At 44.7% G+C, this 72,089-nt stretch overlaps 1 protein-coding gene across 3 annotated transcripts; it reads right to left on the bottom strand.

Annotated features, from left to right (window-relative positions):
* Positions 1–22,971: 22,971 nt before the first annotated feature.
* On the bottom strand, positions 22,972–49,991 carry LOC125543768 (putative callose synthase 6). 3 transcript variants are annotated; one of them, XM_048707238.1, is made up of 42 exons: positions 49,586–49,988; positions 49,403–49,503; positions 49,197–49,309; positions 49,035–49,119; positions 48,817–48,927; positions 48,579–48,722; positions 48,061–48,165; positions 47,833–47,924; positions 47,627–47,750; positions 46,622–46,753; positions 46,460–46,536; positions 46,264–46,354; positions 44,320–44,442; positions 44,127–44,244; positions 43,608–43,939; positions 43,472–43,524; positions 43,326–43,386; positions 38,499–38,580; positions 38,366–38,415; positions 38,163–38,249; positions 37,761–37,868; positions 37,563–37,654; positions 37,367–37,448; positions 37,121–37,281; positions 36,906–37,032; positions 36,708–36,811; positions 36,547–36,631; positions 36,294–36,445; positions 31,684–31,793; positions 31,469–31,591; positions 31,332–31,397; positions 31,032–31,218; positions 30,756–30,952; positions 29,153–29,238; positions 28,576–28,694; positions 28,392–28,475; positions 26,325–26,437; positions 26,022–26,251; positions 24,788–25,588; positions 24,635–24,685; positions 24,367–24,552; positions 22,972–24,174 (listed from the first exon to the last, which is right to left on the bottom strand). In XM_048707238.1, exons 1-42 carry the CDS (start codon positions 49,806–49,808, stop codon positions 23,935–23,937), a joined length of 5,808 nt encoding a protein of 1,935 aa, XP_048563195.1. In that variant the 5' UTR covers positions 49,809–49,988; the 3' UTR covers positions 22,972–23,934. The 3 variants fall into 3 exon arrangements, 2 of the variants coding, with proteins under 2 accessions (XP_048563195.1, XP_048563196.1); XM_048707239.1 differs by having other exon boundaries at positions 29,153–29,275; positions 30,835–30,952; XR_007298743.1 differs by lacking the exons at positions 22,972–24,174; positions 24,367–24,552; positions 24,635–24,685; positions 24,788–25,588 and adding an exon at positions 26,896–27,341 and having other exon boundaries at positions 26,233–26,251; positions 49,586–49,991.
* Between the last annotated feature and the right edge of the window lie 22,098 nt (positions 49,992–72,089).

Genomic DNA, 72,089 nt, shown 5'->3' with positions numbered 1-72,089 from the left:
TCAAACCCTGAGTACTCATACTGCTGAGCCATCAATCCTCTGTTGTCATAGGCGCCGGTATTGAGATACTGTAGAGGGTCATCGTCATCCTCGTCGATGGCATCATGCATTGCTTCTTTGACGGCGGCGGCGTCATCAGCCACTAATGGAGCCTCTTCCTCACCCGGCACGAGAGGCGACGCTAATTGGGTAGGTGGGGTGTTGGTGTTCATACCTTGTTGAGGCTGCTTGGTCGTAGGTGTGCTTCCGGCCGCCTCCAGACAAAGCAGACTCTTCGGCCACAACATGACCTAACGCTTACAATCGCCAAGCCGCCGCAGGGTCTCGTCGTCATCTCCTCCTAGTGCTACCGGAGGAGCCAAATTCTCGTGGCCCGGTTCGACACTGGCCACAAAAATCTTGAAGACGTTAGGGGGATAGGCCAGCTGTGGAACAATTATTCCTTCGACTTCACTATCGTCGCCTTTCCCACGTCCACCTTCTGGCCGCTGATGGTGTATATGCACGGGGTTACATCGGCATCCGAAAGGCAACAAAAATGTGAGATTATACATATACTGAAGAGGGCTGGTGTGACAGGCATATATCGTGAGGGCATTGAGCTCAGTTAAGGACGAAGCCCCGCCGAGCACGCTAGAGACGGAGGATGGGATGCTATGTGCAGGTGGGGTTGCGTTAGCAGGTGCAACGTTAAACGAGCTGCTCCTGAAGAAGTTGGACAGGGGAAAGTCTGCTGCCTCTTTATTTGGATTTTGCTTGCTCCAATTGACAATAACCGGAATCAACACACCATACGAAGCTGCCATTTCCTCTCTTGTGGTAGCTACCGCTGCTTTGACAGTCTCAGCTGATTTCTTCTCAACCGCAATCTCAACCTTCATGTTGATATTTTCTTTGTTTAACCTCTGTCTTTCCGTTCTCTCCTTAGTGGTTTCACGGTAGTACTTCTTCCACGTGGCATCATCTCCGACGCCGTGCACGCGTCCATACGACGGCCGAGTGTCCACCAGGAGTCCTTTCAATATGTTCAAGGCCCAGTTCAATGGGGTGTCCCACTTGGGCCTCGCCAACGCCTTAGACGGCGAGTCACTTCCAGCCGCAATCCTGTGCTGCTCTTTCTGCAAAAGGAACAAGGATCGTTTACAAATATGACTAAACGTGCAGTTGAATTGATCAAAAGCTAAATTAGGGGGTAAATTAAAAATTACCAGCAGTCTCATGAATTCAGTCGTGACCGCATCCGTCTCAAAAACCTTGTTGACTGGGTCCCAATGGTACTGGGACCTGATAACATCACGCTCCTGCGGGACGGTGAACTCCCCCAAGGGGTCTGGGATCCCCAAACTTTCGTGTTTCGTGTCCTCCTTGGCCCATATGGGCCTCTTCCCTGCGTAACAACGGCTTCCGAGGTGGTGGCATCCCAGGTTCCTCTCTTGAAGCCCCTTCATGTACTTCGACTATTCTTCGGCAGCTTCGGCAACGCAAGCCGCCTTGAATATTTCAAACTGCTCTTTTGTAATTGTCGGATTATCCTTTACAATCTCGGAGTAAGGTTCTGTTTTGACCATGATCCGATGTTTCACCCTTACTTTCCAAGCGGACAATGCGCTACTAAACTTGCCCATGGCGTGTTTGTTTATCTTCTTCATTGCCGGGTTTGCCACGGTCGAGTATATTTGCTTTCATCCCGGCCCGGGAACAAGAAAACCTGGTGCAGCTTCCTTAGGTGGGAGTGCTCCATATTTGGTATCTACTTTAGTTTCTCATCGTTGATGCTGGCGGTTGCCCGTAGGATGCAGCCTATTTGATTGTCGTAGCTCGCGCGCGCTTCCGCAGGCTCTTTTGGCTCAAAATTGCCGGAGTCCACCTCCGTGACCACTAGTCTAGTAGTGCTGAGATGGTTTGGGCGTCGTGTCCTCTTCGGTTTCGGTTATATACCGGCTTCGCCACTCTCGGTGCCGGTCTCGGCGCCAGTGTCGGTCTTGGTGTTGGTCTCAGTCTCTGATACGTCTCCAACGTATCTATAATTTTTTATTGTTCCATGTTGTTATATCGTCAATCTTGGATGTTTTATAATCATTTTATATCATTTTTGGTACTAACCTATTGACATAGTGCCAAGTGCCAGTTGCTATTTTTGCATGTTTTTACATCGTAGGAAATCGATACCAAATGGAGTCCAAATGCAACAAAACTTTATGGAGATTTTTTTGGACCATAAGACACCCAATGGGCCAAGGCAGCGCCTGGGGGGGTGCTCCGAGGGGAGCACAACCCACCAGGGCGCGCCAGGAGGCCCAGGCGCGCCCTAGTGGGTTGTGCCCACCTTGAGTGCCCCCCGGACCGCCTCTTTGCTCTATAAATACCCCGATATTCTAGAAACCCTAGGGGAGTCGACGAAAATCAATTCCAACCGCCGCAGAGTCCAGAACCACCAGATCCAATCTAGACACCATCACGAAGGGGTTCACCACTTCCATTGGTGCCTCTCTGATGATGCGTGAGTAGTTCGTTGTAGACCTTCGTGTTCGTAGTTAGTAGCTAGATGGCTTCCTCTCTCTCGTTTGATACTCAATACAATGGTCTCTTGGAGATCCATATGATGTAACTCTTTTGCGGTGTGTTTGTTGGGATCGGATGAACTTTGAGTTTATGATCAGATCTATCTTTTTATATCCATGAAAGTTATTTGAGTTTCTTTGATCTCATATATGCAAGATTGCTTATAGCCTCGTATTTCTTCCCGGTATTTGGGTTTTGTTTGGCCAACTTGATCTATTTATCTTGCAATGGGAAGAGGTGCTTTGTAGTGGGTTCGATCTTACAGTGCTTGATCCCAGTAACAGAAGGGGAACCAACATGTATGTATCGTTGCTACTAAGGATAAAACAATGGGGTCTATCTCTACATAGATAGATCTTGTCTACATCATGTCATCATTCTTATTGCATTACTCCGTTTACCCATGAACTTAATACACTAGATGCACGCTGGATAGCGGTCGATGTGTGGAGTAATAGTAGTAGACGTAGGCAGGAGTCGGTCTACTAATCTTGGATGTGATGCCTATATAATGATCATTGTCTGGATATCATCATGATTATTTGAAGTTCTATCAATTGCCCAACAGTAATTAGTTTACCCACCGTTTTCTATATTTCTCGAGAGAAGCCACTAGTGAAACCTACGCCCCGGGTCTCTTTCTCATATTATTTGCCTTTGCGATCTACTTTTCCTTTGCTTTTATTTTCAGATCTATTAAACCAAAAATACAAAAATACCTTGTTGCAATTTATTCTTATTTATTTTATTTGGCGTTCGATCTATCAATCTACTACAATTTTATTCACGTCCGTTTGCCCATCTTGGGGTGCCGCTACCCGAAAGGGATTGACAACCCCTTTTACACGGCGGGTTGCGAGTAGTTGTTATTTGTGTGCAGGTGTTGTTTAAGTTGTGTTGCTTGGTTCTCCTACTGGTTCGATAACCTTGGTTTCATCACTGAGGGAAATACCTACCGCTGCTATGTTGCATCATCCCTTCCTCTTTGGGGAAACACCAACATAGCTTCAAGCCGCCATCAAAAGGAATTTCTGGCGCCGTTGCCGGGGAGGATCTTCAACATATACCAGGTTCCTAATCACAAATCTCATCTCCTTGCAATTTACATTATTTGTCATTTGCCTCTCGTTTTCCTCTCCCCCACTTCACAAAAATTCGCCGTTTTATTTGCCCTCTTTTTTGTTTGCCTTTTTCTTGTCCGATCTTATGTTTACTTGTGTTTCCATGTGCCTTCTATATGCTTGCATCTTCTCTTGCTAAAAATCTATTGATATGGATCCCCATCCACTTGCTAATCTTTTTAAAAGATCCAATCATGATTAACCAACTGCTAGTGAGTTGAGTGCACTAGATTATCTTTATGGAGTTTTCCTTGAGACTCGTGAATCTGAAAATTGTGATGAAGAAATTTATGAAGTGATTCATAATAGCTCCTTGAATGAAAAGCACGATTGCAATGATTTTACTATAAATTCTATTAATGTCAGTTGTGCTAATAATATGCGAAACCCCAAGCTTGGGGATGCTAATTTTGCTATGTCCACTACTTGTTGCAACGATCATGATTGGGGTGATAATGATTCTTATGATCTTGAAAACAAATTAAGCCTCATGATGAATATGTTTCTGATAATATTGAAAGTGGGTTTGGAAGAGTGTCAACTTTAAGTAAAAATAATCCCACATATTTGGAGAGTGTTCAATCTTATGAATTTTTTGATAAAAGTAGGTTCGGGGAGGTCATGACTTTAGTTGATGTTAATCCCACTATCTTGGAAGATTATAAAACTATTATGCATGTGGATCATGAAGAGAAAATTTTATATGATAGATATATCATTGAATTTGATTATGATCCTACATGTAATAATTATGAGAGAGGAAAATATGGTTGTAGAAATTTTCATGTTACCAAATTACCTCTCGTTATGTTGAGATTGCTATTGTTTCTTTCTTCTCCCTTGCATATGCTTGTTTTTACTTGTCTTGATAATTTGTTTGCTTATAAAATTCCTATGCATAGTAAGTATGTTAGACTTGAATGTGTTTGTCATATGTTTATTGATGCTCTGTTTGTGTGTCAATTCTTATCTTTCATGTGAGCATCATTGAAATCTTATGCCTAGCTAGGGCGTAAAACGATAGCGCTCGTTAGGAGGCAACCCAATGAATAAAATTTATTTTTGCTTTTTGCTTACTATTTTGAGTGTTAGCACAATTATGCTACTGTTATTATTGTGTTTTTAGTGTTTTAATTAGTGTTTGTGCCAAGTAAATCCTTTAGGATCTTCTTGGGTGATAGTTGTTTGATCTTGCTGAAAAACGGAAACTTTTGCGCTCACAAAAACAATTCGCATTTTGAACCAGAGAGCGATAAAATACCAATTCCGTCTGCAGTAGATTAATATACAAATTTCCCAGGTCGTCCTAATTTTTCAGATATTTTGGAGTTACAGAAGTATTCAAAATATCCATATTGCTACACACTGTTCTGTTTTTGACAGATTTTGTTTTCTTTGCGTTGTGTGCTTGTTTTGATGGCTCTATGGTTTTCTTTGATGAGTTTTTGCCATAGAAAATTTGGAATACAGTAGATATAATGCATGAACAAAATATGAATTGGTTTACTACAACATTTATAGTAGTTATTTGTTTTCTTATACTAACGGATCTCACGAAGGCTTTTGTTGAGTTTTGTGTGATTGAAGTTTTCAAGTTTTGGGTTATCTTGTTGGAAATATGCCCTAGAGGCAATAATAAATAAGTTATTATTATATTTCCTTGTTCATGATAATTGTTTATTATCCATGCTAGAATTGTATTGATAGGAAACTCAGATACATGTGTGGATACATAGACAACACCATGTCCCTAGTAAGCCTCTAGTTGACTAGCTCGTTGATCAATAGATGGTTACGGTTTCCTGACCATGGACATTGGATGTCGTTGATAATGGGATCACATCATTAGGAGAATGATGTGATGGACAAGACCCAATCCTAAGCCCAGCACAAGATCGTGTAGTTCGTATGCTAAAGCTTTTCTGATGTCAAGTATCATTTCCTTAGACCATGAGATTGTGCAACTCCCGGATACCGTAGGAGTGCTTTGGGTGTGCCAAACATCACAACATAACTGGGTGGCTATAAAGGTACACTACGGGTATCTCCGAAAGTGTCTGTTGGGTTGGCACGAATCGAGACTGGGATTTGTCACTCCGTGTGACGGAGAGGTATCTCTGGGCCCACTCGGTAGGACATCATCATAATGTGCACAATGTGATCAAGGAGTTGATCACGGGATGATGTGTTACGGAACGAGTAAAGAGACTTGCCGGTAACGAGATTGAACAAGGTATCGGGATACCGACGATCGAATCTCGGGCAAGTATCATACCGATAGACAAAGGGAATTGAATACGGGATTGATTAAGTCCTTGACATCGTGGTTCATCCGATGAGATCATCGTGGAACATGTGGGAGCCAACATGGGTATCCAGATCCCGTTGTTGGTTATTGACCGGAGAACGTCTCAGTCATGTCTGCATGTCTCCCGAACCCGTAGGGTCTACACACTTAAGGTTCGGTGACGCTAGGGTTATAAAGGAAGCTTGTATGTGGTTACCGAAGGTAGTTCGGAGTCCCGGATGAGATCCCGGACATCATGAGGAGTTCCGGAATGGTCCGGAGGTAAAGATTGATATATTGAACGAAGGGTTTTGGAGTCCGGGAGTGTTCCGGAGGTACTGGGTGATGACCAGCATGACCGAAAGGTGTTTCGGGAGCCCCGGCAAGTGTTGGGGGGCTTCATGGGCCAAGGGAAGGGGGCAAACCAGCCCACTAAGGGGCTGTGCGCCCCCCTCACCTATTCCCACGTGACCAGGGGTTTGGGGCGCCCCATCTAAGGGTTCCCACCTCCTGGCTTGGGGGCCAAGTCACCCAAGGGGTAGATCCCATCTGCCCTGGCCGCCGCCCCCCCTAGGGGAAACCCTAGGGCGCCTCCCCCTCCCCCTTGCCCCTATATATAGTGGAAGTTTTGGGGCTGCCCAGGACACGAGATGAGTTCCTCTCCCCGTTGGTGCGGCCCTACCTCTCTTTCTCCTTTCTCCTCTCCCGCGGTGCTTGGCGAAGCCCTGCAGGATAGCCACGCTCCTCCATCACCACCACGCCGTTGTGCTGCTGTTGGATGGAGTCTTCCTCAACCTCTCCCTCTCTCCTTGCTGGATCAAGGCGTGGGAGACGTTGTCGGGCTGTACGTGTGTTGAATGCGGAGGTGCCGTCCGTTCGGCACTAGGATCTCCAGTGATTTGGATCACGACGAGTACGACTCCATCAACCCCGTTCTCTTGAACGCTTCCGCTTAGCGATCTACAAGGGTATGTAGATGCACTCTCCTTCCCCTCGTTGCTAGTCTCTCCATAGATAGATCTTGGTGACACGTAGGAAAATTTTGAATTTCTGCTACGTTCCCCAACAGTGGCATCATGAGCTAGGTCTATTGCGTAGATTCTATGCACGAGTAGAACACAAAGTAGTTGTGGGCGTTGATTTTGTTCAATATGCTTACTGTTACTAGTCCAATCTTGATTCGGCGGCATTGTGGGATGAAGCGGCCCGGACCAACCTTACACGTACGCTTATGTGAGACCGGTTCCACCGACAAACATGCACTAGTTGCATAAGGTGGCTGGCGGGTGTCTGTCTCTCCCACTTTAGTCGGATCGGATTCGATGAAAAGGGTCCTTATGAAGGGTAAATAGCAATTGGCATATCACGTTGTGGTCTTTGCGTAGGTAAGAAATGTTCTTGCTAGAAACCCATAGCAGCCACGTAAAACATGCAAACAACAATTAGAGGACGTCTAACTTGTTTTTGCAGGGTATGCTATGTGATGTGATATGGCCAAAGGATGTGATGAATGGTATATGTGATGTATGAGATTGATCATGTTCTTGTAATAGGAATCACGACTTGCATGTCGATGAGTATGACAACCGGCAGGAGCCATAGGAGTTGTCTTAATTTATTTATGACCTGCGTGTCAACATAAACGTCATGTAATTACTTTACTTTATTGCTAACCGTTAGCTGTAGTAGTAGAAGTAATAGATGACGTGACAACTTCAAGAAGACACGATGATGGAGATCATGATGATGGAGATCATGGTGTCATGCCGGTGACGATGATGATCATGGAGCCCTGAAGATGGAGATCAAAAGGAGCAATATGATATTGGCCATATCATGTCACTATTTGATTGCATGTGATGTTTATCATGTTTATACATCTTATTTGCTTAGAACGACGGTAGTAAATAAGATGATCCCTCATTAAAATTTCAAGAAAGTGTTCCCCCTAACTGTGCACCGTTGCGACAGTTCGTTGTTTCAATGCACCACGTGATGATCGGGTGTTTGATCCAAACGTTCACATACAACGGGTGTAAGACAGATTTACACATGCAAACACTTAGGTTGACTTGACGAGCCTAGCATGTGTATAGACATGGCCTCGGAACACAGAAGACCGAAAGGTCAATCATGAGTCATATAGAAGATACGATCAACATGAAGATGTTCACCGATGTTGACTAGTCCATCTCACGTGATGATCGGACACGGCCTAGTTGACTCGGATCATGTAATCACTTAGATGACTAGAGGGATGTCTATCTGAGTGGGAGTTCATAAGATGAACTTAATTATCCTGAACATAGTCAAAAGGATTTTGCAAATTATGTCGTAGCTCACGCTATAGTTCTACTGTTTAGATATGTTCCTAGAGAAAAATTAGTTGAAAGTTGATAGTAGCTATTATGCGGACTAGGTCCGTAAACTGAGGATTGTCCTCATTGCTTCATAGAAGGCTTACGTCCTTAATGCACCGCTCAGTGTGCTGAACCTCGAACGTCATCTGTGGATGTTGCGAACATCTGACATACACGTTTTGATAACTACGTGATAGTTCAGTTAAATGGTTTAGAGTTGAGGCACCGAAGACGGTTTTGAAACGTCGCGAAACATATGAGATGTTTCGAGGGCTGAAATTGGGATTTCAGGCTCGTGCCCACGTCAAGAGGTATAAGACCTCCGATGATTTTCTTAGCCTGCAAACTAAGGAGAAAAGCTCAATTGTTGAGCTTGTGCTCAGATTGTCTGAGTACAACAATCATTCAAATCAAGTGGGAGTTGATCTTCCAGATGAGACAGTGATGTTTCTCCAAAGTCATTACCACCAAGCTGCTAGAGCTTCGTGATGAACTATAATATATCAGGGACATATATGATGATCCTTGAGATATTCGCGATGTTTGACACCACAAAAGTAGAAATCAAGAAGGAGCATCAATTGTTGATGCTTGGTGAAACCACTAGTTTCAAGAAGGGCAAGGGCATGAAGGGATACTTCATGAAACGGCAATTCAGCTGCTGCCCTAGTGAAGAAACCCAAGGTTGAACCCAAACCCGAGACTAAGTGCTTCTGTAATAAAGGGAACAGCCACTGGAGCAGAATTACCCTAGATACTTGGTAGATGAGAAGGCTGGCAAGGTCGATAGAAGTATATTGGATATACATTGTGTTGATGTGTACTTTACTAGTACTCCTAAGTAGCACCAGGGTATTAGATACCGGTTCGGTTGCTAAGTGTTAGTAACTCGAAATAAAAGCTACGGAATAAAACGGAGTCTAACTAAAGGTGAGCTGACGACATGTGTTGGGAGTGTTTCCAATGTTGATATGATCAAGCATCACACGCTCCCTCTACCATCGAGATTGGTGTTAAACCTAAACAATTGTTGTTTGGTGTTTGCGTTGAGCATAGACGTGATTGGATTATGTCTATCGCAATACGGTTATTCATTTAAGGAGAATAATGGTTACTCTGTTTATTTGAATAATACCTTCAATGGTCTTGCACCTGAAATGAATGGTTTATTGAATCTCGATCGTAGTGATACACATGTTCATGCCAAAAGATAGTAATGATAGTACCACCTACTTGTGGCACTACCACGTAAGTCATATCGGTATAAAACGCATGAAGAAGCTCCATGTTGATGGATCTTTGGACTCACTTGATTTTGAACCACTTGAGACATGCGAACCATGCCTATTGGTATATATGCATGAAGAAACTCCACGCAAATGGACCGTTTGGACTCACTTGATTTTGGAATCACTTGAGACATGCAAATCATACCACATGGGCAAGATGACTGAAAGCCTCGGTTTTAGTAAAATGGAACCAGAAAGCTACTTGCTGGAAGTAATACATTTTGATGTGTGCAGTCCAATGAGTGCTGAGGCGTGTAGTGGATATCGTTATGTTCTTACTTCACGGATGATTTGAGTGAATGTTGAGTATATTTACTTGATGAATCACGAGTCTGAATTATTGAAAGGTTCAAGTAATTTCAGGGTGAAGTTGAAAGATCGTCGTGACAAGAGGATAAAATATCTATGATATGATCATGGAGATGAATATCTGAATTACGAGTTTGGCACAGAATTAAGACATTGTGGAAATTGTTTCACAACTGATACAGCCTGGAACACCATAGTGTAATGGTGTGTCCGAGCATCATAGTTGCACCCTATTGGATATGGTGCGTACCATGATGTCTCTTATCGAATTACCACGATAGTTTATGGGTTAGGCATTAGAGACAACCGCACTCACTTTAATAGGGCACCACGTAATTCCGTTGAGACGAAACCGTTTGAACTATGGTTTGGAGAAACCTGAGTTGTCGTTTCTTAAAAGTTTGGGGCTGCGACGCTTATGTGAAAAAAGTTTCAGGCTGATAAGCTCGAACCCAAAGCGGATAAATTCATCTTCATAGGACACCCAAAACAGTTGGGTATACCTCTTGTCTCAGATCCGAAAGCAATAAGGGATTGTTTCTAGAATCGGGTCCTTTCTCGAGGAAAAGTTTCTCTCGAAAGAATTGAGTGGGAGGATGGTGGAGACTTGATGAGGTTATTGAACCGTCTCTTCAACTAGTGTGTGGTAGGGCACAGGAAGTTGTTCCTGTGGCACCTACACCAATTGAAGTGGAAGCTTATGATAGTGATCATGAAACTTCAGATCAAGTCACTACCAAACCTCGTGGGATGACAAGGATGCGTACTACTTCAGAGTGATACGTAATCCTGTCTTGGAAGTCATGTTGCTAGACAACAATGAACCTACGAGCTATGGAGAAGCGATGGTGGGCCCGGATTCCGATAAATGGCTCGAGGCCATAAAATCCGAGAGAGGATCCATGTATGAAAACAAAGTGTAGACTTTGGCAGAACATCTCGATGGTCGTAAGGCTGTTGAGTGCAGATGGATTTTAAAAGGAAGACGGACAATGATGGTAAATGTCACCATTAAGAAAGCTCGACTTGTCGTTAAGATGTTTTCCGACAAGTTCAAGGAGTTGACTACGATGAGACTTTCTCACCCGTAGCGATGCTAAGAGTCTGTTGGAATTATGTTAGCGATTACTACATTATTTATGAAATCTTGCAGATAGGATGTCAAAACATTGTTTCCTCGATGATTTTCTTGAGGAAAGGTTGTATGTGATACAATCGGAAGGTTTTGTCAATCCTGAAAGATGCTAACAAGTGTACAAAGCTCCAGCTATCCTTCTAAGGACTGGAGTAAGCATCTCGGAGTTGGAATGTGTGCTTTGATGAGATGATCAAAGATTTTGGGTGTATACAAAGTTTATGAGAAACTTGTATTTCCAAAGAAGTGAGTGGGAGCACTATAGAATTTCTGATGAATATATGTTGTTGACATATTGTTGATCAGAAATGACGTAGAATTTCTGGAAAGCATATAGGGTTATTTGGAAAGTGTTTTTCAATGGAAAGCCTGGATTAAGCTATTTGAACATTGAGCATCAAGATCTATAAGGATAGATCAAAACGCTTAATGGTACTTTCAAATGAGCACATTCCTTGACATGATCTTGAAGGTGTTCAAGATGGATCAGTCAAAGAAGGAGTTCTTGCCTGAGTTGTAAGGTATGAAGTTAAGACTTAAAGCTCGACCACGGCAGAATAGAGAGAAAGGACGAAGGTCGTCCCCTATGCTTAAGACATAGGCTCTACAGTATGCTATGCTGTGTACCACACCTGAAATGTGCCTTGCCATGAGTCAGTCAAGGGGTACAAGAGTGATCCAAGAATGGATCACAAGACAGCGGTCAAAGTTATCCTTAGTAACTAGTGGACTAAGGAATTTTCTCGATTATGGAGGTGGTAAAAGAGTTCGTCGTAAAGGGTTACGCCGATGCGAACTTTGACACTAATCCAGATTATTCTGAGTAGTAAACTGGATTCATATAGTAGAACAGTTATTTGGAATAGCTCCAAATATAGCGTAGTAGTTGCATCTACAAGATGACATAGAAATTTGCGAAATACATACGGATCTGAATGTTGCAGACCCGTTGACTAAAACCTCTCTCACAAGCAACATGATCAAACCCAGAACTCATTGAGTGTTAATCACATAGTGATGTGAACTAGATTATTGACTCTAGTAAACTCTTTGGATGTTGGTCACATGGCGATGTGACCTGTGAGTGTTAATCACATGGCGATGTGAACTAGATTATTGACTCTAGTGCAAGTGGGAGACTGTTGGAAATATTCCCTAGAGGCAATAATAAATAAGTTATTATTATATTTCCTTGTTCATGATAATCGTTTATTATCCATGCTAGAATTGTATTGATAGGAAACTCAGATACATGTGTGGATACATAGACAACACCATGTCCCTAGTAAGCCTCTAGTTGACTAGCTTCGTTGATCAATAGATGGTTACGGTTTCCTGACCATGGACATTGGATGTCATTGATAACGGGATCACATAATTAGGAGAATGATGTGATGGACAAGACCCAATCCTAAGCCTAGCACAAAGATCGTGTAGTTCGTATGCTAAAGCTTTTCTAATGTCAAGTATCATTTCCTTAGACCATGAGATTGTGCAACTCCCGGATACCGTAGGAGTGCTTTGGGTGTACCAAACGTCACAACGTAACTGGGTGGCTATAAAGGTACACTACGGGTATCTCCAAAAGTGTCTGTTGGGTTGGCACGAATCGAGACTGGGATTTGTCACTCCGTGTGACGGTGAGGTATCTCTGGGCCCACTCGGTAGGACATCATCATAATGTGCACAATGTGATCAAGGAGTTTATCACGGGATGATGTGTTACGAAACGAGTAAAGAGACTTGCCGGTAACGAGATTGAACAAGGTATCGGGATACCGACGATCGAATCTCGGGCAAGTCATCGTACCGATAGACAAAGGGAATTGTATACGGGATTGATTAAGTCCTTGACATCGTGGTTCATCCGATGAGATCATCGTGGAACATGTGGGAGCCAACATGGGTATCCAGATCCCGCTGTTGGTTATTGACCGGAGAACGTCTCGGTCATGTCTGCATGTCTCCCGAACCCGTAGGGTCTACACACTTAAGGTTCGGTGACGCTAGGGTTATAAAGGAAGTTATGTGGTTACCGAAGTTGTTCGGAGTCCCGGATGAGATCCCGGACATCACGAGGAGTTCCGGAATGGTCCGGAGGTAAAGATTGATATATTGGACGAAGGGTTTTGGAGTCCGGGAGTGTTCCGGAGGTACTGGGGTGATGACCAGCATGACCGAAAGGTGTTTCGGGAGCCCCGGCAAGTGTTGGGGGGCTTCATGGGCCAAGGGAAGGGCAAACCAGCCCACTAAGGGCTGTCGCCCCCTCACCTATTCCCACGTGACCAGGGGGTTTGGGGCCCCATCTAAGGGTTCCCACCTCCTGGCTTGGGGGCCAAGTCACCCAAGGGGTAGATCCCATCTGCCCTGGCCGCCGCCCCCCCTAGGGGAAACCCTAGGGCGCCTCCCCCTCCCCCTTGCCCCTATATATAGTGGAGGTTTTGGGGCTGCCCAGGACACGAGATGAGTTCCTCTCCCCGTTGGTGCGGCCCTACCTCTCTTTCTCCTTTCTCCTCTCCTGCGGTGCTTGGCGAAGCCCTGCAGGATAGCCACGCTCCTCCATCACCACCATGCCGTTGTGCTGCTGTTGGATGGAGTCTTCCTCAACCTCTCCCTCTCTCCTTGCTGGATCAAGGCGTGGGAGACGTCGTCGGGCTGTACGTGTGTTGAACGCGGAGGTGCCGTCCGTTCGGCACTAGGATCTCCGGTGATTTGGATCATGACGAGTACGACTCCATCAACCCCGTTCTCTTGAACGCTTCCGCTTAGCGATCTACAAGGGTATGTAGATGCACTCTCCTTCCCCTCGTTGCTAGTCTCTCCATAGATAGATCTTGGTGACACGTAGGAAAATTTTGAATTTTTGCTACGTTCCCCAACATATCTTACGATGGATGAAGGAATAAGGAGTAAGAAGAGCCTAAGCTTGGGGATGCCCCGGCATCCCAAGCTATTATCCAAAAGAGAGCAAGCAACTAAGCTTGGGGATGCCCCGAGTGGCATCCCCCTTTCTTCTAACGACCATCGGTATTTTACTCGAAGCTATATTTTTATTCGTCACATACTGTGTGTTTTGCTTGGAGTGTCTTGTATGACATGAGTCTTTGCTTGTTTTATTTTGTGTTTTAAGTCTTGATTCCTTGCTGGACACACCTATTTGAGAGAGCCAAAATTGTGCTATGACTTGTTAGAATTACTCTCTATGCTTCACTTAAATTTTTATGAGCTATGGACTTGCTCTAGTGCTTCATTTTGTATCTTTTTGAGCATGATGTGCTTTAGTATTTTTAAAGAAATTCTCTCTTGCTTCACTTAAATTAATTTGAGAGAAATAAATATTATGCTCATGATCTTCACTTATATTTGTTTGAGCTTATCAAAAGCAACACATGAAAATTAGTCCAAAAGTGATAGATATCCAACAAGGATATAATAAAAAATCCATAATGATCATTGGACAAAATAAACTTGATTCTTAGTAATAGTTTTGAGATATGATGTTGTGATATGTGAGTCATGTTGATGAGTAATTATGCTTTAGTAAGAATATTGGTGTTAAGGTTTGTGATTCCCTATGCAAGCACAAAAGTCAATAATTATGCAATGAAATTATATCCTACTTGTGGTGCATTATTCGGTGTTAATTATGCTTAATGCTCGCGTATGAGATTATTCGTTTATTGGTTGGTCGCTTCTCAATCTTTTGCTAGCCTTCATTTTGCACTAAGTACGATCACTACTTGTGCATCCAAAAACCTTTAAACCAGTTTTGCCACATGAGTCCACTATATCTACCTATATGCGGTATTCTTTTGCCGTTCTAAGCAAATTTGTATGTGCCATCTCTAATTTTCAAAATAAACTTCTCTTTTGTGTGTTCGTACCACTCGCGGAGTGGTGAGGGGTGGCTAATATTTTCCATGCTAGCTGTGTTATTCTCATGATGAGTGTTTATTCACTTGTCATTGCATGAGAGTAAGGCAAAGGTATTAGGGATGCCCAGTCCCGAAATGAAAAATGAATTTACTTTTATGCTGTGAAATAATAAATTCCTTGGAAAGTGTTGGTATGGAAGGCACCCGTGGATACGGTTAGCCATGGAAAGTGAAAGTATGGTGGAAAAAGGAATAAACTTTATTTTCTGTTTGGGAACCGCCTATGATATATGTAGCATGGAAAGTGTTGGGAACTCTAAGTCGTTTTCGTTGGTGGGAAGGACACACCTCCCAAAATGTTTTTATCTCTAAGTTTTTTGCTTTGAGCTCTGGCACCTCTACAAATCCGTACTTCCCTCTGCGAAGGGACTTTCCTTTACTTTATGCAATTTTTATTTTTGAATTGGAGTCTCCATCTTCTCTTATAAAAGCACCAACTAGGAGGCACTATGATCGCACTTGAGCATTGGGTGTAGTTAATATGCGAGTGTGTTTCATGAATGGATCAATGATTGAGCATGATGGGCTAGGGATAGCTTATTTTAGCGTTGATATTTTGAAAGACATGGTTGCTTGTTGATATGCTTGAGTATTTAAGTTATCATGTCAAAACTAGACTATTGCTTTGAACAATATAAAAGTCCAAATGTCCATGCTATAAAGAAAAGAAATATGAGATGACATGTTAGGTAGCATTCCACATCAAAAATTCTGTTTTTATCACTTACCTACTCGAGGACGAGTAGGAGTTAAGCTTGGGGATCCTGATACGTCTCCAACGTATCTATAATTTTTGATTGTTCCATGTTGTTATTTTATCGATCTTGGATGTTTTATAATCATTTTATATCATTTTTGGTACTAACCTATTGACATAGTGCCATGTGCCAGTTGCTATTTTTGCATGTTTTTTACATCACAGGAAATCGATACCAAACAGAGTCCAAATGCAACGAAACTTTACGAATATTTTTTTGAACCAGAAGACACCCAATGGGCCAGGCAGCGCCTGGGGGGGTGCTCTGAGGGGAGCACAACCCACTAGGGCGCGCCAGGAGGCCCAGGCGCGCCCTAGTGGGTTGTTCCCACCTCGGGTGCCCCCCAGACCGCCTCTTTGCTCTATAAATACCCCAATATTCCAGAAACCCTAGGGGAGTCGGCGAAAATCAATTCCAGCCGCCGCAGAGTCCAGAACCACCAGATCCAATCTAGACACCATCATGAAGGGGTTCACCACTTCCATTGGTGCCTCTCCGATGATGTGTGAGTAGTTCTTTGTAGACCTTCGGGTCCGTAGTTAGTATCTAGATGGCTTCCTCTCTCTAGTTTGATTCTCAATACAATGGTCTCTTGGAGATCCATATGATGTAACTCTTTTTGCGATGTGTATGTTGGGATCGGATGAACTTTGAGTTTATGATCAGATCTATCTTTTTATATCCATGAAAGTTATTTGAGTTTCTTTGATCTCTTATATGCATGATTGCTTATAGCCTCGTATTTCTTCCCTAATATTTGGGTTTTTTTGGCCAACTTGATCTATTTATCTTGCAATGGAAAGAGGTGCTTTGTAGTGGGTTCGATCTTACGGTGCTTGATCCCAGTGACAGAAGGGGAACCAACATGTATGTATCATTGCTACTAAGGATAAAATGATGGGGTCTATCTCTACATAGATATATCTTGTCTACATCATGTCATCGTTCTTATTGCATTACTCTGTTTCCCCATGAATTTAATACACTAGATGCATACTGGATAGCGGTCGATGTGTGGAGTAATAGTAGTAGATGCAGGCAGGAGTCGGTCTACTAATCTTGGACGTGATGCCTATATAATGATCATTGCCCGGATATCGTCATGATTATTTGAAGTTCTACCAATTTCCCAACAATAATTTGTTTACCCACTGTTTGCTATTTTTCTCGAGAGAAGCCATTAGTGAAACCTATGGCCCCCGGATCTCTTTCTCATATTATTTGCCTTTGCGATCTACTTTTCATTTGCTTTTATTTTCAGATCTATTAAACCAAAAATACAAAAATGCCTTGCTGCAATTTATTCTTATTTATTTTATTTGGCGTTCGATCTATCAATCTACTACAATTTTATTCACGTCTGTTTGCCCATCTTGGGGCGCCGCTACCCGAAAGGGATTGACAACCCCTTTTACACGTCGGGTTGCGAGTACTTGTTATTTGTGTGCAGGTGTTGTTTACGTTGTGTTGCTTGGTTCTCCTACTGGTTCGATAACCTTGGTTTCATCACTGAGGGAAATACCTGCCGCTGCTGTGCTGCATCATCCCTTCCTCTTTGGGGAAATACCGACGTAGCTTCAAGCCGCCATCAGTCTCGGATGTGACAGGTGGGCACTGCAACAACTGTTGCTCCTCGAGAAGATTCAAATAGGCGTCTTCCGCCTCGTAGACGTTGCAATCACCAGAACCCTGTCCTTCATCATCGCTAGCCATGTTTCCTACGATTAAATCTAGTGAATTAATTCTAGACCTAATAAAATGAATAATGACATAAAAAGGCCTACGTTTTGCAGAAATGTTGATTCATTCCCGATGCGGCAAATCCCGAGCACTCAATATATCCTAGTTTGATAGAGTCAAAGGTGTCCCGTCTTTCGATGAGATGGTGATTATCGTTTCGAAGGAGTAGACTTTCATGATCAGACTACGAATGTATGAGGACGCCGCGCCTTAGCAATCGCTAAACCAACTCCGAGAGGTTATTGACCACGCCGGAGCACGATCAACCTAACCACGAAGGTCTATTTCCTATAAGCAAACGAAGAACAAGCAAGAAACTAAGATTGCAATCTGGATATTGCGAATATAAGATGAAAGCTTTATTGATCAAGGTGGGGTTCTGTGACGCCTTGGTCTGGTCATTGAACACAAACGAAGTACGCGAAGTTGCAGCGATGGCGAACTTTTAATCTAAACAAAAACCAAAGTCTAAACAGTTCCCTAAGGGCTATATATATGGAGGAAGAGAGGGGGAATTTCGTGGCCCTTGGAGGAGGGGTCTGAAACCAACCCTAACTCTTGTTTCCCCACACATACGGACTCTAAAAACAGCCTATAATCAAGTATTTCGAAATTACATTGGCCTGGCCCAATAATAAGGTGATGCAGCACCTAGAATAGCCTCTGGATGAAATTTATGACGTGGCATCTTGTATATTTTTTCCAAGGCTTCATGCACTCATTATGGTGGCTTCAAAGTCCTGGAATCGTCACTTATAACTCCGTTCTTGTTCCCCTTGCGCATGCCATCATCTCCATGCTTGAACTTGCTCCAAGGTTCATCTTTCTTGTCCAGGCTAGGCCCTTCATTTGTAAGCAAAACAAATGTATCCAATTTGGGCAGCATCATATTCTCATGAACATTAGAATCGTTACCAAGAAACGAAAGTACATGGTAATTCAATTGGCGTGTGCGAGCTCTAGTAATTGGTCCAGTATGTATAGCAGCAGGGGTTGTGGTGTAACAATGGTATTGATGTCCTCATCATAGTTTGTAGCACAAGTCATGCAGAAAGTCATGGAAAATTAATTGGTCCAGTATGTATAGCAGCAGGGGTTGTGGTGTAACAATGGTATTGATGTCCTCATCATAGTTTGTAGCACAAGTCATGCAGAAATTCATGGAAAATTAATTGGTCCAGTATGTATAGCAGCAGGGGTTGTGGTGTAACAATGGTATTGATGTCCTCATCATAGTTTGTAGCACAAGTCATGCCGAAATTCATGGAAAATTTCGGCATGACCTTTGCTGCAAAGTGGACAAATCGAGCACCTGAAATTTGCCGGAACGGAAATGAATCAACATTCCAACAAAACATAGGTCACTCAACTTCATTCTCTGCAAACAACAAAAGGCCACTTGGGCACAATCGAACCACTTCAATGAAAAGATATAACATGACCACTTCAATGAAAAGATATAATCAACAATAATGGAATATGCAAATGAACATCAATGACATATATCATATAACATCAATCTTGTTTCTCATTTATATAGCAACAATTACTTGAACCAAGTTTTTGAAAAGAAAAACAATTCTGTTTTTTGTTTATAGCTAAATGCCATAGCTACTATTTTTTATTTATAGCTAAATGCTTTTGTTTTTTGTTTATAGCTAAATGCCATAACTACTATTTTTTATTTATAGCTAAGTGCTTTTGTTTTTTGTTTAAAGCTAAAATTCTAGGAAGGGGTCATCTTTCAAATAAAACTTACCTAAATTCTTTTCCTTGAAAAATAGTGGTCTTTTCAAAAACCAAAAACCTTTGCAAAACCTCACTAAACACTTCTTTGCCTAGGACAGAACCCAAATTCTGTTCTAGCTATCCCTCTCTCTCACACACACACATTATTTTCTTTTCATCCAAATTGTTTTAGAGTAAATATTCCAACAATACTTGACCTTATTAGAAATTGCAAAGGAACTCCATTTTCTCTAACCCTTTTGACCTCACCAAAATTTCCACAGCAAGACCTTAGTACCTACACCCACTTTTTTCAAAAGTATTGAGGTCCACAGTCCAAATAATTCAAATTTCATTTGAATGAAATTTGGACCAGATTCAGGTCCATAGTCCAAATAATTTTTTCATAGCTAAATGCTATTGTTTTTTTGTTTATAGCCTCTATTAATTTAAAGCTAAATGCTACTATTATTTATATACCCTCTGTTAATTTAAAGCTAAATGGAATTACTGTTTAGGCATTTTCATAAAAAAATTGCCCTATCTAATTTCCTTAAAAAAATGCTATTTTCTTCCTAAATGCTAAAAAATTCCTACTGTCCTAAACAAATCTAGGGTTCATATGAACATCATCACAGCAGCAACATATGAAATTTGCCCTGGCTAGCAGAGAGAGAGAGAGGAGGGCGGGGGAGGGGAGAGGAGAGGAAGAGGCTTACGGTCGGTGGCGAAGGCGGGCTCGCTCGGGTGGCAACGGTCCAGGAAGGGCTCGAGCAGCGATGGCGAGGTCGAGTGCGGCGGTGGTGAGTTCGAGGGCGGCGGCGGTGAGGTCGAGGGCGACGGCCGGCGTCGAGGGCGTGCTCGGGCGCAGGGCGATCAATGGCAGCGACAGATCGAGTGGGGGAGGGGAGGGGGAGGGGCAAAAGGACTTAGCAAAATTTTGAGCCCGCGCGTGGTTAAGCCAAAATAGCAGTAGCGCTGGTACGAAAAAGCGCTATAGCTAAGTTAGCTATATCGCTTTCCACCAAAACACGCTACTACTATAGGAAGTAGCTATTTATTTTCTTTTTTCTTTTCCTTTTATCCAAGGAACTTAGCTATAGCGCGGGCATACAAAAAGTGCTACTGCTAAAGTAGTTATAGCGCTTTGTGAGAACAAGCGCTACTGCTATGCCTTTCTTCTTTTATTTTTCTTGTTCTTTTGTTTTTCTTTACATTTTCTTTTTTTAATTTCTCTTTTTTCTATTTCTTTCATTTTCATTTACTTTTCTATTTATTTTTATTTTATTTTATTTTTCTTAGCAGTAGCACTCTACACCAGAAACGCGCTACTACAAGGCACTTAGCGGTAGCGTGCTTTCTGCAGGATCGCTACTATTATTCCTAGTCTACCGGCAATAGTGTGGGAATTATAGAGTAGCGCTTTTACCTGCATGCGCTACTACTACAATCATAGCTGTAGCGCGCTTTGTGGACACACGCTACTACTAAGTAGCAGTAGCGCTTTGTTCTGACCAGCGCTACTGCTATACCTCTGTGTATAAGGTTTTGCCTAGTAGTGCTCCATTGTTGGTGCACTCCAGTACTTGACACTCACCATACCGGATTTACAGTATGCCATACAGCAGGTGTGGCTTCATATGCACGTTCCTCGAGACAGTCATTGGAACCTGGTGAAGCGGATCCTTTAGTATATCCGCGGCACTATGGCTCTTGGTCTCACCCTGACAGCATCCTCCTCCATCGACATGGTTGCCTACTTCGATGCTGATTGGGTCGGCTGTCCAGACACTCGTCGCTCCACTTCTGGCTATTGCGTCTACCTCGGCCCCTCTCTCATCTCGTGGTCGTCCAAGCGACAACCCACGGTGTCGCGCTCTAGTGCTGAGGCTGAGTATCGGGTTGTGGCCAATGTCGTTGTTGAGTGTTCCTCGCTCCGGCAACTTCTTCAGGAGCTACATCACAACGTGACTCGCGCTACATTGGTGTATTGCGACAACGTCTCCGCCGTTTATCTCTCCGCCAACCCTGTTCATCCTCGCCGCACGAGTACATCGAGTTTGATATTCACTTCGTGCGTGAGCAGGTGGCTCTCGGGCATGTCCGTGTCCTGCATGTACCCACTGCGCAGCAGTTTGCTGATGTCATGACGAAGGGGTTAGGCCAACTCCAACGCACGACCCCAAACAGACGTCCGTTTCGTCCACTTTTCGTACGTTTGGGGTAGCAATGGGGTCGTGTCCGCCCGAATTTCTAGATGCGCCGGCTGTGCGCCCAATGCGCGGCTGCATTTCGGCCACATCTCGTTCGCATACCTTTTTTTGCAAACAAATATCTTTATTTTCATCATTGATTTTTGATACATGGAAGCACCGCACCGAATCTTTACTAGAATAGCAAGACCAAAGAAAACAAGAACCACAAGAAAACATTTTAGAAGATATCCAACTTCCATAACTGCTCCCGTAAGTTGGATTAGTGCCTTCTCGATGCATTCATTGTTGATCTGCGGAGGCTCTATCTTGGGTGCTTCTTTCTTCTTCGAGTCTAAAGAAGTAGACGTTGCTTCCTCGCATCTAGTCTCATCTCTAGCCTCTATTCTTACAATAAGTGCATGAACATCTACTAAATTGCGCTCTATCAATAGATTGATGTATTCTTCTTCCCAATACCAAAAGTTGCATCCATTCTACACAATAAAAATTTGAGTGAGTACAACTAATCGAATCCGAGAGCACAACCGAAGCTAAAGTAGCACAAACCCTATCGTTTGAGCAATTGACGAACACCCATCCGGGATGTCCCGGCGTTGTTGACACGCAGTGTAAGACCTTCCTTGGGCAGTCGTCGCACTTTATGAGTGGCAACAATGCGCCCACGAGCCTTTTGGCTAGCATCGAGCCCGGGCGACGGTCGTTCGTGTATTTGTCGGTGAACCGCCGACGGGGTAGATCTGAGCAGCTAGAGGAGTCAGTACCTGCATGTAGCCTTGCCGAGGCCTTGCGGCCCGGTGCCCGGCCAGTCCATGGCACGACACGGCCTCCCGTAGCCAGGCGAGCTCAAGTCCAGCCGAATCCGCTCCAAATCCACCCGCCGGGTGCGCAAATCAGGTGGTCGTGGTTGGGCAGCTCGAGGCGTTGAGGGAACGAGGACTGCGACAAGGGTTGGGGTGAGCGCACGGCCGAGCTGCACTGCAGCAATGGCGGTGGTGGCGAGGGACGAGAGGGGCGGGGGTGCAGCTGGAGCGGGAAGGGATAGAAAAAGGAGGGTCTCCGTCCCCAACGGGCGGGCCAACGGAGGACATGGGCAGGCACCACGCATCGTCCGCTTATGTCCGTTCGGTCGCAAACTCGACCCAAACTTGGGCCGGGAATGAATCAAAAGCGGACAGAAAACGAACAACGGTCCGTTTGCAGCCACACGTTGGAGGGGCTACTTTATCTGTTTACCCCCAAACAGACACGAGCGGACCATTTGGGCTCGTGCGTTGGAGTTGGCCTTACCAACGACTACGTTTGAAGAGTTTCGGTCCAGTCTATGAGTCACTAGTAACGTAGATGTATCAACTGCAAGAGGGTGTTGAACATGATTGTTATTGCATATATATATCCGCCTGCTAGTATCTGGCTGCTAGGATCTCTTGTATTTACTTTCTAGTTTAGCGATATCTCCTGATCCTTTTCTTGTATAGCTGATACGGTTGAGATCTCGCAGCTCATGCATGTACTCTATATATGCTATGGCATATGAGCAATACAATCATCAATGTAAATATTATCATTCCACACATTCGCAAAATAGTAGTAGTAGTAGTATGTAACTGGCGGCACAGAATGACAAAATATACATAGAGAGAGAATTCCTTATTTGACACTATCTTAAAATCTGCTTTCTTATTTGACACTGGAAAAAAATTTCTTTCCTATTTGACACAAATTCTAAATTTTATTCCTTATATGACATTTTCGTTCATTTTGAGTCTAAATGACATCTGAAAAGACTCTTTTGCCCCTCATGTGATATGTGTGTGGGGGGCAATAGCACACACACAGCACCAATGCGAGGGCAGAAGCACACACGCAGCAACACATACACATGCACCAACACACACGCACGCAACAACACGCACACACACGCAGCAACACACATGCACGCGCGGACACACGCATCAACACACACGCAGCACACACAGCAGCAGCAGCACACACGCAGGCAGCACATAGGCATGCAACAGCACACACACGCGCACGCACGTACACACGCAGTAGTAAACACAGACGCAACGGCACACATGCACACACACATGCAGCAACAGCACACATGTGCGCGTGCACCCACACACGCAACAGCACACACGCGCACACACACATACCGCATGAGGAGCAAAATCGTCTTTTCAGATATCATTTAAGCATAAAATGGACGAAAGTGTCGTATAGGGAATAAAATTTAGGACTAGTGTCAAATAAAGAAAAAAAACTTTTTCAGTGTCAAATAAAGAACCAGATTTTAAGACAGTGTCAAATAAGGAATTTTCTCATACTACTTTTATGAGCACCTTGGTTCTATACCAACGAGTTGAAGTTAGTCCCCTAGCATGCCATATACTATTCCTTTAAGGGTCGATCACATTGTGGAGGAACCTACGCCCAGAAATCGATCATGACACATGAACCTGCAACATGTATCCCGCCTATGCGAATTCACTGGTCACTCGAACTCCCCAATGTCCTTCTGGCCGGCAAGGATCCTTGAGATCTGGAGGCCCCGGCTGAAGGCTTGGTTGAAGAGCAACCGTGTCTGGAACTCTGAGACGAAGGGAAACCACGACAAGAAGCCGATGGGAAGGAAGAGGACAAGACCCATGATGTTGTCGTATGCCCTCCCTAGCTCCATGATGGAGTCCCACAGCGTAGTCTTCTTAATCAGTGGAGCGCATGCCTGCCCAATCTGTGCACAAGAAACAATATAAATCACTCATAAGCTCAGTTTGCTTCTGTTCAATGAGCTTGTCAGTCAACTGCTCGAGAATTAAGCCGCTAAATGTTCGTTATCTGGTTCCGTGCTCATATGCAGGTAGGAATTCCATCTTTTTTAGAGCACTTCGCTATGCAAAAGTAGGTTAACAGAGGTTTTACTCACCAGAAGAATACACCAACCAGTTGGTAGGAACCCAAGAATACTAGCGAAGACATCTGAAATCGTGAGGCTGCATACAACAAATAGGACTGACATCACAGAGATAAAGCCAAGAAAGAGAAGGCCCTTCAGGATGCGGAACATAAGCTGTAAGTCTGTCCCAAATTTCTGCCGTCCTATTGAAACCATCTGAAGACAAGGTAGAGCATCCAGATGGTAAGGTTTTTAAGCATCGGAGGAAACTGGTCAAGACCAAAGGCCAAAGTGTTACCTTCAAAACTACTAGAACCGTCAGCATAACCAGCCATGACAATCCATAAACCTACAGGTCGATAGCAAATGGAAAGTACATTATGATACGCTGCAACTCTATGAACTAAATATTAAGCAAATAAGGCAGCACAACATATGTAGTGAAAAGTACCAGGATGCTTGTGCTGCGGCGTGCAATGTTGAGATGATACACTATACCATACTGGTAGATCAAGAAACGAAGAGAGAGGAGGATTTCCAAGACAAGAGCGCGAATGCTGGTTTTCCTAAGGTGCTCCTGCTCACCTATCCACCAAGCCTCCCAGCTTTGATCCACAGACATACCGATACCCCCACGGTTACCCATCCATTTCCTCCAATCTGTCCAGTCATCAACCGTCTTCTGCCACTCAAAACATGACGGATTGAAGATAAATGGTGCAAATAGCCAAGATGCCACCAGGAACCATATGGAGAAGGTGACAAATAGGTACAGGCTCGTGCTGCGGTAGGATTTCCCATAGGCCAGATATACAACCAGAAGTATTAACAGCTCAAGTCCTTTAACAAAGTGGCTTCGGGAGTACATGCGATAATTATCAGCAAACTTAGCGTGGTACACAACAAATCCACGGCCTGTAGGTCTGTATTTAGCGCCACCATGGAGTATTGTTCGCCCATAGTAGTGTGTTTTGGTGCCAAGCTGGAATGTGAAGAACACAGAGGCCAACTGAAGCTGCATGATGATGAACTCTCCTAAAGCTGTGCGGAATCCCTTCTCTAAGCCAACTTCCATGACCATAGGGAGGACAAGCAGCAACCCAAGCTGGAAAACAGACTGTGAAGCGAGTGCATTTTCAAGAGGCTTGATGTCCTCCTTAATACGTGGATCCAGCAAAATAGACTTTTCCAGACCACTCATGACGAGATATAACCTCCCATACAAAAATACATAGACTGTAAGTACAGTAACCTGGAGAAAGGAACTATGGATGTCAGTATCCCAAAATATGCAGAATGAGCACATTGTGTGTTTGACACCATGGCTAAATTGTCAGTTAGGTTTATGAATAATAACTGAAGTCCTAAAAAGGGCCAATTTAGGAATATCCCATTAATGATACCAAATATTGTTGATTTTGTTGTAAAGGATGATATTGCTAATTACCAATTTAACATACTGGTCATGATGAAATAAATGGCTTGAACTTTGATCATCTCCACCTAATGCGCCCGTATTGTTTTATGGGATCTTTTTAATAATCTATAAAGAGCCCTCACAATTGGATTTTTTATCCAAATGTTTAGCATGGTTCTCTCATACGGCCCAATCATAAACGCATCAGAAACAAGGAAATAACATCGACATTTTTACACCTAGATATGTTCAGTTAATGTATCCTTACCATGCTACTGAAATAAAAGCCAACTGTAGTGAAGTAGAAAGACAGCATTCTATAGAAGTCAAATCTGCGTCCAAGACGATAGATGTCACGACTCAATGTTTGTTCACCATTTCCATTGGCAACCTTAGCTTCAAAGCTTGAAATTTGGTTCATCCCCACATCACGTCCTTTACCGACTTGCATATACTCATGATGTGTGATATTTCCTTCCCTCATTGTTGAATTAAAACCTAAGAAATTGTATTCAATAAATGCATTTTAGGTAAGGGATGACTGAAACGTTCATAAGAGATGTAGACTTACCTGAAAAGATATCTTCGCTTAAATTTATAGTCTTGGAAGCTTTACTTATGCCCCCCCTAGTAATATGGAAGAGTCTATCAAAAATATCAGGATGGCCATAATGGAACCGAACCCTGTGGTACATCACAATGGGTTAGAGAGATACAAAGCCTCATAATCAAAAGAAAAATGGTGCATCTTACATACATGAAGATACAAACATCTCCATACTACTTAAAAAAAGAATAGCATTCCTTTTTATCCAAGCCAGAGTGCTTCGTCCAACCTTACGTACGTTCGTACTCCCTCTTTCCATTTGATTTTTCCCTCCTATCTCTTGGTTTTTTCACGGGTGTTCCTTGAAAACCGTCTTAACTGTCCCACCTTTTATTGACTTACCAAATGAAATTATGTTTCTTTTGGTAAGCCAATAAGCTTTACCAAATAAGTGATTACAAAATAAGATCTAAAATTTACCTAGGTAGGTATATCATGGGCAGGATTTGATAAGTGATTACTAGACTGGAATATTATATCCCGTTGCAATGCACGGGCAATTATCTAGTGACCAAAAAAGTTTACTGATCCTTACTTTGGACTGGAATATCACCAAAGAACTAGCCATGGACAGGGGTGCGTGGAAGTTAGCTATCACGTTCCAGAACCATGAGTTGGTTTCAAGATCTTATGTGTTTCAGCTCCAGCCTAATCCCAACTTGTTTGGGACTGAAGGCTTTGTTGTTATTGTTGCTATTGTTGTTGCTGCTGCTGCTTTCATCTCATAATTCTGTTGGTTACCTTGGTGCATGGTACAGTTATCCACCATGGTCTGACATAGTAGTGCAATGTAATGCCCTGACCAAACCCACCAGTTCCTGGCCGTTGCGCTAGACTGACCACAAAGACCAACACTAGTCTTTCCTGTGCACTTTGTCCTCACTCATGCACACCTGGGATCAACTTCCCAGTTGGTCACCCATCCTCAAATTGCTCCCAACCAAGCACGCTTAACTTTGAGGTTCCTTTTGGATGGGGCTCCTGGAAAAGAAGGTGCACCTTGTTGATATGAGTAGTCTATCATCCTATTAAGCCAGGATGTCACATGCAGCAACTTTTCAAACATCTTGAATTGCACTTTTTCCCACTAACTAAACCATCATACTCCCTAAAATCATAATAGCCTAGTTAACAACATCTAGTGACTCATAGGTGCACCTTGTTGATATGAGTAGTCTATCATCCTATTAAGCCAGGATGTCACATGCAACAACTTTTCAAACATCTTGAATAGCTCTTTTTCCCACTAACTAAACCATCATACTCCCTAAAATAATAATAGCGTAGTTGACAACACCTAGTGACTTATTATTGGTTCCCAGAAGGACTGGGTGGGAAAAGATTCTAAAGTATCACTAGCTACATACAAGTGTCACTTTATGAAAACATGGTTTCAGGATAATCTTTTAGCAAAATAGCAATTAGTGGTAAGAGCAAAATTACATTTTAGCTAAAAACTGACTGTAATGTCTTGATGCGACGTCGAGAGTCAATAAAATCTCCCTTAATCGAAAAAAAGGCTACAAACTGCCTGGAATTTGGATCGATATGGCCTTAAGAGGGTACCAATCACAGTTTGCTCTTCTTTTTTCAAACAATAACTAACGGAACTTTAATCTTTATATCAGACTTACGATCTCTAATTTTACATAAAAGATTCCAAAGTTCTTGCCTTCTTGCTAGCACATTATATTATTCGTACTAGACTACAACTGTATTTGACAGATTAGGAATTTAGTGTAGAGAATGTACATAATTTAATCTATTTTATAAATACGAATTGCTCGTAAGACAAATCTATAATGTAATACTTTTATAATTTAATCTACAACTATAAGTCTTTTAGCACGAATTCCTCACAAGATAAATCTGAATAGATTACAAGTACATTCCCCATGGTCATGGGCCTCATAGTTTGACCAAAACGATATAGTGGAACTGACAGCCAACTCAAATAGATTCTCATTCTAACTAAAAGCATTGGATTAATAGCTTCTACATGGAAATGAAAATGAGAAGAGGGTCACATACTTGAGAGGATTGGCCAAAACACGCTGTCCAATCGTAACAAAGCTGGTCTCTTGGTTTGACATAAACCAAGCAAGTGATGAAACACTAGATAGAAAAGGGAAAAAAGTTACTTATTGGGGGGGGGGGGGGGTAGCATAAATGGCATGAACAAAAATTGGACAGAACTATGGATAGATGGATATACCTTCCAGTAAAAATATGCTCCCGAAGACCTAAAATAGTGGGCTTGCTCTTTCCATATTTGTCACTCCCGAACTCCTCCAGCACATTTCTCATTTTAAATGCCTCTTCAAGGTAATTATCCTAGAAGTAAAGGGGCAAAAGCTACCACTAATTTATTGCGGAATTGGTATCAGAACAAAAACATTGGGAAATACCACAGCAGTGTATGCCGGCATGTCAACATGATTTTTAGTGTGTTTGGGCAGAGAAGAGTGTGTGTCAGCAAATGAACACGATTCAGTAGTACAATTAGATAGGGAGACTGTTTTGAGGTGTGTTTGGACAATGTCGACCAAGTGCAGTTTACCCAGTTTGGCCTCAAAATTTACTAATGGTTGACAAATCAGAGTGGTGAGGCCAAGGACGGCTGCCACAAAATTTACTAATGGTTGACAAATCTGAGTGGTGAAGCCAAGGACGGATAGGAATGAAACAAATCACAGCAGCAGACCACACAAGCCTACATTATTGGCCTGGTTGACCTTCTTCAACAAGTTAAGCTGAATTGAACACGTGCACTGTGGAAATGGAAACTGTACCTGATTCATATCAATGGCCTGGAGTGCTTCACCCCTGGTGAAAATTATGGCATGATTTTGATTTTCAGGTTTGCCCTCTCCAATATCTGTGGGTTTGCCAGGAAGCTTGATGCGGTAAATTTCCTAAATCAAGTTTACAGCACAAAGTATAAAAATATCACTGAACTAAAGATGCATATCCAAAAGATGGTGAGTTGATGCTTTATGAGTTTATGAATGTGCACAGAAATAGGTGACCAAAAATTGATGGAAAGCTACTAACTTGTGCAGAGACTTCAAATACTTACATACGGGGCCGAGTGGTCTTCGACCAGCAGGCCCCGCTCTCGCGAAACCCTACCCTCCCATGCCGCCACCCGCGAGGCGGCCGGGGAGGGCTGCCAGATCCTCCCGCCGCGAGCCTCCCCTCCCTCGCCGCCGCCAGAGCCTGTTCTTCCTCCAGCGCAATGGGGTAGCGCGGGCCGCTTCATCGGGTGCGAGCGCGAGGCGCCGCGGCGTGGCGGCGCACGGCCTCCTGGTGGGCGTGGCGCTACGTGGCCGGCTGCGTGGTGGAGCGCGCCTCGCCGCAGCGGCTGGATCCGTCCGGCAGGCGGCGCGGGCCGCGGGCGGCGGCTGGGGTCCGGCTTCGGGCTCCCGGCGGCTGCGTTGGTTCCTCTCCGTCGCGGGCGTGCGGTGGTGGTGCGGCTCGGCCGGTGGCGGTCCGGCGACCTGGTGGTGGTGGCCGGCGGTGCGCGTGGTGCTGGTGCTTCCACTTGGCGGCTCTCTGTGCGGGGAGGCAGGGGAGCGGCTTGGACAGGGGCGGCGGCGCCGACGGGCGTGCCGGCTGCAGCGCGAAGGCGGGAACTTTACGGGCCTCGGAGATCCCGGCCGGGCCTGTGCGGCCACGGGCCTGGTATGTTCCTGCTATTGCGTCCGGTCAGCTACCGTCATCGACGGTGGAGGTGGGGCCCTCCCGCGTGCCGACGGTGCTGCTGTTGCTGCCCTAGTCCCGGCTCCTCTTCTTCATTGTGCAGGCCATGCTGCGCGGTGCCGTGGTGAGACAGCGTGGGAAGCTTCATGACCGGGTGGCGCAGGGTGGTGGTCAGTTTGGTGGCGAGCTCGGGAGTGCCTGAGGTGAAGGTTGGGATCGGGAGAAATCCCTATTGGCTTGCCCGACGCCGACGCGGTGGCGCATGAGGGTTCCGCCGGACCTTCCTGGAGGGCGTCGAGGCTACCCTTCCTCTCTCCTCACCACGTACCGGGGGAAACCCTTGGCAGCAGCGTCGTCATCGTCGCGTCCCTTCTTGGAGGTGTTGATTGGTACCGGTGCTTCAGAGGCTCGGAGCTTGGTGGGCGATCTCCGGTGGATGCAACGGCCACGAGGCTTCTTCGTTTTTTGTCGATCCGCCGTTGTCGGCATTTGTTTCTCTTGTATTTTCTCTTTCATTTCTTTTGGGCGTGACTGTGCTGCTTCCGGCCCAGCACCTATCGTTGGTTGTCTCAGTTGGTTGCTTTGTATACAAAGCAGGGGGGAAACCCTTTTTCGGTAATACTTACATACAAGTGTAATTTCTACTTAAATAATATTATCTAAAAAACAAACATAAAAAATGAAGTCTTCTACCTTTAGTTAGAGAAGCCAACGAAGCTTTTGATGGAAATGATGCTATGTGAAAACATTTATGTTTATATTCAGCAAGTACCTCATCATACTTTTCACCCACTCCTTTGACAAGAACAGAATAATAAGTCTTCTCTGTTGTTCCATTTTTGGTCGGAGCTTCTACTTCATCAATATAAGCAATCCGTAAGGACGGGTACCTGTGCATTTCAAATATCAGATGGATTGTAGTAACCTACTATGATCTTCGTGGAAAGATGAATGCACTAGGTTTTGTACATTATCATGAGGTTAAGGATGTTCAGATAGCAAGCTTTATCTTTGAGATTCTTGGACACCTTTTGCATGCCATATACTTGACAAGACACAACATAGGTGAATTTGATATCAGCAATGGCAAGTGCCATATCTACAATGTTTCCTCCCTCTTGATAGGATGTTGTTGTTCTCTGGCGGTCCAATTTAGCTGCAAAATACTGATGGAGTAAAACATATGCAGATTTGCAAAGAATGGGAAAGAATTCACAGGCAGATTTGCATAGGATGAAAAATATATGATGGAGAAAAAATTAATCTAACCAATATCAATTTTATCTTGAATACATTGAATCTCAAGCGCCCTCCTGTAGTACATCATTCCTCTCACTAGCACAGTAATAAAGAAAGTTAGAAAACACGATAGATGAAGTTCATACAACATAAGAGAGTGACTTCACCAGTTCTGGTGAGCGTTTGTCCCCTATAAGATGCCCAGGGTGAGATCTCATCCATCCTTGATTTAAGGGACTCCTCATCCTTTGGTACAAATTTTATGCGCTCAAGACAATTCTTCCATTCATCTATTAGCATGCAATAGTTCATGATGAGCATTTGCTGACAACAGAAGATAATTAACATTCACAAATTGTCAGATAAATGAATATAGGAGTACCTGGATATATTTTCCGTAAATAGAACAGGATAGAAATCCCGTCCTCATTTTTTTTATGCAGATCTTCTGTCGAAAAGAGCACCTCCTCTTTGAAGTAAGGAGTTAGAACACTGATGTGAAAACAGAAATGTTTGTTAACTGGTATTCCAGCAAAAAATAATTGTAGGGCGGTTTGACCTACGGGCCAAGTGTTAAGGAGTATTAATATTAGTCTAGGAGTCCTTATTAGGCTATGTCTCTTTCCTTGTACCCTAAGTCTTGTGTTATATATATATATATATATGCCCCTTGAGCTATGCAATAGAGATAAGTTGCATCCATAACATGGTACATGAGCCCAAGATTAGGGATTTTTTTGGGTGTCAACACTCGCCCTCCTGATCAAATCTCGCGCTGCCATTGCTCTCTTGGCTGTCGTGATTTCCTCTCCCTCACCGGCTGCTGCTACCTTGGCCAGCCGCTGCTCTGCCCGCTGCCCGTCACCTCAATCTGGTGCGTGGCTGATTGATTTGGTGATCCGCGCTTGATCTGGTGCTGGTGTGCAGCCGCCCCCTGCAGGTCTTCAATCCGCACCTCAAGGTCTCCAACAGCCGCTCGATCGCTCTCCCACAGCACGATCTCAACGCCACAAGTGGTTATGTATTTATTAATGGAGGCGGCGCAGTGCATGGAGGTCATGTAAACAGATCATATTGACAAGGTCAACCATGGAAGCAGAACTTACTGCTTTAGACACAGCCACTGCTGAAGCAGAATGGCTGCGTGACTCTTGATAGACCTGCATCTGGTTGAAAAAACTGCACCGGCTATTCTTATGGATTGTGACAGCCAAACGGTCATCGCTAAAGTGAACAATTCTAAGGACAATGGAAGTCATCAAGACACGTGAAGAGACGTTTGAAGTCTGTCAGGAAGTTGAGAAACTTCGGAGTAAGAACTGTTACATATATTCAAACAGACAAAAACCTGGCAGATCCCTTTTGATGCGAAGCATCCTATGGCATCACCATGTCAAGTGACACGTGCGACATCTACTTCATACATATAAAGGTGAATCATCTCCTTTACACATGTTCACTTGATCCCTTCTTGGATGGTATACTACTTGACCCTCCATCGTGCATGTATAGGTTTGAGCGGAGATTCACGGATGACGAGGAGTACAAGCGCAAAGGAATGACTATACCATCCGCGAAGGAAGCATGGAAGCGAAGACGGAGCTGCAGCGAGTTACAGCCACCGGACATCCCACTACCGGACGTCCGGTGCCTGAAGAAGAGAAGCCAGCGAGGAGCAGCCAAGTGCTCCAGCGGCAGGACATCCGATGGAGTACCGGACATCCAGTACCCACCAGAATCCAGTGCCACGCACCCGAGAAGAAACGGGCAGATTTCCGGTGCGTACTGGACATCCGGCGCCTAACGAGCCGTTGGACATATGGTACCTGCCTGCTCGCATGACTGGGCCACGGGTCTTGTATCCCTTCCTTCCGCGGTTCCGCCCCTCACTTACCCCTTCATGGCTTGTAATATAAATAGACCTCCCCCTCCTCATTTCTAGGGTTAGCTAAGATTAGAACAGACACCAGAGCTTAGCTCATGTACCTCCCCTTGTGGGATCCATCCTCTCCTATGGAGATCAAGACCACCATGAGTGGAGAATCCTGAGGGATTGCAAGACCTCTATATGAGAAGAACCATCTATGGTTGCAAGGCCTCTCGTGGAGAAGAAATGCTTCATAGAAGCATCAAGCCCTCCTTGTCCTAGGACTTAGGGAAGAACCCTATCTTGTTCCATCCACTCTTTGGATCATGGATCTATCTATGTGTATCTTTATTTGCATCTATGTGTGTTTATTTGTATGTTTCCCTTCGTATTCTTCCTCAAATCCACCTCCAATTCGTAAAGATTGGGCCACATAGGGTCTCTACCCTACATCACCTTTACAAAGGGACTATCATGAAATGTGATAGATAGTGCATCGAGGGAGATGGGTAGACCCATAGATGTTACACCATAGTAGTAACCCAACCTTTGTGATCGGAGATCTCGTGAATTAGGACCTCGGAAGAACAAGCTATTGGTTAACAGAGGAGAGTAACATGTAACCCTCTCTATGTGAAGATGCAAAACTCTCAGAGCTGTAAAGCTCAAAGTTGTAAGGCAGGTTGGCAACATGCCTTAATGTGGTTCTATTAGCTATGATTAGCAAAGATGTTCTCCTAAAGAGCAGTCTTGAAAGAACGCACATATATGAGCCCCGTCTGTAAACGTCACAGTTTATGAGACTTGGGTGATCTCTAGTAACCTCAGGAAGAGACCGGGTGTTTACCCTACTGTACATAGTCAAAAAAAAAGAGACCAAGGAGTACGACGTATATGCTCCAAACCGCAGGATAGCCTACTGGCAGTCAAGTACTGGTTAAGACTTTGAGTGAAACCCGTTCACACAAAACTTGCAATTCAAAGCATAATCCATTGTCAAGTTGCGGATGGATGTAGCTTAAAGCTCTAGGCAAAAGTTCAACTTAACACAGGTATATTAAACAAGTAGTGAGAAAAGACAAATCTCTAAATGGGTATTTGAGATCTGGTGGGGAATTGTTAGAAATAATGGGCTAGGCCCATTTTCAATTTCTGAAATCTCAAAGAGGCCCATTAATAAAATGGGAAGTGGTGGTTCTAAAGTTTAGTCCCGTCCCGCTAGTGGAGGAAGTGTTTGACCTCTTTATATTGTGGGTTCTCCCCCACAACACTAAGTTGTGTGTTGAGGAGAGAAAGAGAAGACCACACGTGCACGCTCGCCTCGCCTGGCCGGGCTGGGGTCGGGCCGGGACGGCGCGGGCGTGTGACATACGCGTGAATGGTCCGCTAAAATCCGGTCTGTGACCTTGCAGGGGCGCAGCTTCTTTTTGCCGTTTTATTTTTTGATGTCTTGGCAGACAAGTTGATTGTTTCTTGTCTGGTAAGTATACGACTTAGAAACCAAGTCAGTTTGAGATCGTGATCGCGACACGATATTGTTGGAAATATGCCCTAGAGGCAATAATATTCGTATTATTATATTTCAATGTTCATAATTAAGTTTATATTTCAATGCGATAATTGCATTGGTTCTTGAATATGAGATTAATAGTTGGAAATATGCCCTAGAGGCAATAATATTTGTATTATTATATTTCAATGTTCATAATTAAGTTTATATTTTTATGCTATAATTGCATTGGTTCTTGAATATGAGATTCAGAGGAAAACCCAAATGCATGTGTGTAAACATAAACACCAAGATGATCCCTAGTCATGCATCTACGACTAGCTCATGTATTGATGATGATCTTGTTTTCCTGATCATGAGCATTGTTATTGTAACAAGGATACTATCAATAATGAGAACACGTTGTTACCGGAACAATGGTGTTGGATAGACCCAACTTATGAATTACTGAGAGATGTTATCGTTGTTATGTTGTCAGTATTTTCATATAATTTGTTCATGATTACTAAGTTCCATAGACCATGTGAATATCATAATTCAACATGCTGGATAGTTACTTTGGTTACCGAACGTCACTCTGTAACTGGATACGTGAATAAAGGTGACTTACGAACTTACGAGTATACCTAAAAGGCTGAAACATATGTCTCGGTATCGATAGTTCAAGACTAGGATTTGCTCCTCTCACGATGAAGAGATCTATATATGGAAATTTGGGGGGGGGGGGGGGGGGGGGTCTCAAAATGGGAGCCATACGAAAAATCCGGGATTTTATTTGTGGAAGAAAGTTGTGAAGAACTGTCATGAGATGACCACCCCTAGTGGGCCCCACAAGGCCCACATGAGGCGCCAACCCCCTAAGAAGGCCTAGGCCGAATCCTAATAGGGGTGGAGTCCTTCCCTCCTTCCACCAAGTGGAAAAGGAGGACTCCTCCTTCTCCACCTATATATATGTGTGGAGGACTCCCTCTTGCAGCACACCAACCCAAAGGGGATCTCTCCCGCATAGCTCTACGTGCCCCCGGTCTAATTGGCCTAAGTGTTTAGGCTCCTAATTAGACGGGCAATAATCTCGATCTAATTGGTCTAATAGAATTAGACAAGAAGCGCCGCTAGACTTTCTTTCTCTCTCTAGTTTTCTCAGAGTCCTTCCCGCACGTCGAAGCTCTGCCAGTCTACTACTTCGGAACGCGTGGATACCTCGGAGGGGTCGTCTACTTTGACTCTCGTCTTGAAGAACTCTCTCGCCAGCTGGGAGGTGCAACCTAGCTGCGAGAAATCATCGCGCTGCACTGACTCTTCACTGCTTCCGCTACTCTGCTCGTCGGTGAGTTTGATCGTTACAACCATCTTCATAGTGTTCCTGGGTGTGATCGTGTAGCATAATTTTTTGTCATGTAGCACGTTCCCCTACAGCCGATCCATATTTTTGTACGTTCTCGTTTGACTTCAGAGTTCAGACGTAAGAAAAAATTTACAGGATATAAAAATGATGTTAAAATAGAGGGCCTTGTGCTATACAGTAGAGATAAGTTGCATCCATAACACCAAGAACCAAAAAAGGGTTGGTGGAAGAATAAGTTGGAGGGCCAGCCACTAGAGTTGGGTTTCTTACCTGAAGGACATCATGCTGCGGACCTGTGGAGCCCTTGGCATTTTCATAAATAGTGAGTTTGCAAAGAAAGTGATCCTGCGCCTAGCTTCCAAGTTCGTTGGTACATAAATTGCAGATTCTTTCGTTGTCAGCAACAACTGAAGCCTAACACACTGCTAACACAGAAATCCCATGGTTAATGAGGACACTAGTACTTGTGAACTTACAGAAATGAATACTACCATTGAAATAAGTTGCTAAGAAGATAAATGACCTTCTCCCTCCAAGCTTCATCCTTTATTGAGTCCAGATTCAGATTTGCAAACAGTTGATTGTCTCTATTTTCATCCTTCAAAATACTGGGATTTGAAAGAAAGTTGGTTGTCAAAAAGAATTCCTGAAGGTGCACATCTCAGCAATCAGCATAGATCTTACCCTTGTCCATTCTTCATGATATCCTGTGTAATGATTTCCATTGTATCTTGTAATAGATTGGCGATCTGTGTTTTTATTGTTGTGTCATGCTCCTCTTCAGTTTTCTGTAAAACAAGTAAACAGTTTTTAGAGTGTTGAAATGAAAATATCGTATAAAAATATCTTGCTAAGAAATCCAAGAACAGTAGCTATCAGTACCAATAGTAGAGTTAGCAGCTTATCGAACTTAGCACTTAGCTGAGGAAGTTCATCCAATCGGAATTCCCTCACAAGTGACTGACGTTCTATGCTATCTTCAAGACTTTCACGTATTCGATCAACAACTCTGTACCCATGAAGCAAATCAATAGTAACTGTAGTTAGCAACATAACCATATGGTAAATTAATTTTCTCAGAACACAATATGCCTTACTTCTTATCACTTGTTTCTGCCATAAGGCTGTACAGAATATTTAATAAAGTCTCATAGCACTCTATTACGGCATAAAAGGTGTATGGATCCTGGTTTATCCTCTTCCGTAGTTCTTCATCCCTTTTCTTGACGCTCTTTGCCATATCAAGTGCCATTGGAATCTAGAACATCGTAGCCATGAGCACTACAGTACTAGCTCAGGGAGAAAATCGAGTGCTTAACCTAGTGGATGATTAAAAAGTGTACCTTGCTAGCGAGAAGGAAAGGAGGCCATTGAAAAACGCTAGTGTCGCCCGCAGATGATGGAACAATCAATAAATCTCTCTCCCTAGAAGCAAATGGAAAAAATATTTAGAAGTATGTTAACAAAAGGAAAAGACTAACACCAACAGCCAAAGCATGTTATAACAAAAAGAAAAAGACGCCAGGACCAACAGCAAACCTATTGTTTATCAAGTCTTCATCTCGCAAAGAGATAATAAATGCATTCCATATGTCGGAGAACTTATCAATATGCAAATTTTTGTCCTCCTTCTGAAAAGAGTTTACACAAGGTATTCGAAGAGACAATAAATCAGCTATCATACCAGCCAAAAAGTGACAGAAAAATGATTGGTAACAAAATTTAGTAATATTGGACCTCACGCTCACGTCTCTTTGGTTGACTACCATGTCTAGGCACAAGATGTTTACCAAACGCTGTTGGGATTGCCTCGAATCTTGATCTTAACATCCCAAGGGTTCGTATCTGCAGGAAGGTAAATATTCTGCAAGATTGGGCCAGTTCTTTTGGCGGCTTAAAAAATAAGCCACCTCCTCCCCAACTTATCCCATAAGCCGCCTCTCTAATTCATTGGGGCTTCTAAACTAGCTATGGGATAACTAATTTAGAAGTTTCAACAAATTTGAGGAAGGCCTTACTTTTTAAGCTGGGGAGAGGTAGCTTATTTTTTAAGCCGCCCAAAAGAACTGGCCCTTATTTGCGGTAGCTACAGCCTCAACACTCCAAGGGTAAAAAGGTAAGAATAGACATGCTACCAACCTCACCCAAGCGGCTGAAGGCACCATTTACTCCACCACATATTGTTGAAAAAATAGCATACCATATTTGCGTATCCATGAAGTATACCTATAGGAGGAAAAATGAGCAGCTTCGTATTAACACCCCCCCCCCCCCCCCCCACACACACACACACCCACACCCACACACCCACACAGGTACAAAACACATGAATTGATACATACCATGACAATTGGTGCCCATATAGTAAAAACAACACCTAAATTATGCTGCACTGCAAAATTAGCATCCAATCAGTGTTCGAAACCTTATCTAAAGAATTACCGTGATACTGCACTACTACAACATAAATCTTACAGTATGGAAAGAACTCGTGCCAGATGTATTTCCCCCGTCCCAAAAACATAATTGTCCTGGTAGGTCCAACGAGAGGAGAAATCTGCCAACAGTGATCAAATGTCAGTACACTTCCAACATTTGAAGCTCAAAAAAATTATTATACATGTGGCACAAAAAAACAAAAGGGTTGTATGTGGCAGGTTACTCAAAAATACTATTTGGATTCATTATTTGGGGTAGCAGGGGTTTAGCAATAGATAAATGGAATTCACGAAGATTAGTTGGGGACGGATTAGCTTATTTTCCTTTTTTGGGGTCAACCAATGCCTGTTGTCCTGTTCCTAATTAAGAGGCATAAAATACCTTGCTCAGAAAAAAATATCTATACTAAACATCCAAACTGCAACTGTCAGGGGATTGATTCTGAGCTACCAAAACCCTAGTTCGAACTCTGGGGGCTTGGCTTACTACCACAAAGCTATGAGCTACACGCGAGGCATGACAGGGACACGCGAGCTACCCAGGTTCGGGCCACCGTGCGGTGTAAAACCCTAATCCTGCTTGGCGGAATTGCTTGTGGAGACAGTGCTCTTGGAGCTACAAGGTAGACGAGAGTCAAGGGTGCCAATGGCGCAATCCTTCTGAGGAGTCGATCCCCTACTACGGTGGCAGCACTGCCCCTTTATAGCAGCCCCGGTCCTCTTCCCCGAAAACATTGGCGGGAAGGGCTACCACATGGTGGCAATTTGAAAGGGGACAGGCGCCCAGGCTTATCCTGACAAAAGGCGGTCTTCGCCTACTAAAGTTGTTATCTATGACGCACAGGGGGCTCCACGATGACCTCTGTCCTGGCGCGCCACCCGTCCTGGTCTTATTTCACCAAAGCGGAAGGCTTTGGGACTTGCTTTACCGAAAAAGACTTTCGCCCCGCTTTATATATTAAGCATCGACCAACAACAACCCAGTACAAACGCACGCCACCACAACACACGCACACACCCAAGGCAAGATACATAGGCGTTGAGCGCAGCAACACCACCCCAAGCACTACAAGAGCAGCCGGGTCCTCGACCGTGAACACGCCACCGCGAAGAGATGAAGCCGCATATGACGATCCGTGGGCTCCAAGACGGTGCCTTCAGGAAGGATACGACACCGGAGCACCGCCACCGCCCGACCCGAGAGTCAGAGTTTCCCCTAGAGCAACACGACGGGCAATGAAGGCCGCGACGACGCCTTCAAGAAGGGAACGAGCTTCACCGCCGCCGGTCCGTCTGAAGATAGAACAGGTTTTCATCCTAGCCAATACTCACCGCCACCGAACGCCACACCCCGGCGACCATGCCGCCCACACGACCATGGTCACCGGGCAGCACCAAGGCACGGCCTTTGCCCATGAGCACCGCGACACCACCACCAGGGCCGCCGCCCCGGCATCCAAGACCTCGACGCCACCTCACCCGCCACCCAGCGCCACCCCACCCAAAGAGACGAGTGGAAAGGCCCCACCTTTAGCACCCCTGAACTGTCCCCAACGCCGACACAATAGGCCGGCCAAAACTGGTCTCCATCAGCCCGTCCTGCCGCCGGGCGCGAGATGTGCTCAGTCCTGCTGCCGGGTGCGAGACGAGTCTTGTCCTGCTGCCGAGCGCGAGACGAGCATGGTCCTGTTGTCGGGCGCGAGACGAGCTCGGTCCTGCTGCCGGGCGCGAGACGAGCGATGGACCACAGCTGGGAGAAGTCCAGTCCATCGACGAAAGTGGCGCGCGGACGACGGGGAGAGAAATCGAAGGCCGACGCACGCCGCCTACGGACGAACCGACGCCGAAACATGTCAGCCGCCGCCGCATCCGACCTGCCAAGCTACCGTGGATCCATCCACAGCCGGAGCAGCAGCCGGGAAACTGCCCTAGTGACGCCGGCTGGCACAGCCCTGCTGCCGTCACTTGCCGCGGCGACGTCACCCACGTGATGGGCACGCAACCCGCGCCGTACGGCCTCCTCGGGAGGCCTCGCGGGAGGGCACCTCACGAGGGGGGCCTCGTGAGGCCGCCTGCTTTCGATGATGGTACTTGGTGAAGTCCTTCAATGAGAGGGTCCTCGCAGGGCGCGGCCCTCTCGAGGTAGCTGGCTTCGCGGCGCCCACGGTTGGGCCGCCTCTTGAGTTGGGCCATTCCTAGGCCGTAGGCAGATGGCCCGTGGTACCCTGGTTCCCACTGGGCCGACAACAACCTTCAGTTTTCATCCTAGTTTTGCCTCTAAGGGTCGAGTGCGCTGCATGGACTATTCTCTAAACAACATGTTCCTCCGCAAGGATGTGCATAGCTAGAGGCATCATTGACTCTTATACCAAATCGTCTTGAACGCCAAGATACACAGTGCAACCAAACTTTAGCTAGACACACTGGTGACAGCAAGAACAACACCACGGCAGGGATGGGAGGGTGGGTGGTGATATCGAAAAGGGGAGAAAATGTCCACCTGGGGACAACAAGGAAAGAAGTAATATCGAGCAGCTGAGGTAGGAACTCGTGGTAGGATTACTTGCTTGCAATCTTGCATTGAAGGAGCCCACAGGCTGAAGAAGAACCTCACTAGATGAAAATATTGAGTGGCAAAGCACTTCAATAGTGATAAAAGAACTATCATTGTTGTAACTTTTGGTGTTCTTTTAATAGATATGATTTGAAAAGATTAAGTGTGTGTGCATGTTAAGAGTATAACTTAGGAAGTGTATATCCTGTTTTTGCAGAACAGTAGAAGAGCCCATTCGGCCCATGTAGGTGTGTGTATATCTCCTCAGAGAAACAGAGGAAAGTGATTTGGCTAGGAAAAAAGGGTTCCTACTATGCCCACATTTGAGGCGAGGGTGCCTGCACATGTGTGTGGAGGGGTGAAGTTTGTGTGGATTGCCCAAACCTATCCATCAGTTAGGACTTTTGGGTGAACTTGTTGTGAAACGTTATATTGTATCGGAGCCAGAGGTCACTCATGTCACCACTCTCACTATCTACGCATCAATATATCTCAGCTCGTACAGCATGTTCATTTTGCAACCGATTTTTTCGCAGATAGGGAAAAGCAATGTGTGACATTTCATCGATAGATAGGGGTTTTAACAAGTTATATATCGACCAAAAGGCTGCAACCCCAGAGCACCCTAGACGTTAAGTAACATCACACCCACCACTCCCCTGGAACTCCATCAGCGAGCCTCCTGTTTGGTACCTCATCTTATATCTTATTTTCATATGGTGTGTACAAATTTATAATTAGTTTACTTGTTTCTGTCAATTTCATCACGAATCTACGACAGAGACACATTCATTATATCTCGGCTAGTACAATATTTTTACTTTGCAACCGGTTTTTTTTCGCAAATAGGGAAAAGCATTGTGTCATTTATCGATAGATAGAGTTTTAACAAGTTATATCGAGCGAAAGGTGCAACCCCAGAGCACCCTAGACGTGAAGTAACATCACATCCGCCACTCCTCTGGGACTCCATTAGCGAGCCTCCTGTTTGGTACCTCATCTTATATCTTATTTTCATATGGTGTGTAAAACTATATAATTTGTCTAACTTTTGTTGTCAATTTCATCACGAATCTACAATACAAACACATTTCTTTTGTTTCTCAGATATGCAGCAGGCTGTTAAGGCTGCAGTTTGGCAAGGTTAACCAACTTTGGGCATGGCCGATGTCTAAGGATACTTTGGGTCGTGGATCAACCTCAACTACCTGGATGCATAGCACGGTAAGACTCAAAGGTGTTTTGTGGGTCAGCCAGCATAGTACAAAGAGTTTGAACAAATTTGGTTCCCTTCGTTCCAATGTTATGAGGCCCCAATGTTGAAGTTACTAAACAAGAAAGGAATTTCATTCTGTTTACTGATTTAAAATGATTTACATCATATTCTGATTTTAAAATACAAAAGTTCAAGGGATATGCCACCCGGTTTGGTGTAGGATTTACAACCTCGAAATTCCCTTCTCAACATTGTACCGACAAGCACCAGAAGCCGACATCTGGCTCTAATACCATGTTGATTTTCTGATCAACAAATTCACCAACAAAGATGGGAAATCCATTCATACCTTAATAAAGTATTATCAAATCGGTAGCTAATGTAATAATATAGTAAGGAAATAGCTGCCCAGCTGGTCTAGAAAAGCACCACAACGAACAAATTATTACTCCCTCTGTTGCAAAATATATTTATTTTTACTTTGGACAATCCAATATGCACGTTTGACCATTATTTTTTGGATAAGTATGTAAGTAGAACATTACAGAACATTGTATTGCGAAACAATTTTAACTCTAAATCCAAGGAACTATTTGTATCTAACCAATCTAAAAAATCCCTAAAAAGACAATCTAAAATTTTAATTAATTAGTGATAAAAAATAAAGAAGTTTGACAGCTGACTTTCTAAGAGGACAAATCTATTTTCAAACAGATGGAACACAAAATTAAGTACTCCCTTCGTCTCGGTGTACAAGTCATTTGCGTAGTTCTAGGTCATCGATTCGAGGAATTAAACATGTGTTATATGTCATGAAAAGTATATCACTAGATTTCTACACGGATGTAGTTTCTAAATATATATTTTTTGTCACATATAATACATACTTATATAGTTAAATTGTCAACCTAGAACTACGCGAATGACTTATACACCGGGACGGAGGGAGTAGTGTGTAAAATAAACTAAAACTGGTGGATTAATTTGAGCAAATACTAACCAATAAAACATAAATTTGCTTACGGAAACAGTAACAGATCTAGTGTGATACTTAAACTAGAAATACGTTATTACAGTGCCTAGATTGTACCAACCTCAACATAATAACTGAAGGCGAGCTTGCATATAAGCAATAGAATCCAGAATGTCGTGTACCTATTTTATGAAGAAAAACATTAAGTGTTAGGAAGAGAGAGAGAGAGAGAGAGAGAGAGAGAGAGAGAGAGAGAGAGAGACTTACTTAAGAAGTGAACATGTGTCCTCGTACATGCCTCGGGCGACATATAATTTTGGCTGATAAGTAAAAAACATATGAGAACCAAAGACTACAATCAATTCTACTAAGAAGTCATGTAGATAGATCTAATCAAATGTACCTGCGTCCACCACAAAAGAAATCTAACAATGCGAGAATTTGAACGCTCTAATGCCCTTCGCATTGGTAGAAATATGAAAAACAAGGCACTGAAAATGTTCGGCAGCATGTAAAGAGCAACTGCAAAATTATATATCGATTGACTCTGGAAATTGCCAATCCAATTGCTGAAGAACTTGATAAGGCCTGTGGGATTTTGGATGGAACTGGAGTACGTCACTGGAAGAATTATCAACCAGCCAATAGCTACAACAAATTTAAGAACATGCCGCATCATCTGCGAGCACACCAGGCTCCTCCAAGCCTTCCAGTTAAGAACTATCTCAAGTGTGGCTGAAAAAGTTTAAGAGACCAGTTTTAGAAACTGTGCAGCATCCGAATCAGTAAGAAAAGCCAAAGTAGTTTCAAATTCTACTCAGATGCCAAAAGGTAATTAAGCAAGGACTCCTTAAAACTGGGAAAACAACTAAGCAAGGTTACAAGATTCACAAAGTTCCTGAGACCAAAAGTGCATCCGTACCCTGAAGGAAGTTTAGAAATGCAGCTGTTATGAATATTGTCATAACATTTCTGAAAACAGCTGGCTCGAATATAGCAGAAAGTGATCCAGAAGGGCTCCATGCAATAATTACCATGGCCTAAAAGGAAGAAAAAACATATGATATAGCAAATGAAGAAACATGACATCTTTCAACTAATAATTAAGTCCATACCTGGAAAGCTAATATGAAAAAGGCCCACATTCGATCAAAACTTCTGAAGAGATGCAAAAATGTACGAACTTCAACAAAATTTGTTTTGGACATCCTCCGTCTGCTCATCGAATGATCGTGCCGCTGCACATTGCATACATTTAAAGTTAGCTCCATTATATTACCAGATGTACTTAACTTGATCAAACTGCTTTTAGATACACATACAATACACTGAATACAAATGAGTACATGTCCCATTGGAAGTCTAGATTACACGTATGTTCCTTGAAAAAAAAGGAAAATATGTCATGTGGGCCAGCAATACCGTCAGCACCCTAAGCACAAGGGGGTGTTGTAGCATCTCAGGCCCAGACGGGTGCAGATGAGCACCAGGCTTACTGCTTAGAAACAAGCCATTTATACCAAGTTGGTGCTTTCCTCTCAAGTCAAGTAAGTTCTTCAGATTGATTGCTTAGACTGAGTTTGTTAGATCAACTTAATAGGGCCGGCTCCTACTCTCCCCAGCTTGTATCGGACCTTCTACCTTTTCACTGTCGCGCTGTCTTCAGCTTGTATCGTACGTATTTAAGGGCTTTATATTTAAAGCCGGGCGGAAGTGTACTTTCTACAGAAATAGGGTCGGCTCCTATATGAAGGATGACATGATTGGAAAATGTAAAGGTGTATCCCTTTTGGGTCCATCAAGAAATAAACAGAAACAGAGATTAATATGATTTGTCTCCATAATCCCTATTTCTACTCCCTCCGTCCGGTGAAGAGTGTACATCTAGAAATTTTAGGACAAGTTATGGAGTTGAGTAAAAAATGCATTGGAAATGTGCAAACCATCATCTCTCTCCTCTTTAATTACCCAACCCCCAATGAGCTAAGTGCATGTAGAAATTAAGAAGACCATGTGTAGATTGCTATTGGTCTTGATTACCGTGTGATGAGAAAGAAGTATTTTTCCCACTTTAAAGTGCTTTGGGAAGATAGAAGTACACTCTTTTGTGGACAAATTTTGAAGCTAGATGTACACTCTTCACCGGATGGAGGGAGTACCTCTGTAGCCATTATGGCACAGCGCAGACCCAAGGGTGTGCAGCCACATGCTCCCTTCTCCCACTATTACTTTATCCAATCCATAGTCTGATGAAGTAGAACATGATTTCCCTTCAGTTCATTTTGTATGAACAGCTCTCAGCTCTCTCCCATCACTGTACTAAATTTGCATATGCTCACTAGTAATATTGCATGTTACATTGGCTTACATCACCCCAATGAGTGAAAAGAATATGTGAAATTATAATCATTCTTGAAAAAAGAATTATAAAATCAACTGCATAACCATGGTTTTTGCATCCTTGCCTCTTCTTCACTATCCATTGCTAGTTTGTATCTACTATTAAACATTTCACTTCCTTGTACTCATTTCATTGCTATACTTTGGAACAACGGGTTTTGTGTTTCCTTATATTTTGTTTAGCCGCTAATATTTCTGTACATATCATCATTTCATGTTCACCTTTTATTTTTTTCCCTGGAACTGTTTGAGACTTTGAGGAACCACAAAAAACAATGATACTATTGTCTACTTTTAGCAATATGAAGCAATATTAAACAAACCTTCAAAGTAAACTACATTTAACCATGCAGTGGATAAATTTCTGTTCATGATTTCTTCAATTCCAGAACCACCATGCAAGAAAAATTGTTCCAATTATATACCACTAAAAGGTGTTGCTAGTTCCTCATCTACCATTTTCTGTTGGTTGACTGTTAAGTGAAGATCTTCAACTTCTCATGGTCATGTACTTTAGTCTCACCGTATTCGATAGAATAGAATCAGTGAATAAATTTATTAAACTAAAATCGCTAAGAATTTTAACAAATTAATGATGTCTGATATGATAATAAATAGTATCTGTTGCACAAAAAATATGCAAAGGATTATCCAGAAACCTCAATGTCATTTTTAGTTTCCGTAGGATCTGCAAAAAAGTCAGAGGCTGGATCCATTGGCCATCCAAGTTGTTTGAAGCATTTCTTCGACCTGAATGTGCGAAGGTTGAAGGCAAAAACAGTGACCAGTAAGAAATGCTTTCTTAGAACCTACTGATGGACAAAGCACAAAGATGAACTATTAAAAGCAACTTACCAAAAATATTCATTCAGGTCATCATAGTTTCTCCACTTCGAGTGGCTCACGGTACCACGCTTACTCATTGTAGCTTCCTTTTGCATCAAATGAACATTAAACGGATAAGAATAAGAAATAACATTTTGCAACGAACATTATACAAGATATCCGAGTGCATACATTATGAATAACATTGTAGATTGGTTGGATAACCAACTGTAGAAATGCATCATCACTCCCCTCTCGCCGGAAGGGTGGGTCAAACGACTCTTCTCGTCTATCAGATATTATGTCATATAAATCCCTTGCCATCTATCATGAATTTAGGGTGAAAAAGATTGGTCAAGAAGTCAGTGTATGTTTAGAACATGCCCAGAACGTTAGCTCGGGATCTGTTTATGAGAGAATTGTGAAACTCTAACAGAAGTGTTGCATGCAGCACCATTTTTAAAGTATATCTAAAAATTCTCATTTCATAACAAAAAATAATACAAATGCCATAAAAACATTGAAGAACAAAAAAAAAGACAATTATATTATTTGCCAAGACATCTATTATTTTGGTACTTCAACCTTACATAATTTGCTTGGAGTTCATGCTCATACATAAGCAGTTAATGTGTTTCACGCAGTACACCATTTTACTCACGGTAAAAAGTTTGTTCTTTCTGGTGTGCTAAAAATGTAGAGTCCTCAACTTACAGAAACAAACATAGCAGAACTGTGCTTGGTGTGGTATATGTATTGACTGAAATTATTAGCCCATGACAAGTGTCTCCCTAGTAAACCCTCATCATGTGCATTTCCCAATACTCGTGTTCTACATGTAGTCTCTCTTTTCATGGGTGATAACCAACCAGAATACATTATGCATACCTCAGAAGTCAGATGGCGACTTAGTCAACCTTTGTTGGTCATTTCAACTCTGTTATAAGGTGTTTTGACCTAGTAGCTTTCCCCTTTATATAATAATATGATGATTGTGTGCATCCTAGGGTGCAGAGACCAGGAGGTATAACCTTCCTTTTCGGACAAAAAAGATTCTACTAACACCATTGCATTTCAATCAGAAGAAATTTCTTTGTTACACGATTATATAATCACTGCTATATGAATAGGTCTACGAATATACATACATACATCAAAAGAAGATATCTCGGACGTAAGAACAAGATTGTCACTTACATGGTGGAAGATATAACAAAGGCATTCAGGCATAAAGCGAACATTAGAAGCTTCACCCCAAATCAGCAAATACAACCCGATGTAAAGAAGCTCTGGTTGTTGTGTGGAGGCATCATGTGGAATTCTGCACGAAAATCATTTACAGTTAACGAGGAATCGAGGACAACTTTGAGCACCAGGTGTGCAACAAAATGCTATATTATTACTTGATGTTTGACTCCAAATGCAGATACCGACACCATGAAATGTAGTTTTGAAAGACTTTTTTCATCAAGTGATCCACTGTATCACGCTGTATCTGCAAGTCATATTAGAAGCTCGTGAATCAGTTTAACATGGACACTAGTAGGAGCGGAACACCACTTGCAAAAGGGCTCTGCCAAGTTGAGTTGATCCAGCATTACTGACAAAAACTAGTTCACAGAAATATTTACCATGTGATTTTGTCTTTCACCCTGGTGGACATTGCCATTTCCTCTCATATCTATGTTAGCAAGCAGCAAAATCAAATGCTCCTTTTGGTTTTCCACGTTACCTTTCTGCAACAATAAAGCAAAACATAGTATGAAATCTTAAACAGATAACAGAACACCTTGGTGCCTGACCACCCAACACAAAACCACCATATTACTTTTTAACTAGAGAGTAGTGTATAAATCCGCAACTCCAGTGACTAGAAAACAGTTTGCATGATTCATGAACGTTTGTGAACAAATTTTATATGTGATTGATGTGCCTAAAAGATTCATGTGCGTACAATAAACCCACAGTGTATTTTCCATTAGCATAACATAAGCATTAACTATGTGAGTTCCATGCGAAACCAATTGGTCAAACTAGTAAATTTTGCCAGCTGGTCACTTGAAGTGATTTAGAAAAACAAAATTCTAAAGGATTCGAGATTTTGATCATACAGTCTAGAATATAAATTTAAGTATTGGTTAGTATCCACCTGAAATCCAAATGTTTGCCAGAGCCAATCAAGCAGGTCACGAACAATAGGTCCATCATCTATCCCTTGAGGCCCGTTAGTCGTATCTGGCCTTGGCGTTGGAAGATTGTTTATCTTGCGAAGAATGGCCACTGCTGCTTTTATCTGCAATTTTCACACACAAGAAAATCAATCATTCATAGTAAATGTTGTACTAAATAAAGCAGTCGAAACAAAGTTTTATGGTATATAACCTAACCTCAGGTATTTCCATTACAGGTTGTGTGGGACCAGAAATATTAAGGGGCAAAATGTTGTAATGTGAGAAGGAAGCTTTCTCCTTTTCAACACCTTTAGCATACTGGTCATACTGCAAGACATGTATTAATTCCAAGTTATAATGTTTCATGATGTGGAAAAATGTGATGAAGATAAAACAATTATGTTGCAATTATTTGCAGTTGCTAGATGTCGAACCTCGGAGTTAGGCTTGTCAGGTGTCACAGTTTTTAACACATCATATAGGACAGATGCAATCTGATAGTATCTAGCCATCTCATCCCTGTATGTTATGCATAGAGAAAGGGTGAACAGAGCTTAAGGGTGACCTCTTATATTTAAAAAAATGCTGCGGCTTACGGCTTTCTCGTTTGAAGACCCTCCTCAAGATATTTTTTACAATAGTGTTCATAGAACCTCTGAATCTCTTTTGCATCAGTTGATGCAAGTCTGCGTTGTGTATCTTTTTCATCCTGTGAAATAACAAACATGAAAGATGTAATGTATTGTACTAGTTTCAAAGCAATCGACAATTAGGGTGAATATGAATGATAGGTTCTTCATACCTTTTCCAGCCTATGCAAGAGATAAGTTTTGAACTGCCGGACTCCACGGCCACTTGAGTTTGGATCCATGGTGTGCGCCTTCTCGAATGCAGTAAAACGGCCTTGTGGAGGCAGGCAGGCAGGTCGGAGTAAGAATAGGTGAACTAAGTCAGGTGTGAAGAAAGTGCTAGTGGTAGTACTGACAGAGGTATGCGACGCGCGGGTTTTCGTCCTCGATCTCGTTGGCCGCACGGAGAATGGGCACGATGGGCGCGAGGGAGGATGGCACGAGCTCGCTCTCTATGATGGGTCCTTCCTCCTCGCCGGAGTATCCATCCGTCCTCATGGTGATTGCCCGCGAGATGTTCCGCCTACCCATGGAGGGCTGGCGCTGCGGCGCCGACGGGCCGCCGCTGGACATGGACATAGCTCCCTCCCCGACGCTGTGGTTGCGATGATCGAATAGAGCGAGAGTGGTGTGTGGTGGTGGCGCTGGTGGTGGAGCTGGCGGTGGCGATGAGGGAGAAGGGAAGAGAAGGGAGCAGAGGGGGATGCATCGTTATTGCCTTAAAGAGTCGAGGGGAAGTGCGATGCTGAGGGAGTTGGCTTTTTCGCTTTGTGGCTTTGGGGCGGGCCTTTTTCTTTCGGGCGGGGGCGGGGCGGGGCTGGTGGAGATGTTGGGGAATTGGGATGGCCGATAAGGAGGGTCTTTGATCCAAGGGACTATTTTTAATCTGACTAAAAATAGTTTTTTTTAGAGGCTAAAGTTCCAAGCACCCTTGACTAAAGAGAGGCTAGGACTAGTCTTGAGGTTAAAAACTTTTAGTCATAGGAAATCTACTAAAATATGTATTAGCCCTCTCTCTTCTCATTTAATTCCTCTACTTTAACACATGCGAGTTCTGGATTGGATGGTTTGGAGAATAATAAATGCTCAATAATTTGATTTTAGTCTCTTTAGTATTTGGATCCAAGCATGGGTGAGGCTAGCAAGTTTTAGTTCCACTACTTTTAGTCATGGGACTAAAACGTATCTAAGCACCCTCGAGGGAAGCAAAGGAATTGGAACTGCAAAGGTAGGTCTTAGACAGACAAGTGTTTTGGTAGGCCTCAAGACAGATGTTTTGACAGCTCTCAAGATAGAAGATAGTTAACAGCATCTCCAGCCGCGTCCTCAACAGGCCTCCTAAGGCCGTTTTTTAGCGCCGGCGTCGAAAAATCGGCCCAGTCGCACCCCATGAGCCTGTTTTTTGCCGGATTGGGCCGAAATTGGCGCCGGCGCACCCAACCCGAACCCGGTGTGCTGGGGGGCGCCCGGGGGCGCCAGCGCGAATGTTTTGGCGCGAAAGAGTGACGGGACCGGCGCGTCAGCGAGACGAAGGCTGGTCGTCCTCATCGTCTCGGTTTTTCCTCGGCGAATCAATGCCAAGGCCGCCGGTCAGCCTGCCATTGATTCACGGGCGGCGAAGTGCGGCGACGTAGCCCCGCCTTCCGCCACGCGTTCGTGCGCGGCCGCCCCCGAGCCGCTATAAAAGGCGCCCCTGGCCGCGCCGGTGAGGCACCCATCCATCGGCAGTCCTCCCCTTCCTCGTCGCCGCAGTTCCTCCCCTCTCTCCGTCGTTCGAGCCCCTCTCCCCCCCCCGGCAACCATGAGCGCGAGTTACCCCGGCGACGCGGCGGCGACCAACGGTTTCGGCCGCCGCTCGCTGCATGAGCGGGAGGCCTACCTCCTCCACGAGGCCAACTACCTCGCGCCGCCCGACGTATGCGCTCCATCGCGGTGGAGGCTCAGCGCCGGCGGGGTCCCTGTCCCCCCTTTGCCCGTCCCCGAGACACCCTATTTTCACGCCGAGATCGAGCGTGCGCGGGCGTCCCTGACGGCCGCGGAGCGGGCGCTCCCGGAGTACGCCGCCGACAACCACGCGGCGTGGGCGGCATACTTCGAACGCCGGCAGGAGGAGCGGCCCGTCTCCACCAACAACGCGTCGATGTCGCGCGGCCGCAACAACAGCGAGGGCCGCCGCCTGTGGTGGGGCGTCCCTGGCCGCACGCTCAGCGGCGTCCTCGCACATGTCGAGGGCGGCAATGACCCGCCGCTCGAGTGAAGCAGCGTGCCGAGGCGAGGGGTCGAGCAGCGGCCGTGTCAAGGAGGAGAAGCATTGGCCATAGTTTAGGTTTTTTTGTCCCTTTTATTCGTGTAAAAAACGCCTAAATTTCATCGAAATTTGGCCGTGTTTGTTCAAATTTGGCTGTGTTTGTTGAAATTTGGACAAACTGTGAGGACGTCTGGGGGCGACCTGGGAGCGGCGGCTGAGAACGTGCTCGCCCCCACGCCGAAAAAAACGTCGGCTCGCCTCCAAGCGGCGCTTTTTCGTGCCCTTGGGGGGCCGAACGGCTGGAAATGCCCTAAGCAATATAATAAGCAGGATGTAGGTTTTTACCTCGACCGAGAGGGGATGAACCTGAGTAAAAACTCGCGTCTCTCGATTCCGATCAACCCCGACAGGACAACGGATGGGGTCTGGTCCTGACTTTTTCGACTGGTCGTTCGCTCCCCTGCTTTTTAAACTTTTGTGTTCTTTCTCTTTTATTATAGTACTCTACTTATCTAAAACAAAAAATATATTATATAATTCTTTTCTCCGATTCCATGCTTTTGTACATGTCGACATCGGCGCCGTACCGGGTGGGAGTGGCAAAAGCACACAAACCAGGATTTAAAGCATCTCTAGCAGACCCCTTAAGCGGTTTTCAATTCGCGAAAAACACATTTTAAGAGTCGGTTTGAGCTGCGGCTGATGAAGCTATGTACCTAGGGTAGGGTCATGGATCTGTCCAAGATACCCTCCCCAAGGACATCCCTAAAAGAACCAGAAGCATTCGAAGAAAAATCATCATCCACTCGACCATGAAGCTATATTCCACTCGACAGTCTCGAAGACACTCGACCGTATGGACAATCACTCGACTACCAGAAGATCTAGAGCCACTCCACTCTGCAACGGTCGGGAATTAAGTCATAGCTTTAATGGTCATTATGTATCTTTATTGCAAGTGTTACCAGTAACGTCCCCATATTTATGTACCTTAAACCCTTTGTAAGTGAGGGCGGGAGGGGTCTGGCAAACTCTATATAATCCACCCCCCTTCTCAGGGACAAGGGTTCGTACCCCTTGTAACACACACGCATATAATCCAGTCGACCGCCTCCGGGCTCCGAGACGTAGGGCTGTTACTTCCTCCGAGAAGGGCCTGAACTCGTAAAACTCGCATATACAACTCCTCCATAGCTAGGATCTTGCCTCTACATCCCTACCCCCATTCTACTGTCAGACTTAGAACCACGACAGTTGGCGCCCACCATGGGGCAGGTGTCTTAGCGACTTGTTGGAGAAGTTGTGATTTTTCCGATCCCCATCAACATGGTTTCAGGCAGAGGTTTGACCAAGGGCCACGAGATCCGTCTCGGTGCGCTCGTATTCATCGCCAACGACTCCGCTTGGCTCCAGGAAGCGCCACTCGACGTCGAGGCACTCCCCGTCCGCGGGGCAACGCACTTTCACGCGTGCGTCCGTGGCGTCCTCCTACGGCAGCCGTCGACTCAGTATCGGTCGGCTCCTGTGCCGACCTCCTTTCCTGCAGCCCGCCGGGGCAAATGTTCCGGTCGGTCGAGGTTTCAGCGATGGGTGAGGCATGCGGTGGCTCGCTAATCGGCCACCCCCCAGGTCGCGGCAATCGAGCCCGACGAAACTCTCTACGGCCTGTTCGACTGGCTCCATAGAGACTGCATCCGAGTGCGACAGCAACGACCCCGCGGCGGAAGTTTTGATGGTCAATGGACCACGCAGTCCTCCTGGCTTCACCCGTGAGGACGGAGGCGATGGTGGCGGCGATCCATCGCGTGTCCACGAAGAGTACCGACCCGAACCCCTCTCTTCATAGAGGAGGAGGAACTTCGCCGCCGGAACATGGATGCACTTCACACTCCTATCGTTGGAGAAACCCCTGAGGCCCAGGCCTTGGAGGAGGCACGCCTGGCCAACTTGGCTGAGCGCACTCGACTAGAGAACCTCCAACGCGCACTCGACGAGCGTGCTCGGCAGCATGCTCCCGAATCGAGTCGACGTCAACTTTTTCCACCTCCGACTCAGGTATACCGAACTCCAATCCAGAATCTCGCAGCTGCGGCCCAAATAGCGGAGTCAATTCAACCTTCCCAGTCAGAAGCTGGTCGAGGTTTGGTGCAGATCCGGGCTTTGCTCCGAGCCGCGGGAGAGAAGAATACAGTAGTATCTTAGTCGCGGAATAGGATTCACAGCAGATCCGTGGTTGCAGACACAGTCCAGTCGGCTCACAGCCCAAGATCGCCCCTGAGGCGTGAGGGACGTGGAGACCGACGAGATCAGTACAGAAACCGTGAGCAGTATGATCACCGACTCGATCACGATGATCGTCGTCGAGGGCCCACGCCTCCCCCAAGGAGTGGATCATACATGCCTCGGCAGCAGGATGACAGACGCCCTCACAGTGGTGGGCGAAGGATTCCAGTCGACCCCAGGGAACAGGGCTGCGGTGAAAGATTTTCCAACCAGCAGCAGAGTGCATGTCTCAGGCCCAGAGTGCTTCAGCAGAGCCATCAGGGCTGCGGTGATTCCTCCCAACTTCAGGTTGGCGACTGGAGTCAGTAAGTTCACTGGTGAGTCCAAGCCTGACACTTGGCTTGAAGATTACCGAGTGGCTGTACAGATCGGTGGCGGCAACGATGAAGTGGCCATGAAGCACCTTCCTTTGATGCTAGAGGGCTCGGCCAGCGCGTGGCTGAATCAGTTAGCTCCTGGTAGTATTTATACTTGGGAAGATCTTGCTCGAGTATTTGTCAGAACATTTGAAGGTACTTGCAAGCGGCCAGCAGGGTTGATAGAATTACAGTGTTGCGTTCAGAAACCGAATGAAACTTTGAGGGATTATATCCAGAGATGAATCACATTGCACCACACAGTGGAGAATGTGTTAGATCACCAAGAAATTTATGCCTTCAAAGAAGGCGTTAAGTATCGGGAGTTGAATCTGAAATTCGGTCGGACAGGAGATATGACTCTGGCTCGGATGATGGAGATTGCCACCAAGTACGCCAATGGTGAAGAAGAAGACCGGCTCCGGAGTGGCAAGCACAAAACAGTCGTCCACGAAACCGGAGGAGGAAACTCCAGTCGGAAGCAGAAGCGCAAAGCCGAGCCAGCCGCTCCTGGTGAAGCCTTAGCCGTGACTCAAGGGAAGTTCAAGGGGAAACCCAAAGGACCATGGAACCCCAAGAAAGTAAAAGATCGGGATGGAAATGTGAAGGAAATATGCCCTAGAGGCAATAATAAAGTTATTATTTATTTCCTTATAATCATGATAAATGTTTATTATTCATGCTAGAATTGTATTGACCGGAAAAATAATACATGTGTGAATACATAGACAAACAAAGTGTCACTAGTATGCCTCTACTTGACTAGCTCGTTAATCAAAGATGGTTATGTTTCCTAACCATGAACAATGAGTTGTTATTTGATTAACGGGATCACATCATTAAGAGAATGATCTGATTGACATGACCCATTCCATTAGCTTAGCACCCGATCGTTTAGTATGTTGCTATTGCTTTCTTCATGACTTATACATGTTCCTATGACTATGAGATTATGCAACTCCCGTTTGCCGGAGGAACACTTTGGGTGCTACCAAACGTCACAACGTAATTGGGTGATTATAAAGGAGCATTATATGTGTCTCCAAAGGTACATGTTGGGTCGGCGTATTTCGAGATTAGGATTTGTCACTCCGATTGTCGGAGAGGTATCTCTGGGCCCTCTCGGTAATGCACATCACTTAAGCCTTGCAAGCATTGCAACTAAATGAGTTAGTTGCGGGATGATGTATTACAGAACGAGTAAAGAGACTTGCCGGTAGCGAGATTGAACTAGGTATTGGAATACCGACGATCGAATCTCGGGCAAGTAACATACCGATGACAAAGGGAACAACGTATGTTGTTATGCGGTCTGACCGATAAAGATCTTCGTAGAATATGTAGGAGCCAATATGGGCATCCAGGTCCCGCTATTGGTTATTGACCGGAGACGTGTCTCGGTCATGTCTACATTGTTCTCGAACCCGTAGGGTCCGCACGCTTAAGGTTACGATGACAGTTATATTATGAGTTTATACATTTTGATGTACCGAAGGTTGTTCGGAGTCCCGGATATGATCACGGACATGACGAGGAGTCTCGAAATGGTCGAGACATAAAGATTGATATATTGGAAGCCTATGTTTGGATATCGGAAGTGTTCCGGGTGAAATCGGGATTTTACCGGAGTACCGGGAAGGTTACCGGAACCCCCCGGGAGCTAAATGGGCCATGATGGGCCTTAGTGGAAAAGAGAAGAGGCAGCCCTACATGGGCTGTGCACCTCCTCCTTCCCCTAGTCCTATTAGGACTAGGAGAGGTGGCCGGCCCCCTCTCTCTCTTTTCCCCCTCCGCGAATCCTATTCCAACTAGGATTGGGGGGGGGGGGGGAATCCTACTCCCAGAGGGAGTAGGACTCTCCTGGCGCGCCTCCTATGGCCGGCCAGCCTCCCCCCTCTAGTCCTTTATATACTGAGGCAGAGGCACCCTAGAACACACAAGTTGATCCACGTGATCTATTCCTTAGCCGTGTGCGGTGCCCCCTGCCACCATAGTCCTCGATAATACTGTAGCGGAGTTTAGGCGAAGCCCTGCTGCTGTAGTGCATCAAGATCGTCACCACGCCATCGTGCTGACGGAACTCTTCCCCGACGCTTTGCTGGATCGGAGTCCGGGGATCGTCATCGAGCTGAACGTGTGCTCGAACTCGGAGGTGCCGTAGTTTCGGTGCTTGATCGGTTGGATCGTGAAGACGTACGACTACTTCCTCTACGTTGTGTCATCGCTTCCGCAGTCGGTCCGCGTGGGTACGTAGACAACACTCTTCCCTCTTGTTGCGATGCATCACATGATCTTGCGTGTGCGTAGGAAATTTTTTGAAATTACTACGAAACCCAACAAAATGATGTGCTGGATTTACCATGCCACATTCACACCAAGAAAGATGAAGAGGATAATTTCATCTACCCAAAGCATACCACTCGACAGTGTCGACTCCTAATCCAGCAATTCCGAGAGAAACAGCCCAAGGAAAAGGAGAAGGAAACAGACAAAGTTGAGGATGGGGAAGAGGAGGATGATGGTTACCCCCACGTCAATTCCACTCTGATGATTTTCGTTGAGGTTGAGAGTAAGAGTCGACTGAAAGTCATCAACAGAGAAGTGAATATGGTTGCTCCGGTGACACCCAGTTATTTGAAGTGGTCTCAGACTACCATCACATTCGACCAGTCCGATCACCTAGTGCACATAGCCACCCCTGGGAGGCAAGCGCTGGTGGTCGACCTAGTAGTCGAAGGTACTCGATTGACTAAGGTTCTGATGGATGGTGGCAGTGGCCTGAATATACTGTATGCAGAGACATTGAAAGGAATGGGCATTCCGATGTCCAGACTCAGTGAAAACAATATGAGTTTCCATGGAGTAATTCCTGGCAAGAAGGCTGCATCACTCGGCCAGATCGCCCTTGATGTAGTGTTCGGTGATTCCAAGAATTACCGCAAAGAAAAGTTGACATTTGAAGTTGTAGATTTCCAGAGTGCTTATCATGCTATTTTGGGCAGGCCAGCTTATGCACGTTTTATGGCTCGACCATGTTACGTGTACCTCAAATTGAAGATGCCTGGTCCCAAAGGGATGATCACTATCACTGGCAATCGAAAGAAGGAAGAAGAGTGCTTCCAGAAGGGCTCAAAGATCGCCGATGCACAGATGGCAGTAGTGGAATTGCAGGAATATCAAAAAAATACAGATCCGAGTGATTTGTTGCGAGCTAAGAAGCGTGCCACTGATTCAGCATTCCAGTCGACTGGTGAAACGAAGCCGATTCATATTCATCCAATGGATCCCAATGCTGCTCCGACTCACATTTCAACAACACTCGACTCTAAATAGGAAGAAGCGCTCATCCAGTTCCTCCATGAGAACTGGGACATCTTTGCATGGAAACCTTCTGACATGCCAGGTGTTCCCAGGGGACTGGCTGAGCATCGTTTGTGAGTCGACCCAAAGGTGAAACCGGTCAAAGAACATCTTCGACGGTCCGCCGTACAGAAGAGGAAGGCAATCGGTGAAGAAGTGGCTCGACTTCTAGCAGCTGAGTTTATCCGAGAGATTTACCACTCCGAGTGGTTAGCTAATGTTGTCATGGTCCCAAAGAAGGACGACTCACTTCGCATGTGCATCGACTTCAAACATATCAATCGGGCCTGCCCGAAAGATCACTTTCCTCTCCCTCGCATCGACCAAATAGTCGACCCGACTGCGGGGTGTGAGCGTTTGTCCTTTTTGGACGCTTATTCCGGATATCATCAGATCCATTTGTATGGACCCGATGAGATAAAAACAGCTTTCATCACCCCATTTGGGTGCTTCTGTTATGTCACTATGCCATTCGGTTTGAAGAACGCCGGAGCCACATTCATGAGGATGATCCAGAAGTGTCTGCTCACTCAAATTAGTTAGAATGTGGAAGCATACATGGATGACATTGTGGTCAAGTCACGAAAAGGTTCCGACCTACTGGCTGACCTTGCTGAAACCTTTGCCAACCTCAGAAGGTATGATATCAAGCTTAATCCATCAAAGTGCACGTTTGGAGTCAGGGGAGGAGCCAGAAAATTTAGCCGTTGGGTTCACTCATTGACTAGTCGTGAAAACTTGGTATGAACTAATTCCAATTTTACGCCATATCACAACAAGATTATAATAATCAGAGAAACCATGATGAATAGGAATATGATATCCCTTATCACAAATACTTTTACATTAAAATTGAAGAGTGTGAGACATACTGATTGGATGAAATTACAAAATCACATGGGTAATACAGAAATAACTTCTTGGCTTCAAATGCAACTTCTCTTCTTCCTAAGAACATTAAAGAAAATAAAAAATTAGTTCCTTGAAAAATAGTGTTTCGCTCCACTTTATATAAAATGCAACAAATACTAAGTTAGTTTGACAAGTTCGAAATAAAAATATCATCATGCGAAAGAATCATGTAAAGTCACTCACATTTCGGGACATCCCTTTTTGATCCTTCATTCAAACATATCATCGTTACTAATTGTAGAAGACATGACCTTTTGCAGATAGAAAATTAGACAAATACTCATGAAATGATCACCCATTTTATTGTACAACTTTTCATTGACAACATTCACAACTAAAAAGCGTCTCTTCACTGATGTTGTGGCTACTGGCAATGCTAATACTAGCTTTAGAATTGATAGACCAAAGGAAAAGTAACATGTTTATTTGTCTGGACCATTAACTTAGCAAGATCAGCAATCTCATCCAAATTGGCAACCTTTCATTTGCTCGCACATTATCAATGTAAGTATCTTCAATGTCCCTATGTGGATAAACAAATTTAGATGGTGGCCTGTAAAATCCCCTTGTTAAAATATCAACTTCCTTCTTAGGATTTTGTGTGTACTCTCAAATTCTCTTCTGATCAGTCGCATCATAAGGCAGTTCATCTAAATTAATTTCTCTCTGAATGGAAGACTTCAGGAGATTACTTTGCTGCAACAATTGATATATTTTATGTCTAACAGGTGACCTTGGCGAGCCCGCATCAAAATACCATTCCATAGCCTAGATCAATCAAGGTCCATAGAAAAACAATTAGAAAACTAGGGCAAAAATTACCGTACTAGACTAGATAGAACATGCACAAGAGCGGAAGATGTGCCCATGCGATCTTACTACCTCGAAATTGAACCGCGGTTATGTGCTTGCCGCTGTCGATCTGCAATTGAAGGCTTGTCGCCGGCGTTCAGGCGACATAAGGAAGGATGAGACGAACAGAGGGAGGCGAGTTGGGGAAGCAAAGAGGCCGGCAGCTGCCATCATCATACATGCTATAGATCGATAATAAACCTAATTATTGATTAAGTGACGAATAGGCCTGGTAGTGGGCACGAGAGACAATTCGTATCTGGGCTTTTGGGCCTTTTACTTGTCCATTCACGTGGGCTTGGCAGCTTGATGGGGTCACGCTTCATATTCTGTTGGGTTCAGGCCGAGTAAGTCGTACAAATATGCACGTAGCTCGCAAGTTTTGTTGGGTTCAACTGAACCCAACGGCAGTACGTTGGATCCGCCACTGTTTGGAGTTCCAGGCGGAAAATTACTCGGTTTTTTCGTTTCCGAACGGGGGATCGACGCTAACCCAGAGAAAGTGGGTGCCATACTCCGGATGAAACGCCTTATGCGTGTGCATGATGTCTAGAAGCTTACTGGTTGTTTGGCCGCCCTAAGTCGATTCATTTCTCGCCTCGGTGAAAAGGCATTGCCTCTTATGAAGAAGTCAGATAAGTTCGAGTGGACTCCTGAAGCTGACGCAACATTTGCAGAGCTCAAAGCCCTGCTTTCCACCCAGCCGGTGCTTACTGCTCCAATCAGCAAAGAGCCTTTACTGCTTTACATTGCAGCCACTGGACAAGTCGTCAGTACAGTACTTACGGTCGAACGGAAAGAAGAAGGAAAAGCTTACAAAGTTCAGCGCCCAGTATACTATGTCTCTGAAGTTTTGACTCCATCAAAGCAAAGATATCCACATTATCAGAAACTTGTTTATGGGATTTATATGACCACGAAGAAGGTTGCACATTACTTCTCTGATCACTCTATTACAGTCGTCAGTGACGCTCCATTATCAGAGACCCTGAACAATAAAGATGCAACTGGTCGAGTGGCAAAGTGGGCGATTGAACTCCTTCCCTTAGATATCAAGTTCGAGGCAAAGAAAGCTATCAAGTCCCAAGCAATAGCAGATTTCCTTGCCGAGTGGATTGAACAACAACTGCCGACTCAAGTCCACTCGGAGCACTGGACCATGTTCTTTGATGGTTCCAAGATGCTGAATGGTTCCGGTGCCGGGGTGGTACTGGTATCCCCCGAGGAGACAAGCTCAGATATGTCCTCCAAATTCACTTTGATTCCTCCAATAACGAAGCAGAATATGAAGCACTCCTATATGGGTTGCGTATGGCCATCACACTCAGCGTCTTTCGCCTCATGGTCTATGGCAACTCATATTTGGTAGTCAATCAAGTGATGAAGGAGTGGGACGTCAGAAGCCCAGCCATGACTGGTTACTGCAACACGGTGAGGAAGTTGGAAAAGAAGTTTGAGGGGTTAGAGCTCCATCATGTACCCCGACTGAAAAATCAAGCAACAGATGATTTAGCAAAGATAGGCTCCAAGAGAGAAGCTATTCCCAGCAATGTGTTCTTGGAGCATATTCATGCACCTTCAGTTCAAGAAGATCCCTTCGCTGAAGAGCCCCCGCAGCCTAGGAGTGCCACAGATCCGACTGAAGTCGAGGTCCCAGCCGTGGTCGACTTAATCATGGAGGTGTTGGTCATCACTCCTGACTGGACAGTGCCATACATTGCATATATCCTTAGGAAAGAGCTCCCAGAGGATGAAGAAGAGGCTCGACAGATCGTCCGTCGATCCAAGGCCTTCACTGTAATAAGAGGACAACTGTTCAGAGAAAGTGCAACTGGGGTCAGCCAGAAATGCATAACACTAGAAGAAGGCCGAATGATCATCCACGACATCCATTCGGGGACATGTGATCGCCATGCGTCCTCTCGGACCATTGTGGCTAAAGTATACCGAGCTGGATTTTATTGTCCACGAGCAAATGAAATGGCGAAAGATATAGTCGACAGATGTGAAGGCTGCCAGTTTTACTCCAATATGTCGCACAAACCTGCATCAGCCCTGAAGACCATCCCACTCGTCTGGCCCTTTGCGGTTTGGGGATTGGACATGGTTGGTCCACTGAGAACTGGTAGGAGCGGTTTCACTCATGTGCTTGTAGCAGTCGACAAGTTTACCAAATGGATCGAAGCCAAGCCTATTAAGAATCTTGAAGCTAGCACTGCTGTCAGCTTCATCAGAGAGTTGATTTTCAGATATGGGGTTCCGCACAACATCATCACTGACAACGGATCGAACTTCAATTTTGATGAGTTCAGAACCTTCTGCGCCTCACAAGGCACACGAGTCGACTATGCTTCAGTCGCCCATCCCCAGTCGAATGGACAAGCAGAAAGAGCAAATGGCCTGATTCTCAAAGGACTGAAACCCCGACTGATGCGAGATCTCAAGCACGTGGCGGGCGCCTGGGTTGATGAACTTCCATCTGTTCTCTGGGGATTGAGGACAACTCCTAATCGGTCGACTGGCCGAACTCCATTCTTCTTGGTCTATGGGGCTGAAGCTGTTCTACCGAGTGACTTGCTTCGTAATGCACCACGAGTTGAACTCTTCTCTGAAGATGAAGCAGAACAAGCTCGGCAAGACGCAGTCAACCTCCTAGAGGAGGAAAGAGAGATGGCCTTGATCCGGTCGACCATTTATCAACAAGACTTGTGTCGATTCCACGCTAGACACGTGAAGGGTCGAGCCTTTCAAGAGGGAGACTTGGTTCTTTGAGTGGATCAGCAGAAACCACACAAGCTCGCCCCAGCTTGGGAAGGTCCCTTCATTGTCACCAGAGTGCTCAACAATGGAGCATACCACCTTTACAGTGTCGAGCATAAGAAGGATGAGCCACGGGCTTAGAACGCGGAGCTGCTCCGCCCCTTTTATACTTAAGTACTCGTTCGAATAAAATGTAATAAGAAATACCTTTGTAATTTGTTTATCAAAGACAAGAGCTTTACAGTCCTCTGGCACAACCTCTCGGTAATGCACATCACTTAAGCCTTGCAAGCATTGCAACTAAATGAGTTAGTTGCGGGATGATGTATTACAGAACGAGTAAAGAGACTTGCCGGTAACGAGATTGAACTAGGTATTGGATACCGACGATCGAATCTCGGGCAAGTAACATACCGATGACAAAGGGAACAACGTATGTTGTTATGCGGTCTGACCGATAAAGATCTTCGTAGAATATGTAGGAGCCAATATGGGCATCCAGGTCCCGCTATTGGTTATTGACCGGAGACGTGTCTCGGTCATGTCTACATTGTTCTCGAACCCGTAGGGTCCGCACGCTTAAGGTTACGATGATAGTTATATTATGAGTTTATGCATTTTGATGTACCGAAGGTTGTTCGGAGTCCCGGATGTGATCACGGACATGACGAGGAGTCTCGAAATGGTCGAGACATAAAGATTGATATATTGGAAGCCTATGTTTGGATATCGGAAGTGTTCCGGGTGAAATCGGGATTTTACCGGAGTACCGGGAAGGTTACCGGAACCCCCCGGGAGCTAAATGGGCCATGATGGGCCTTAGTGGAAAAGAGAAGAGGCAGCCCTACATGGGCTGCGCGCCTCCCCCTTCCCCTAGTCCTATTAGGACTAGGAGAGGTGGCCGGCCCCCTCTCTCTCTTTTCCCCCTCCGCGAATCCTATTCCAACTAGGATTGGGGGGGGGGAATCCTACTCCCAGAGGGAGTAGGACTCTCCTGGCGCGCCTCCTATGGCCGGCCAGCCTCCCCCCTCTAGTCCTTTATATACTGAGGCAGAGGCACCCTAGAACACACAAGTTGATCCACGTGATCTATTCCTTAGCCGTGTGCGGTGCCCCCTGCCACCATAGTCCTCGATAATACTGTAGCGGAGTTTAGGCGAAGCCCTGCTGCTGTAGTGCATCAAGATCGTCACCACGCCGTCGTGCTGACGGAACTCTTCCCCGACACTTTGCTGGATCGGAGTCCGGGGATCGTCATCGAGCTGAACGTGTGCTCGAACTCGGAGGTGCCGTAGTTTCGGTGCTTGATCGGTTGGATCGTGAAGACGTACGACTACTTCCTCTACGCGTGTCATCGCTTCCGCAGTCGGTCTGCGTGGGTACGTAGACAACACTCTCCCCTCTCGTTGCTATGCATCACATGATCTTGCGTGTGCGTAGGAAATTTTTTGAAATTACTACGAAACCCAACAGTGGCATCCGAGCCTAGGTTATTTATGTTGATGTTATATGCACGAGTAGAACACAAGTGAGTTGTGGGCGATATAAGTCATACTGCCTACCAGCATGTCATACTTTGGTTCGGCGACATTGTTGGACGAGACGACCCGGACCAACCTTACGCGTACGCTTACGCGAGACCGGTTCCCCCGACGTGCTTTGCACATAGGTGGCTTGCGGGCGACTGTCTCTCCAACTTTAGTTGAACCAAGTATGGCTACGCCCGGTCCTTGCGAAGGTTAAAACGGAGTCTATTTGACAAACTATCGTTGTGGTTTTGATGCGTAGGTGAGATTGGTTCTTGCTTAAGCCCGTAGCAGCCACGTAAAACTTGCAACAACAAAGTAGAGGACGTCTAACTTGTTTTTGCAGGGCATGTTGTGATGTGATATGGTCAAGACATGATGCTGAATTTTATTATATGAGATGATCATGTTTTGTAACCGAGTTATCGGCAACTGGCAAGAGCCATATGGTTGTCGCTTTATTGTATGCAATGAAATCGCGATGTAATGCTTTACTTTATTACTGAGCGGTAGTGATAGTCGTGGAAGCATAAGCTTGGCGAGACGACAACGATGCTACGATGGAGATCAAGGTGTCACGCCGGTGACGATGGTGATCACGACGGTGCTTCGGAGATGGAGATCACAAGCACAAGATGATGATGGCCATATCATATCACTTATATTGATTGCATGTGATGTTTATCCTTTTTATGCATCTTATCTTGCTTTGATTGACGGTAGCATTATAAGATGATCTCTCACTAAATTATCAAGAAGTGTTCTCCCTAAGTATGCACCGTTGCGAAAGTTCTTCGTGCTGAGACACCACGTGATGATCGGGTGTGATAGGTTCTACGTTCAAATACAACGGGTGCAAAACAGTTGCACACGCGGAATACTCAGGTTATACTTGACGAGCCAAGCATATAAAGATATGGCCTCGGAACACGGAGACCGAAAGGTCGAGCGTGAATCATATAGTAGATATGATCAACATAACGATGTTCACCATTGAAAACTACTCCATCTCACGTGATGATCGGTTATGGTTTAGTTGATTTGGATCACGTAATCACTTAGAGGATTAGAGGGATGTCTATCTAAGTGGGAGTTCTTTGATTAACTTGATTAACTGAACTTAAATTTATCATGAAACTTAGTACCTGATTAGTATCTTGCTTGTTTATGTTTGATTGTAGATAGATGGCTTGTGCTGTTGTTCCGTTGAATTTTAATGCGTTCCTTGAGAAAGCAAAGTTGAAAGATGATGGCAGCAATTACACGGACTGGATCCGTAACTTGAGGATTATCCTCATTGCTGCACAGAAGAATTACGTCCTGGAAGCACCGCTGGGTGCCAGGCCTGCTGCAGGAGCAACGCCGGATGTTATGAACGTCTGGCAGAGCAAAGCTGATGACTACTCGATAGTTCAGTGTGCCATGCTTTACGGCTTAGAATCGGGACTTCAACGACGTTTTGAACGTCATGGAGCATATGAGATGTTTCAGGAGTTGAAGTTAATATTTCAAGCAAATGCCCGGATTGAGAGATATGAAGTCTCCAATAAGTTCTATAGTTGCAAGATGGAGGAGAACAGTTCTGTTAGTGAGCACATACTCAAAATGTCTAGGTATAATAATCACTTGATTCAATTGGGAGTTAATCTTCCAGATGATAGCGTCATTGACAGAATTCTTCAATCACTGCCACCAAGCTACAAGAGCTTTGTGATGAACTATAATATGCAAGGGATGAACAAGACTATTCCCGAGCTCTTCGCGATGCTGAAAGCTGCGGAGGTAGAAATCAAGAAGGAGCATCAAGTGTTGATGGTCAACAAGACCACTAGTTTCAAGAAAAAGGGCAATGGGAAGAAGAAGGGGCACTTCAAAAAGAGCGGCAAGCAAGTTGCTACTCAAGAGAAGAAACCCAAACCTGGACCTAAGCCTGAAACTGAGTGCTTCTATTGCAAGCAGACTGGTCACTGGAAGCGGAACTGCCCCAAGTATTTGGCAGATAAGAAGGATGGCAAGGTGAACAAAGGTATATGTGATATACATGTTATTGATGTGTACCTTACTAATGCTCGCAGTAGCACCTGGGTATTTGATACTGATTCTGTTGCTAATATTTGCAACTCGAAACAGGGACTACGGATCAAGCGAAGATTGGTTAAGGACGAGGTGACGATGCGCGTGGGAAATGGTTCCAAAGTCGATGTGATCGCAGTCGGCACGCTACCTCTACATCCACCTTCGGGATTAGTATTAGACCTAAATAATTGTTATTTGGTGCCAGCGTTAAGCATGAACATTATATCTGGATCTTGTTTGATGCGAGACGGTTATTCATTTAAATCAGAGAATAATGGTTGTTCTATTTATATGAGTAATATCTTTTATGGTCATGCACCCTTGAAGAGTGGTCTATTCTTGTTGGATCTCGATAGTAGTAACACACATATTCATAATGTTGAAGCCAAAAGATGCAGAGTTGATAATGATAGTGCGACTTATTTGTGGCACTGCCGTTTAGGTCATATCGGTGTAAAGCGCATGAAGAAACTCCATTCTGATGGACTTTTGGAACCACTTGATTATGAATCACTTGGTACTTGCGAACCGTGCCTCATAGGCAAGATGACCAAAACGCCGTTCTCCGGTACTATGGAGAGAGCAACAGATTTGTTGGAAATCATACATACAGATGTATGTGGTCCGATGAATATTGAGGCTCGTGGCGGATATCATTATTTTCTCACCTTCATAGATGATTTAAGCAGATATGGGTATATCTACTTAATGAAACATAAGTCTGAAACATTTGAAAAGTTCAAAGAATTTCAGAGTGAAGTTGAAAATCATCGTAACAAGAAAATAAAGTTTCTACGATCTGATCGTGGAGGAGAATATTTGAGTTACGAGTTTGGTGTACATTTGAAAAATTGCGGAATAGTTTCGCAACTCACGCCACCCGGAACACCTCAGCGTAATGGTGTGTCCGAACGTCGTAATCGTACTTTACTGGATATGGTGCGATCTATGATGTCTCTTACTGATTTACCGCTATCGTTTTGGGGATACGCTCTAGAGACGGCCGCATTCACGTTAAATAGGGCACCATCAAAATCCGTTGAGACGACGCCTTATGAACTGTGGTTTGGCAAGAAACCAAAGTTGTCGTTTCTGAAAGTTTGGGGATGCGATGCTTATGTGAAAAAGCTTCAACCTGATAAGCTCGAACCCAAATCGGAGAAATGTGTCTTCATAGGATATCCAAAGGAAACTATTGGATAAACCTTCTATCACAGATCCGAAGGCAAGACTTTTATTGCTAAATTCGGAAACTTTCTGGAGAAGGAGTTTCTCTCGAAAGAAGTGAGTGGGAGGAAAGTAGAACTTGACGAGGTAACTGTACCTACTCCCTTATTGGAAAGTAGTACATCACAGAAAACTGTTTCTGCGACACCTACACCAGTCAGTGAGGAAGCTAATGATGATGATCATGAAACTTCAGAACAAGATACTACTGAACCTCGTAGGTCAACCAGAGTAAGATCCGCACCAGAGTGGTACGGTAATCCTGTTCTGGAAGTCATGTTATTAGATCATGATGAACCTACAAACTATGAAGAAGCGATGGTGAGCCCAGATTCCGCAAAGTGGCTTGAAGCCATGAAATCTGAGATGGGATCCATGTATGAGAACAAAGTGTGGACTTTGGTTGACTTGCCCGATGATCGGCAAGCAATTGAGAATAAATGGATCTTCAAGAAGAAGACTGACACTGATGGTAACATTACTGTCTACAAAGCTCGACTTGTCGCAAAAGGTTTTGGGCAAGTTCAAGGGATTGACTACGATGAGACCTTCTCACCCGTAGCGATGCTTAAGTCTGTCCGAATCATGTTAGCAATTGCCGCATTTTATGATTATGAAATTTGGCAGATGGATGTCAAAACTGCATTCCTGAATGGATTTCTGGAAGAAGAGTTGTATATGATGCAACCAGAAGGTTTTGTCGATCCAAAGGGAGCTAACAAAGTGTGCAAGCTCCAGCGATCCATTTATGGACTGGTGCAAGCCTCTCAGAGTTGGAATAAACGTTTTGATAGTGTGATCAAAGCATTTGGTTTTATACAGACTTTTGGAGAAGCCTGTATTTACAAGAAAGTGAGTGGGAGCTCTATAGCATTTCTGATATTATATGTGGATGACATATTGTTGATTGGAAATGATATAGAATTTCTGGATAGCATAAAAGGATACTTGAATAAGAGTTTTTCAATGAAAGACCTCGGTGAAGCTGCTTACATATTAGGCATTAAGATCTATAGAGATAGATCAAGACGCTTAATTGGACTTTCACAAACAACATACCTTGACAAAATTTTGAAGAAGTTCAAAATGGATCAAGCAAAGAAAGGATTCTTGCCCGTGTTACAAGGTGTGAAATTGAGTAAGACTCAATGCCCGACCACTGCATAAGATAGAGAGAATATGAAAGATGTTCCCTATGCATCAGCAATAGGATCTATCATGTATGCAATGCTGTGTACCAGACCTGATGTGTGCCTTGCTATAAGTCTAGCAGGGAGGTACCAAAGTAATCCAGGAGTGGATCACTGGACAGTGGTCAAGAACATCCTGAAATACCTGAAAAGGACTAAGGATATGCTTCTCGTATATGGAGGTGACAAAGAGCTCATCGTAAAAGGTTACATTGATGCAAGCTTTGACACTGATCCGGACGATTCTAAATCGCAAACCGGATATGTGTTTACATTAAACGGTGGAGCTGTTAGTTGGTGCAATTCTAAACAAAGCGTCGTAGTGGGATCTACATGTGAAGCGGAGTACATAGCTGCTTAGGAAGCAGCAAACGAAGGAGTCTGGATGAAGGAGTTCATATCCGATCTAGGTGTCATACCTAGTGCATCGGGTCCAATGAAAATCTTTTGTGACAATACTGGTGCAATTGCCTTGGCAAAGGAATCCAGATTTCACAAGAGAACCAAGCACATCAAGAGACGCTTCAATTCCATCCGGGATCTAGTCCAGGTGGGAGACATAGAGATTTGCAAGATACATACGGATCTAAATGTTGCAGACCCATTGACTAAGCCTCTTCCACGAGCAAAACATGATCAGCACCAAGGCTCCATGGGTGTTAGAATCATTACAGTGTGATTATTGACTCTAGTGCAAGTGGGAGACTGAAGGAAATATGCCCTAGAGGCAATAATAAAGTTATTATTTATTTCCTTATAATCATGATAAATGTTTATTATTCATGCTAGAATTGTATTAACCGGAAAAATAATACATGTGTGAATACATAGACAAATAAAGTGTCACTAGTATGCCTCTACTTGACTAGCTCGTTAATCAAAGATGGTTATGTTTCCTAACCATGAACAATGAGTTGTTATTTGATTAACGGGATCACATCATTAAGAGAATGATCTGATTGACATGACCCATTCCATTAGCTTAGCACCCGATCGTTTAGTATGTTGCTATTGCTTTCTTCATGACTTATACATGTTCCTATGACTATGAGATTATGCAACTCCCGTTTGCCGGAGGAACACTTTGGGTGCTACCAAACGTCCACAACGTAACTGGGTGATTATAAAGGAGCATTACAGGTGTCTCCAAAGGTAGATGTTGGGTTGGCGTATTTCGAGATTAGGATTTGTCACTCCGATTGTCGGAGAGGTATCTCTGGGCCCTCTCGGTAATGCACATCACTTAAGCCTTGCAAGCATTGCAACTAATGAGTTAGTTGCGGGGTGATGTATTACGGAGACGAGTAAAGAGACTTGCCGGTAACGAGATTGAACTAGGTATTGAGATACCGACGATCGAATCTCGGGCAAGTAACATACCGATGACAAAGGGAACAACGTATGTTGTTATGCGGTCTGACCGATAAAGATCTTCGTAGAATATGTAGGAGCCAATATGGGCATCCAGGTCCCGCTATTGGTTATTGACCGGACGTGTCTCGGTCATGTCTACATTGTTCTCGAACCCGTAGGGTCCGCACGCTTAAGTTACGATGACAGTTATATTATGAGTTTATGCATTTTGATGTACCGAAGGTTGTTCGGAGTCCCGGATATGATCACGGACATGACGAGGAGTCTCGAAATGGTCGAGACATAAAGATTGATATATTGGAAGCCTATGTTTGGATATCGGAAGTGTTCCGGGTGAAATCGGGATTTTACCGGAGTACCGGGAAGGTTACCGGAACCCCCCGGGAGCTAAATGGGCCATGATGGGCCTTGGTGGAAAAGAGAAGAGGCAGCCCTACATGGGCTGCGCGCCTCCCCCTTCCCCTAGTCCTATTAGGACTAGGAGAGGTGGCCGGCCCCCTCTCTCTCTTTTCCCCCTCCGCGAATCCTATTCCAACTAGGATTGGGGGGGGGATCCTACTCCCAGAGGGAGTAGGACTCTCCTGGCGCGCCCTATGGCCGGCCAGCCTCCCCCCTCTAGTCCTTTATATACTGAGGCAGAGGCACCCTAGAAGAACACAAGTTGATCCACGTGATCTATTCCTTAGCCGTGTGCGGTGCCCCCTGCCACCATAGTCCTCGATAATACTGTAGCGGAGTTTAGGCGAAGCCCTGCTGCTGTAGTGCATCAAGATCGTCACCACGCCATCGTGCTGACGGAACTCTTCCCCGACGCTTTGCTGGATCGGAGTCCGGGGATCGTCATCGAGCTGAACGTGTGCTCGAACTCGGAGGTGCCGTAGTTTCGGTGCTTGATCGGTTGGATCGTGAAGACGTACGACTACTTCCTCTACGTTGTGTCATCGCTTCCGCAGTCGGTCCGCGTGGGTACGTAGACAACACTCTTCCCTCTTGTTGCGATGCATCACATGATCTTGCGTGTGCGTAGGAAATTTTTTGAAATTACTACGAAACCCAACAAAATGATGTGCTGGATTTACCATGCCACATTCACACCAAGAAAGATGAAGAGGATAATTTCATCTACCCAAAGCATACCACTCGACAGTGTCGACTCCTAATCCAGCAATTCCGAGAGAAACAGCCCAAGGAAAAGGAGAAGGAAACAGACAAAGTTGAGGATGGGGAAGAGGAGGGATGATGGTTACCCCCACGTCAATTCCACTCTGATGATTTTCGTTGAGGTTGAGAGTAAGAGTCGACTGAAAGTCATCAACAGAGAAGTGAATGGTTGCTCCGGTGACACCCAGTTATTTGAAGTGGTCTCAGACTGCCATCATTCGACCAGTCCGATCACAGCGCACATAGCCACCCCTGGGAGGCAAGCGCTGGTGGTCGACCCAGTAGTCGAAGGTACACGATTGACTAAGGTTCTGATGGATGGTGGCAGTGGCCTGAATATACTGTATGCAGAGACGTTGAAAGGAATGGGCATTCCGATGTCCAGACTCAGTGAAATATGAGTTTCCATGGAGTCATTCCTGGCAAGAAGGCTGCATCACTCGGCCAGATCGCCTTGATGTAGTGTTCGGTGATTCCAAGAATTACCGCAAAGAAAAGTTGACATTTGAAGTTGTAGATTTCCAGAGTGCTTATCATGCTATTTTGGGCAGGCCAGCTTATGCACGTTTTATGGCTCGACCATGTTACGTGTACCTCAAATTGAAGATGCCTGGTCCTAAAGGGGTGATCACTATCACTGGCAATCGAAAGAAGGCAGAAGAGTGCTTCCAGAAGGGCTCAAAGATCGCCGATGCACAGATGGCAGTAGTGGAGTTGCAGGAGTATCAAAAAAATGCAGATCCGAGTGATTTGTTGCGAGCTAAGAAGCCTGCCACAGATTCAGCATTCCAGTCGTCTGGTGAAACGAAGCCGATTCATATTCATCCAACGGATCCCAATGCTGCTCCGACTCACATTTCAACAACACTCGACTCCAAATAGGAAGAAGCGCTCATCCAGTTCCTCCTGAGAACTGGGACATCTTTGCATGGAAACCTTCTGACATGCCAGGTGTTCCCAGGGGACTGGCTGAGCATCGTTTGCGAGTCGACCAAAGGTGAAACCAGTCAAAGAACATCTTCGACGGTCCGCCGTACAGAAGAGGAAGGCAATCGGTGAAGAAGTGGCTCGACTTCTAGGCAGCTGAGTTTATCCGAGAGATTTACCACTCCGAGTGGTTAGCTAATGTTGTCATGGTCCCAAAGAAGGACGACTCACTTCGCATGTGCATCGACTTCAAACATATCAATCGGGCCTGCCCGAAAGATCACTTTCCTCTCCCTCGCATCGACCAAATAGTCGACTCGACTGCGGGGTGTGAGCGTTTGTCCTTTTTGGACGCTTATTCCGGTATCATCAGATCCATTTGTATGGACCCGATGAGATAAAAACAGCTTTCATCACCCCATTTGGGTGCTTCTGTTATGTCACTATGCCATTCGGTTTGAAGAACGCCGGAGCCACATTCATGAGGATGATCCAGAAGTGTCTGCTCACTCAAATTCGTTAGAATGTGGAAGCATACATGGATGACATTGTGGTCAAGTCACGAAAAGGTTCCGACCTACTGGCTGACCTTGCTGAAACCTTTGCCA

Source organism: Triticum urartu, chromosome 3 (assembly GCF_003073215.2).
Source record: "Triticum urartu cultivar G1812 chromosome 3, Tu2.1, whole genome shotgun sequence".
NCBI lineage: Eukaryota > Viridiplantae > Streptophyta > Magnoliopsida > Poales > Poaceae > Triticum > Triticum urartu.
Note: the sequence above shows the minus strand (reverse complement) of the source record. Positions and strands in the feature narration are given on the sequence as shown.

Bases quoted from the DNA above. Each gene is read 5' to 3' on its own strand.
- LOC125543768 (XM_048707238.1), bottom strand. From the start codon at position 49,808: ATGTCCATGTCCAGCGGCGGCCCGTCGGCGCCGCAGCGCCAGCCCTCC. The intron at 37,449-37,562 runs GTTTGCTGTTGG...ATTTGCTTCTAG, and splicing joins GAAGACTTGATAAACAATAG to GGAGAGAGATTTATTGATTG. The intron at 24,175-24,366 runs GTGAGTAAAACC...TCTTGTGCACAG, and splicing joins CTGGTTGGTGTATTCTTCTG to ATTGGGCAGGCATGCGCTCC.